General features: G+C 44.1%; 1 protein-coding gene across 1 annotated transcript; it reads left to right on the top strand.

Moving 5' to 3' along the window:
• The first annotated feature begins 16898 nt into the window (after window positions 1-16898).
• LOC126234622 (uncharacterized) lies at window positions 16899-62433 on the top strand. Its single transcript, XM_049943351.1, has 3 exons — window positions 16899-17019; window positions 27362-28248; window positions 61201-62433. Exons 2-3 carry the CDS (start codon window positions 27388-27390, stop codon window positions 61594-61596), a joined length of 1257 nt encoding a protein of 418 aa, XP_049799308.1. The 5' UTR covers window positions 16899-17019; window positions 27362-27387; the 3' UTR covers window positions 61597-62433.
• Window positions 62434-72089: the final 9656 nt, after the last annotated feature.

Raw genomic sequence — 72089 nt, 5'->3', positions numbered from 1 at the left:
AATCACCGAAAACCTAAATCAGGATGGCCGGAGACGGGATTGAACCGTCGTCCTCCCGAATGCGAGTCCAGTGTGCTAACCACTGCGCCACCTCCCTCGGTAACAAAGTTGTTCAGAAGGCAACATGCTCTAATTATTACTACTGCGCGGAAGTCAGCCTTTACATTTAAAGGACAATGAAATATTTGTTGTGGATTGGCAGGAGAGCCAACCCACGAATTTTAGAGGAAGCCGAAAGGCACGCGTTTAAGCTCACGCAGGCTGGCGTGAGGTCTGGAACAGGACAAGGAAATTAGAACTTAGAAAAACGGACGCAGATGGTGGAATACTTAACTTTAATCCATTAATGTGAACGTAGCTCTTGTCTGTACAGTATTTACAATATCAATAGTAACGGAACATGGCGCCTTGATAGGTCGTAGCAAATGACGTAGCTGAAGGCTATGCTAACTATCGTCTCGGCAAATGAGAGCGTATTTTGTCAGTGAACCATCGCTAGCAAAGTCGGTTGTACAACTGCGGCGAGTGCTAGGAAGTCTCTCTAGACCTGCCGTGTGGCGGCGCTCGGTCTGCAATCACTGATAGTGGCGACACGCGGGTCCGACGTATACTAACGGACCGCGGCCGATTTAAAGGCTGCCACCTAGCAAGTGTGGTGTCTGGCGGTGACACCACAATATTCACCATTAGTTGAACAGGATCACAAAAGTAGAGGCGCACCCTCGATGATCTGTAATTAAAAACTTTTCTTTTCTCTGCAAACTTTTTCCACTGTACGAAAGTTGCATGTTGTCTCCAAGAGCAAATGCTTCATCTCCGACAAAGCAGAATGGGAGAGGCTCACCTGTGTCAGACCACGATCGAGGCTTTGGCAGAGTTAAATTATTATCTTTCATTCCTTAAAAAGGTCACTGTTCTTATAAATTTCCGATTCTCCGCTTTTTCCACATGAAGCCACTCCTACCTCTATGAATGTTAAGTAATATTCAGCGTCACAAATTGCCAGTTACGCCCCATTGAAAAGCAGTGATGGTAGTCGTGATAGAAAGAGGCACTGTGTTCAGATTTAGCAACATGCTTTCCGTCGGCTGCACCAAGACAATTCGGAAAATCGGCGTGCATTTTAAACTTTTCTGCTATATCAATTCAGTCTTCTTCCGATGACGGTGGCATGTATATGCCGTGTAGGTTATCCCATACTTCCTGAGAAGTGTCGCACACGGTTTTAGAAATAGTGAAAATAACACATTTGAAGGAACAATGCAGCTCTATAAATTTTCGGCCTGCAGCAAGGTACCCGCAATAAAAGACTTTTGTTTTATTGCAGCCACGCAGCTATAGAAGAAGTGGCAGAACAAGCGTGAGTGTTACGCAAAAGAACTCAACAGGAGGAAAACCTCAAACAGTGGTTCTCCTGCATGATCAAACAAAAAATATGAATATTTTGATATCTTAAAGTTAATATCATCTGTATCTGCAACTAAACCAGCAGAGTTGGAAGAGGCCGTTGCTCATACTGATGTGGCAAGCGATTGTGAAGTACAGGATGCAGTTGCCTCCAATTCTCGTAAGAGACAAAGGATGACAGAAGAAAGAGAAATCGTTTCAGGTACTTGCAGAGAACACCGAGAAAAAAATTCGTCAGAACCTGAAGCAGATGAGCCTGATAAGGATTTTCTGCTGTCATTATTAGATGACGTGAAATATGAGGCTCAGCACTGGATGATGAACACTAAATCTGAAATAATGTCAGCTTTGAGAAAGTACGGCAGACCTTACGGTTCACTAGAAAGCTGTAATTTGCAGTTCACTTTACACATATCGTTACCTGTATATTCAAATTCACTGCTCTCGAATCCGGTCCATGTCCGAGTACAACAAATATGACGTGAAATATGAGGCACAGCATTGGATGATGGACACTAAATCTGAAATAATGTCAGCTTTGAGAAAGTACGGCAGACCTTACGGTTCACTAGAAAGCTGTAATTTGCAGTTCACTTTACAGGTATCGTTACCTGTATATTCAAACGCACCTATAACTGTTCTCGAATCCAGTCCATGTCCGAGTACAACAAATGCCACACTTTCACCCACATCATCTGATTTATCCTCTGGGTAACGTAAATATTAAAAAGTTGATTCATTGTATGTTAATATTATATATCGGAGCAAATTACTGTTAAACCTATCTTAAAAACTGTATACATAAAATATGCATTTCATTTACCTTAAAGTAAATCATTAGTCTTTCTTCTAGTGATATACTATTCCTCATTTGCGTACTTTTCTTTGTCATATTAGCTCACAGCAGAGCGTATACCTCATTAAAAGACGTCATAGACATTCTGAAGTAGTTGAAAAATTTTCAACTTCTTCTCAATTTCTTATAAATTGTAAACAAGAGGGCGTGTTTCTCTAGAGTAGTTAACATAGGATGAATCCATTATTTTCGTTGACATCGGCAGCGTCTGTATTTTCTTTTCAATAACGAAGAGAAAAGCAAGACTTTCTCGTCAGACTTCGTAATTGGACCATACAGGCACACAGACAGCTCTTTTCACAGAGCTTCTGACGCACTGTTCAGTCGCGTGTCTGGCGATTCAAACACGCGAGAGTCACGCATTGCAGCGATTGAATCCTTCGGCAGAATCGCCTCGACAAAGTCGCCAGTATGAAAGCAGCCTTAGTATGTGGCCGAGCGGTTCTAGGCGCCACAGTCTGGAACCGCACGACCGTTACGGTCGCAGGTTCGAATCCTGCCTCGGGCATGGATGTGTGTGCTGTCCTTAGGTTAGTTAGGTTTAAGTAGTTCTAAGGGCTAGGGGACTGATGACCTCAGAAGTTAAGTCCCATAATGCTCAGAGCCATTTGAACCATTTTGATGTGGGTGGAAGGTAATTGGGACGAGGGGAACCCTGGCAAGAACAGGGAGGAGTGGGTTCTCTAATCTGGTAGGACGGGTGTATATCAGGACGGATTTAACGGTCGGGTAAGGAAAGATGATCAAAATTTCGTTGGGAGAGGACGTGGAGAGTGTGGAGGTGTAGTGATGTGGGAATGTGGTGGTAGAGGCGTGGCAGGGTAGAGTCCACGCAGGCCGATGCACTGTGATCAGTTTTCGTCCAAAACGCTGGACGAGTTCATTCGTTTGTTCAGAAGGGGAGATCGACATTGTTCGCCCACTTTCGGTCGGTCGGCTACGCACTGCGATGACAGAATCGAGGCGCTCGTCCTGCAGTCTTTCTCAAAAGATTTTGCAGAAAATATTCAATACAAAAATTTATTTTTGCGTTACTTATAGCTTTATACGTCAACTTCATAATGACGTGCTCGTCACTTCGTTACATGTCATAGTTATTATGATTCTTAGATTTAAGTAAGATACGGCACGAAATTGGAAAAAGTTTGCAATGAAAAATAGGGGTCATTATGATTTTGCGTTTGGTTCATGTTACGTAATACGTTGCTGCTTATGAAGTTCAGCCTATTTAATTGTTCTATGGACTTAGGTGGAGGTCTCTATCTGTTACCAATCTCGAGAACATTTGATGCGATGTAGCACACTCTGCAATCATGCATGCCATTCATAAAGCCAGAATGAAATATCCACAGCCTTTTTCATATTTCATAAGAGGTTTCTGATTTCGAAATGAGATTTTGGCAAATGACAGCACGCAAAAAGGAGAGTAATTTTCTTTGTGGTTATTATACAAAACTTCATTATCTACCGTGTTATTCCATTAACTATAGACTTTTTCGATGAAAGAAAGTAATTTTTAAGGGCCATAACTAGGGAGTTACGCTGTGGGTTTTGGAACAGCATAGGTAAAGACACTAGACGTTTATTTTTAGCGAGGATGAGTGTCTCCACCGGATATTAACCTTAATTTTTCCTCAGTTCCTAAATTAATAAAATTAATTAACCACGGATTCAGAATTCTCTCGCAATTGTGTCTACACAAACTGTTAGTGATGTGACATTGTGTCAGCTCCACTGTGTTTTGGCAAAAGAAGCAAATTTTAATATGGGAACAAGAGGAATGTAGGTTTTACTCAAAATTCGTCACTCAGAATCTTCTCTGAAAGTTACAAATGATTAACAAACAATGTGGAGAAAAATTGCTGTTTTTGTTGCATTTTCAGTGGGATTCTTTCTAGATGATAACCATAGTAGAATGGTTTGTAGATCTTCTTGAATGGTCACCAGGAATGGGCATAGGCTTCAGGTTGGAATGACACTTCCTACCCAGCACTCAGCATCTCCCCTACAGCTCCTGCCTGCAACCTCCACCACTACTGCTATCCACGTGTGTGCCCTGCCAATTGCGCACATCTATCGGCCACATTATTCTGCTTGCACTCTACCAGGACCAGTGAGCAAGGAGGGAAATAGTGGGTGCTTAGTGTCGAGTCTTTGGTTAATGTAGGATACTTGCAAGATGGAAGAGTGGGGTGGGGAATTTCATAAATCGGTAGAGGGTTTGGGTGGGGGAGGGTAAGTGGGTCTGAACAGTTAGGTGGAGTGCATGGCGTTCAAGGATCTGTAGGGCACTATAGAAGGAGGTAGGAAAGGCTCGTGTTGTGCACTACGAAATCGAATAAAGTTATCTCAAGGTCATAGATTAAGTGGTACTGTGCGCAATGCAAGGCAATTTTTCTTAAAATGCAGGAGATGTGTTTCTCATTATAAAGTACACCAGACGTCGTATCAAATGGCTCTGAGCACTATGGGACTTAACTTCTGCGGTCATCACACACCTAAGGACATCACACACATCCATGCCCGAGGCAGGATTCGAACCTGTGACAGTAGCGGTCGCGCGGTTCCAGACTGTAGCGCCTAGAGCCGCTCGGCCACTCCGGCCGGCAACGTCGTATCCATCGTGGTTGCTGTATGCTGTGAAACGACTTGCTACATTTCACGGAATGTGCTCCACATCACAGTCTGCAACATCACTCTCTAGCAGCAGTTGTCGTCTGCGTCTGAATGCAAACCTCACAGTTCCTTTACGGAAATGAACCCCTTGCAAAACAGCTATGCTTACTCTGTTAGCAAATGTCGAAGGAAAGTGGAGAAAATCACGAAGATGATTCTGGACTCGTTGATGGCGTGAACAGCAAATGGCTGGTAGAGGAGCACTACCACCGCTTCCATGGACAGTGACCAACAAGGTGTACTACCAACTACCTTTGGCAAATATTGCATTAAAATGCACATTTAATAATAAAATACTTGCAATATCTGACCCAACTACACTTTTATTCCTCTCTCTTATTAATAACTTTATCTTGGAACTCTTCCATTTGTTATGTGTTTGCATAGTGCTGCGCTAGTATTTGTCTTAGTCGTATGAAAGGGGAAGTTTGTTAAAATTCAGTAAAGGCGCTGTTGGGCAATGAAGTCAGGGGCCGCTGGCAGTGTGTAGTGGTAGTCAGCAGCCATTAGGTCAGAGATAGTAAACATGGCGTGGAGCTGCATTGGCATATTGCACATACTGTTTGGAGTGGAGCAACACAGAGGCAGGGAACTGCAGCATTGCTTTAAGTTATTGGGATGTATGAGGCGAGGCAGTAGGCCAGAGCTGGGAGTGGCGTTGTGTAAGTGGCTGACGTATGGGAATTTTCCCCTGCCACAGTTTCTGTCTCTCTCTGGCACTATGTCAGAAGCGAGGGGAAAAGCAGTATAAATAGTCAGGCACTTTTAGCTTGAGGGGGTGTGCCAGGTCAGTCGAGAGATGGGTCGGACCTGTGCTGCTCTACGCTTATAGGCAGCGATGCTGTAAACATTCTGTATAACCTTTTCTTTATTTCTATGTACTTGTTCGGACTGTATTCCGCCTCCAAGGACGCAACACTGGGTCACGACGGAATGGCAGCAGGGTACTCGGAGATTGCATGGTCTATCTGAAGGAGGGCTGTGACAGTTGTCTGCAGTGAGTCCAGGACGGGACACGTTCGCTTCCCACCTGGGATACTGGGGTCCGGACGACGCGTATGGCTTCAAATGGCTCTGAGCACTAGGCGACTTAACTTCTGAGGTCATCAGTCGCCTAGAACTTAGAACTAATTAAACCTATCCAACCGAAGGACATCACACGCACCATGCCCGAGGCGGGATTCGAACCTGTTCCAGACTGTAGCGCCTAGAACCGCACGGCCACTCCGGCCGGCTCGAGGCGTATGCTTTGGAGGCGCAGCAGCGCTAAAAACAGCGCAGGAGATGGCGGCAGTTGTTGCCGTCTGGCAAGCACCACTAGCGGCAAGTTGCGGCACAGCATCCAGGAGGGCGCGGATTCGAGTCCGGTCCTGTCCTGGGAGCAGCAGCAGCTGAGGACCACGGGCGACCAGTACAACCACCTCCGTGCCATGGTCGGACGAAGCAGGCCAAACGGGGCGGAGGGCGGCGAGGACCAGGCACTGTAGCAGGCTCCGGAATCGCGAGCAGCTACGCGGCGCAAGACGCGACGCTTCGGCGAGTGGCGACCAGGCAGAGCACGGCCGCCTTCCAGCTGAGCGGCCTCGATGACGCAGCAGCGCTGTCGGCATACCAGGAGCTGCTGAGCCGGCTGGACTCGCGGGACAACGCTGCGGGCGGCATGCCGAGACTATGCTGCATCCATTGTAGTACTGTAAATCATGTGAATAAAGGAATACTTCCGAATACCGCGACTCTGCACTGCCCCTTGACGCTATTGAACTTGCTCAGCCTCCTGATGAGAATTGGCACGGTGGGCCCCGGCTTCAGCTCGGCCATCTAGAGTCCTGGGTTCGACCAGCGACGCATTGCAACAATAGAAAAACAAAAATATCGGAATAGTGAGTCCGCCTTGATGCAAAACATCTTGTTATTCCAGAATGAGATTTTCACTCTGCAGCGTAGTGTGCGCTGATATGAAACTTACTGGCAGATTAAAACTGTGTGCCCGACCGAGACTCGAACTCGGGACCTTTGCAAAGGCAAAGGTCCCGAGTTCGTGTCTCGGTCGGGCACACAGTTTTAATCTGCCAGTAAGTTTCATCTTGTTATTTGTTTGCTTATGTATTCCTCAAACTGGTTGGTTCAAATGGCTCTGAGCACTATGGGACTTAACATCCGAGGTCATCAGTCCCCTAGAACTTAGAACTACTTAAACCTAACTAACCTAAGGACATCACACACATCCATGCCCGAGGCAGGATTCGGACCTGCGACCGTAGCGGTCGCGCGGTTCCAGACTGAAGCGCCTTTAACCGCTTGGCCACACCGGCCGGCCCTCAAACTGGTTTAGACGACAAATATCACGATCATCAGTGGATTCTTCAAATCTAAAACTTGCAGAAAATTGCATAATTATACAAGCACAATAACACATAACATTTTTACTGTTCATTTTTTGAAATATAGTTTTTTATAGATACTTTCATACTACCTTATTTATTATGTGTTATGGCAAGTTTTTAAGAATTATTGTCGCTGTTTGCGGCATATTTTCTGTGATTTTGACTGTTACCGTTTTTTCTTAGCATACATCACTCATCTGCAACTATGTGAGCGACTGTTAGTGAAGAAACACTAAAAGGTGAACTTACGTATGTCAGCGTTATACACTTGGGGTTGCAGTAGTGCTGTGGAATACAGTTTTGGTGTGTACTAAGCTGTTTATTAGTCATTGATGTACTCACGTTCGTTGGGCGGCATGTAGCTGATTCTGTACACAGGAAAAACAAAACTTTAGCACCTTGTTTTATGATCAAGAACGTTACGCCATCTTGCTGTTCGCACGTGTCGTTAGAGATGTATCGCATGTTGCGAGAAGGCTATGAAACCTGTAGCGGGAGTTACGACTGCTTTTGTTCCTTATTTATGTCTCTGTGTGTGATGGGACTAAAAAAAAAAAAAGGTTCAAATGGCTCTGAGCACTATGGGACTTAATATCTGAGGTCGTCAGTCGCCTAGAACTTAGAACTACTTAAACCTAAGTAACCTAAGGACATCACTTACATCCATACCCGAGGCAGGATTAGAACTGCGACCGTAGCGGTCGTGCGGTTCCAGACTGAAGCGCGTAGAACCGCTCGGTCACACTGGCCTGCTGTATGATGTTGAAGTGGTTCTTTTGCGTGTGTGTACTTTCTGTTCTGTGTCCTTGGTAAGTTCTCTCAGAGCGGTAAAGAGGGTCTTGTTGCAAAGTGTTGTGTTTTCGTTTATTACATTTTTCCTTTCCACTATAGCCTTTCGTATTTAGTAACTTTCTTCTATTGTTATTTGTCGGTATAGACTGTTGCTGTGTTTCAGAATGTATAGATTGTTTTCGATATTAGTGGGGTTATGGTTGCTGTTCATTAGGTGTTCTGTGAAAGTTGAATGTGTGCTGTCACTCTTTAGAGCTCTCATGTGCTCTGTGTACCTCGTTCGGAAATTTGTTTCTTTGTCTTATGTGTTGGGCCTGACAGGAGTTGCATGTCAGTTGATATATTGCAGCGTTATAGACATAAGTTTACAGAACTAAGACCACTCGAGAGACATCTAACTCTTTCCAATAATGGATACACAGTTTTGAAGCACAATGTTGATGTGAATGTATACGCATAAGTGTATATAGGCACATAAATATATTTACTCACAGTGTGCTTCAAAACCATGTATCCACTACTGGAAACAGTAACTTATCTTTCCATTTGTTTTACTTTTGCAAACTTATATTCACAATTCTCCCCTTTGTAACATACTGTCGTAATCTTACCAGCTCCAGAATTAACCTAAATCTGAAAAAAGAAAAAAAACTGATGTAGGCATATGAAGCACCTAAAGATGAGGGCGCAGGACGCGAAGTGCATCATACATTGAATAAAATCATGACTGTGACTCAAGGTGGTTGTTCTTTATTATACGAAAGAAATATTTAATTGCGCTATTGGGTATTTCCCGTTATGTGTTACATTTTTTTAAGTAAAGCTTTTCCTGTTTAAGTTTGTAGATGAAATACTATTTGTATGAAAGTTTCCCAAAAGCAAATTATCTGCATAAAATAAATAAATAAATGTGTTTTCAGAAGAGAATTAAAACCATGAGCCTTTTTTAGGGTCATTTTTAACAAAATCGAACCCCCGCCCCCTCTTTGACAAAATCCTGGCTGTTTCCTTGAGGTGAGGGGGATAGCTTACCATTTTAAGACTTTTCAAAAGTGAATCTGAAAGTGAGACTCCTGTAGCTGTCATTTTGAAGACACAAGAACGGACTACAGAGCAAGACAAACGTACGACGAATTGTAAACGAAAGTGTCAGAGCTATAGATAGAAAGGTCAGGAAAATTTGATTTCGTGTCTCTTGGACAGTATCTAAATTGCGAGAAAGCTGTAAAACAAGTGGATGGCTTTGACAAGGATGTTTAAGGTACTCTTTGTTTGAAATGTAAATAAATGGCGAATATCCGACCTCACAAAAACGTTTTACAATTAAGCATGAGAAAATTGGCTTCAAAGGTATCTGCTCAGTTGTACTTCGAGGACAAAATCAGTCTTGTTCCAGTCTTCATACCAAGTTAAACTTATAACGTGTCGGTGGTCGAATTCGGGTAGCACATGTGTCAGTTAAACACGCTGATAATTCAGGCTCATTGGCTTACTTCTTCCTGGATAAACAGCATGTTCTGAGCCTCTGAAGAGAGACAGAGTATATGATATCGAGAATATATCAAATTAAAAAAGTCAACGCAAATATTCTGAAAATATATTGGTCTTAAATACCCTAAAAGTAGTGATGGAAGAAAGTTTTCAATGGAAAGAAATCACGTAGCTGCAGCATGGGCCACGCCACATTCATGAGAAAGATATACGATATAATAAAAGAATAGCTCAACAGAGTATTACCTTCATACAACGTGAGTAAATCAGAATGATTTCATCAAAACTTGCCGGAAAATGAGCGATGGTACCGGCGGTTTTGAACTTCCCACAGGAATAGGGTCTCAGATAATTATTTTGCATGCTGGCTCTGCTTTCAACGTTTGTTCCTGGGGGTAAACTTGTATCTAGGTGCAAGAGAAACAGCAGATTCGGAAGTGAAGCTGTTACATTCAAGAAGTGGTTCATTGAACAGTTCTTGCCTTACCTTACTCTGAAGCCGATCATTATGATGGGCAATGACAGCAGTCATCCAGCTGCTACAAACACCAGGCATCCGCATGTGGTACTCTGGTTTCAAGAGGAAAATATTCCTCACAGAATAAGCCACACCGATGACGAACTCTTCCACCTCGCTCATTTAAGCACGTCACGTGAGAAAACGCACGAACTTGAATTATACGCTCGTGACTGTGGTAACAAGTTTTTCGTTTACTATCATACCATTGCCACTAAAATCCCAACGGATTAATTTATGCACATCTTAAGGACTACGGGGCAGAAGAGAACATAACAGAGACTGAATCGCTCATGCAAGAAGAAATAGACATCTCCCGTTAAGCCTGGGCAAATTGTGTACGGCGAGTTGGAAAACCTCAAGAAGATGCCTTTGTTAGGGAAGTGGAGGTAGATACAGACCTTGAACCTGTTGACGTAAATTTACGACCAGATTCTCTGGGCACACTCAGATAGCAGTGACGGTGGTATCTTGATGTATACTGTGGAACAATGTAAGGTAATAATAGTTCCTGGTTTTAAAGGATCATGGTTTAAAAACGCATTTGTTTGTCGAAATATCATCTACATTCATACAGGATGACTTGTGGAATTTTTCTCATTTGGTTATTACGACGTTTAGCGCACCTCATTACGGTCTCAGTCATTTCTTGAGGAATCGGCTCTGATCCTTCCACTATTACGGTTTCAACGCATCTGTATTATAGAGTAGCCATAAAAAGAGATGCCACAGAAAAAGATTCAGGGCTCAAAGATAAGGCGATCTTGTCGACACTCCTTTGAGTCGGAAAAATATCGGGAGTTTTGTTTATTGACCCATTCAGACTAAACATTGTCTGACATACGACATCCTGGTCAATTCTGTTCAGTAACGTCGAGCAGAAATTGTGCCTGAACCACTTTTATCTCCCAGCCTAACTGTTGAGCCACTTGCAGCTCATAAGGGCGAAACTTTAAATCCTGTTTCACAATACTCTGCAAAGACATCTACATCTACATCTACATCCATACTCCGCAAGCCACCTGACGGTGTGTGGCGGAGGGTACCCTGATTACCTCTACCGGTTCTCCTTTCTATTCCATTCTCGTATTGTTCGTGGAAAGAAGGATAGTCTGTATGCTTCTGTGTGGGCTCTAATCTCTATCATTTTATCCTCATGGTCTCTTCGCGAGATTACGCAGGAGGGAGCAATATACTGCTGGACTCTTCGGTGAAGGTATGTTCTCGAAACTTTAACAATAGCCCGTACCGAGCTACTGAGCGTCTCTCCTGCAGAGTCTTCCACTGGAGTTTATCTATCATCTCCGTAACGCTTTCGCGATTACTAAATGATCCTGTAACGAAGCGCGCTGCTCTCCGTTGGATCTTCTCTATCTCTTCTATCAGCCCTATCTGGTACGGATCTCACACCGCTGAGCAGTATTCAAGCAGTGGGCGAACAAGCGTACTGTAACCTACTTCCTTTGTTTTCGGATTGCATTTCCTTAGGATTCTTCCAATGAATCTCAGTCTGGCATCTGCTTTACCGACGATCAACTTTATATGATAATTCCATTTTAAATCACTGCTAATGCGTACTCCCAGATAATTTTTGGAATTAACTGCTTCCAGTTGCTGACCTGCTATTTTGTAGCTAAATGATAAGGGATCTATCTTTCTATGTATTCGCAGCACATTACACTTGTCCACATTGAGATTCAATTGCCATTCCCTGCACCATGCATCAATTCGCTGCAGATCCTCCTGCATTGCAGTACAATTTTCCATTGTTACAACCTCTCGATATACCACAGCATCATCTGCAAAAAGCCTCAGCGAACTTCCGATGTCATCCACCAGGTCATTTATGTATATTGTGAACAGCAACGGTCCCATGACACTCCCCTGTGGCACACCTGAAATCACTCTTACTTCGGAAGACTTCTCTCCATTGAGAATGACATGCTGCGTTCTGTTATCTAGGAACTCCTCAATCCAATCACACAATTGGTCTGATAGTCCATATGCTCTTACTTTGTTCATTAAACGACTGTGGGAACTGTATCGAACGCTTTGCGGCAGTCAAGAAACACGGCATCTACCTGTGAACCCGTGTCTATGGCCCTCTGAGTCTCGTGGACGAATAGCACGAGCTGGGTTTCACACGACCGTCTTTTTCGAAACCCATGCTGATTCCTACAGAGTAGATTTCTAGTCTCCAGGAAAGTCATTATACTCGAACATAATACGTGTTCCAAAATTCTACAACTGATAGACGTTAGAGATATAGGTCTATAGTTCTGCACATCTGTTCGACGTCCCTTCTTGAAAACGGGGATGACCTGTGCCCTTTTCCAATCCTTTGGAACGCTACGCTCTTCTAGAGACCTACGGTACAGCGCTGCAAGAAGGGGGGCAAGTTCCTTCGCGTACTCTGTGTAAAATAGAACTGGTATCCCATCAGGTCCAGCGGCCTTTCCTCTTTTGAGCGATTTTAATTGTTTCTCTATCCCTCTGTCGTCTATTTCGATATCTACCATTTTGTCATCTGTGCGACAATCTAGAGAAGGAACTACAGTGCAGTCTTCCTCTGTGAAACAGCTTTGGAAAAAGACATTTAGTATTTCGGCCTTTAGTCTGTCATCCTCTGTTTCAGTACCATTTTGGTCACAGAGTGTCTGGACATTTTGTTTCGACCCACCTACCGCTTTGTCATAAGACCAAAATTTCTTAGGATTTTCTGCCAAGTGAGTACATAGAACTTTACTTTCGAATTCATTGAACGCCTCTCGCATAGCCCTCCTCACACTACATTTCGCTTCGCGTAATTTTTGTTTGTCTGCAAGGCTTTGGCTATGTTTATGTTTGCTGTGAAGTTCCCTTTGCTTCCGCAGCAGTTTTCTAACTCGGTTGTTGTACCACGGTGGCTCTTTTCCATCTCTTACGATCTTGCTTGGCACATACTCATCTAACGCATATTGTACGATGGTTTTGAACTTTGTCCACTGATCCTCAACACCATCTGTACTTGAGACAAAACGTTTGTGTTGAGCCGTCAGGTACTCTGTAATCTGCTTTTTGTCACTTTTGCTAAACAGAAAAATCTTCCTACCTTTTTTAATATTTCTATTTACGGCTGAAATCATCGATGCCGTAACCGCTTTATGATCGCTGATTCCCTGTTCTGCGTTAACTGTTTCAAATAGTTCGGGTCTGTTTGTCACCAGAAGGTCTAATATGTTATCGCCACGAGTCGGTTCTCTGTTTAACTGCTCAAGGTAGTTTTCAGATAAAGAACTTAAAAAAATTTCACTGGATTCTTTGTCCCTGCCACCCGTTATGAACGTTTGAGTCTCCCAGTCTATATTCGGCAAATTAAAATCTCCACCTAGTACTATAACATGGTGGGGAAATCTACTCGAAATATTTTCCAAATTATCCTTCAGGTGCTCAGCCACAACAGCTGCTGAGCCAGGGGGCCTATAAAGACATCCAATTACCATGTCTGAGTCTGCTTTAACCGTGACCTTCAACCAAATCATTTCACATTTCGGATCTCCGTCAATTTCCTTCGATACTATTGCACTTCTTATCGCTATAAACACGCCTCCCCCTTCACTGTCCAGCCTGTCTCTGCGGTATACATTCCAATCTGAGTTTAGGATATCATTACTGTTTACGTCTGGTTTCAGCCAACTTTCTGTCCCTAGTACTATATGGGCGTTGTGACCGTTTATTAATGAGAGCAGTTCTGGGACCTTTCTATAGACGCTCCTGCAGTTTACTATTAGCAGATTAATATTGTTATTCCCTGTTGCATTTTGCCCACTCCTACCTTGCCGCGTCTCAGGAGGCGTCTTGTCGGGCCTAGGGAGGGAATTCTCTAACCTAAAAAACCCCCATGTGCACTCCACACGTACTCCGCTACCCTTGTAGCCGCTTCCGGCGTGTAGTGCACGCCTGACCTATTCAGGGGGACCCTACATTTCTCCGCCCGATAGCGGAGGTCGAGAAATTTGCACCCCAGATCTCCGCAGAATCGTCTGAGCCTCTGGTTTAAGCCTTCCACTCGGCTCCAAACCAGAGGACCGCGATCGGTTCTGGGAACGATACTACAAATAGTTAGCTCTGATTCCACCCCGCGAGCGAGGCTTTCCGCCTTCACCAATTCCGTCAACCGCCTGTACGAACTGAGGATGACCTCTGAACCCAGACGGCAGGAGTCATTGGTGCCGACATGAGCAACAATTTGCAGTCGGGTGCACCCAGTGCTCTCTATCGCCGCCGGTAGGGCCTCCTCCACATCTCGGATGAGACCCCCCGGCAAGCAGACAGAGTGAACACTGGCCTTCGTCCCCGACATACGAGGGATTTGAAGTAATCTGGAATGGCGACGGGCAGATCGCTATGGGCTTCGTTGCAGAGCTGCACGAACTTGTCGGACATTTTCCGGCGTGCATTCTGCCATTTCAGGTCACTTATGCTCCACACTGGTTACAGAACTCGTTCACGCTACTATTTTATCCACCTGCGTATTGTCCTGCTGTGTGGAACACGGAAATGGTGGTCTGTTTCAAGGCACTTCATGCACTGGACTGCTGCGACGCTCTGCACACGACAAATGGTTCAAATTACCCTGAGCACTATGAGACTTAACATCTGAGGTCAACAGACCCCTAGACTTAGAACTACTTAAACCTGCCCGAGGCAGGATTCAAACCTGCGATCGTAACAGCCGCGTGGTTCCGGACTGAAGCGCCTAGAACCGCTCGACCACAGCGGCCGGCTGCACACGACAAAACTACTCCACTGCCTCAGTACACACCTGCGACGGCCAAGTTCCATATTGAAGTTAAAATGTAAATGCCGTGTGGCCAGAGCCGCCCCTCGTGTAGACCGTTCGCCTGGTGCAAATCTTTAGAGTTGACGGCACTTCGGCGACTTGCGCGTCGATGGGGATGAAATGATGATGATAAGGACAATACAACACCCAGTCCCTGAGCGGAGAAAATCTCCGACCCAGCCGAGAATCGAACCCGGGCCGTTAGGTATGACATTCCGTCGCGCTGATCACTCAGCTACTAGGAGCGGGCCATATTGAAGTGGATGGCATACTATGATAGTTCGCACACAGACTCATATAGAAATGATGATGGTATTGTGATGCAGAAACTGTGACAAATAAACGTAGTAACAGTTCTTTGTTTTAGAGACTCAAGGTTTAAAAGAATGGCTTTTTTTGTCGAAATGTCAATTGCCTGGATAGTATTTGATAACTTCCTATCCTGTATTGACTTGGAATATGTATACTAAGAAGTATGCAGACATTCATTTGTTATAGAGACATAACTATAATTTATGACTTATTGCCCCAGGAGAAGCAGCTAGCTAATTAGTTAGCTGAGAACTTCTAGCTTTTACAGGTGTTTACTATGCTCTAATAACTCAGGAGAATGCGGTCGGGTTAATTCGTCAAAAACTCATATTTTGCATCATGTAACCCATGTTATTTTCAAGGGACGAAATGGAAAATGCCTTAAACCGACAGTGGAGGTTAGCTGTCTGTGGCGTTCGACGAACTTAAAGGCCAGTAGTCTCCCAAGTTATTCGAAGGAGATGGCTAGTTTGCTGCTTGTTGCGCAGGTCATAAACGCGGTCTCTCACTGTAATGTGGCACGAGCTAGTTTACACGCATGACGCTCTTTGTGAGCGAAAACATGACAACATGCTGACCATTCGCATGAAAGTCCTTTGCATTGATTTTTGATACCTGTAATTCTTTGTTACGCGTAGTGATTTACAGATAACTTCATTCAAATACAGCCTCACATACATTTTGAAAAGAAAAAAAACATGTCGATTAGGAGAAGTTATTAAGCAAGTGTGATTTCAGTTTATGTTTGAAGCTAATTTTGTTATCAGTTAGATTTTCAGTTAGATTCGTCACTTCAGTGGGTAAATTACCAAAGAGTTTTGTGGCTGCATACCCCTTTCATTCCGTGCCACATTAAGGATCATTGATGATTACTATAAATAAGTTCTCTTTCTATTATGTTACAGTTATTTTGGAATTGCAACTGGTCGTTGGAAACAAACTTCTCACAGTATTAAATGCGCTGCAAAGCTGTGGAAAGTATGCATAACTCTTTAGAGAACTGTCTTCTAGAGGTTCTAGTATCGTTATTATGTGCTTCTGCGCGACATAATTCTCCCTCTAAAAACAGTAACCAAAGAATATCAAGCAATAACATATTTTTGAATGAAAGTAGAAAAAGTAAGTCAATTTTTGACATTTTCATCTCCAAAGGCTGCTATTATTCGTAACTTAAAGGTTTTAGAGATAGGGCGCTTAAGATCTACTGTACAACTTGTGAAATCCAATGCAGGTTCTTATCAATAAGCGATTGTCTATTACCTTTTTACTTATAACACTGCCTAAGTATCACTAGAATGGAAAGACTCTAACGCGTTTCAATGAATTTGTGGATAGAAAAGTTGTACTTGACATCTTCCCAAAGCTGCGTTAGCTGTTCTCATCTTCTAAGAGGTGGAATAAGATTTATCTCATGTAGACGATTGATCGAAACCGGTTACAACATTTATTTCCTCATCACAGATGTGAAGGTGTAATAGATGTCAAACGAACCTGACAGCAGCACTGTTTGGCACTGCGGACTTCGTTTGCCGCCTCTCTGCCTCGACACTTACGCAAACTTCATCCCCTCCACACTTTCATATCGCTCTCCCTGTCCGCACATATACGCCTTCCAACGTAAGCACCACTTACAATGCAGAACGTCTGTTATCACTGCATCAGAATCCTACTGGCCTGCTCCGGCGCAACAGACCTGCGAACGAAGAGTGTGGAATATCTAAGACTCAAATCTGCTGCTGACATTTCTTACTTACAGCTAAAGGTTAGTAGCCAAGTGTAAAACTCTTTCTAATTATGACATTTACTACAATAAAATGTAGCACTTCTTTATGTGCATTGTGTTTGTTTGTGGACTGCAATGTGAGTAATACCACTGGAAGAAGTCTCATGAAAGGGATCTTAAAAAAAAAAGTGTCGCATATCCCTACAGGATGTATATTGGTCGAAACTAAGAGAAAACGTCCTGTAATTATGTGTCCGAAAACCAATACCTGTTGTCATGTAGGCCAATCTGACCTCTCATTGCCGTCTTTGTTACATAGAAGTGAAAACAACCATAGGCAGCATTTCTTCGCAGTGAATTACGCACTATCTCTATACAGGGTGGTCAGAAACAGTATGGAGAGCTTGTAAGGCTATTGCAGGCTAGGTTGTGCTGAGAAAGAATTGTTAAGAAAAAATTCAAGCAGCCCGCCAGAGACAGTGTCGCCAAACGTGTTATTCGTTTGGTTTCCTAAGACCGAACAAGTGAGCCACACAAAAATTGGACTTGGGGCGGTAGTAAGGATCGAACCCAGACCAAAGGCTTAGGCAGTCTCGTGCGCTGTCATGTAGGCTACGAGAACAACTGAAATTAGTTTTATCCGGTGGGCCGATTGAATTTGTGAGCGCAATGACCTGATTGGCTAACTTGAACGCTTATTAATTTGAAAACGGTGAAACGTATCGAATTTTTTCGTTGACAATTACTTCTCAGCCCAGGTTTCTCTTAAAACATTTCAGACTATTTTTTGAGCTCCCCGTGTATAATAGGAAATGCCCTGATCGACTGATCATCATCCAGTCCAAAACCGCTAACGACAGACACTTGAAGTTTTGAGAGAGCGTTGACCTTATACACTCCTGGAAATGGAAAAAAGAACACATTGACACCGGTGTGTCAGACCCACCATACTTGCTCCGGACACTGCGAGAGGGCTGTACAAGCAATGATCACACGCACGGCACAGCGGACACACCAGGACCCGCGGTGTTGGCCGTCGAATGGCGCTAGCTGCGCAGCATTTGTGCACCGCCGCCGTCAGTGTCAGTCAGTTTGCCGTGGCATACGGAGCTCCATCGCAGTCTTTAACACTGGTAGCATGCCGCGACGGCGTGGACGTGAACCGTATGTGCAGTTGACGGACTTTGAGCGAGGGCGTATAGTGGGCATGCGGGAGGCCGGGTGGACGTACCGCCGAATTGCTCAACACGTGGGGCGTGAGGTCTCCACAGTACATCGATGTTGTCGCCAGTGGTCGGCGGAAGGTGCACGTGCCCGTCGACCTGGGACCGGACCGCAGCGACGCACGGATGCACGCCAAGACCGTAGGATCCTACGCAGTGCCGTAGGGGACCGCACCGCCACTTCCCAGCAAATTAGGGACACTGTTGCTCCTGGGGAATCGGCGAGGACCATTCGCAACCGTCTCCATGAAGCTGGGCTACGGTCCCGCACACCGTTAGGCCGTCTTCCGCTCACGCCCCAACATCGTGCAGCCCGCCTCCAGTGGTGTCGCGACAGGCGTGAATGGAGGGACGAATGGAGACGTGTCGTCTTCAGCGATGAGAGTCGTTTCTGCCTTGGTGCCAATGATGGTCGTATGCGTGTTTGGCGCCGTGCAGGTGAGCGCCACAATCAGGACTGCATACGACCGAGGCACACAGGGCCAACACCCGACATCATGGTGTGGGGAGCGATCTCCTACACTGGCCGTACACCACTGGTGATCGTCGAGGGGACACTGAATAGTGCACGGTACATCCAAACCGTCATCGAACCCATCGTTCTACCATTCCTAGACCGGCAAGGGAACTTGCTGTTCCAACAGGACAATGCACGTCCGCATGTATCCCGTGCCACCCAACGTGCTCTAGAAGGTGTAAGTCAACTACCCTGGCCAGCATGATCTCCGGATCTGTCCCCCATTGAGCATGTCTGGGACTGGATGAAGCGTCGTCTCACGCGGTCTGCACGTCCAGCACGAGCGCTGGTCCAACTGAGGCGCCAGGTGGAAATGGCATGGCAAGCCGTTACACAGGACTACATCCAGCATCTCTACGATCGTCTCCATGGGAGGATAGCAGCCTGCATTGCTGCGAAAGGTGGATATACACTGTACTAGTGCCGACATTGTGCATGCTCTGTTGCCTGTGTCTATGTGCCTGTGGTTCTGTCCGTGTGATCATGTGATGTATCTGACCCCAGGAATGTGTCAATAAAGTTTCCCCTTCCTGGGACAATGAATTCACGGTGTTCTTATTTCAATTTCCAGGAGTGTATGTTAGCATGTTAAGAATGGATTTTTCGAAATTCCACCCCTAGGGGGTGAAATGGGGAATGAAGGATTTTTGAAAATACACTATGTGATCAAAAGTATATGTACACCTGACTGAAAATGACTTAAAAGTTCGTGGCGCCCTTCATTGGTAATGCTGGAATTCATTATGGTGCTGGCCCACCCTTATCCTTGATGACAGCTTCCACTCTCGCAGGCATACGTTCAATCAGCTGCTGGAAGGTTTCTTAGGGAATGGCAGCCCATTCTTCACGTAGTGCTGCACTGAGGAGAGGTATTCATGTCGATCGGTGAGGCCTGGCACGAAGTCGACGTTCCAAAACATCCCAAAGGTGTTCTACAGGATTCAGGTCAGGACTCTGTGCAGGCCAGTCCATTACAGGGATTATTGTGGTGTAACCACTCCGTCACAGGCTGTGCATTATGAACAATCGCTCGAACATGTTGAAAGATGCAATCGCCATCCCCGAATTGCTCTTCAACAGTGGGAAGCAAGAAGATGCGTAAGACATCAATGTAGGCCTGTGCTGTGATAGTGCCACGCAAAACAACAAGAGGTGCAAGCTCCTTCCATGAAAAACACGACCACACCTTAACACCACCGCCTCCGAATTTTACTGTTGGCACTACGCATGCTGATAGAGGACGTTCACCGGGCATTTGCCATAACTACACCGTGCCATCGGATCGCCACATTGTGTACCGTGATTAGTCACTACACACAACAAAATGCTTTATTATTCCAGTCTCTGATCACAAATGAATTCTTTAGACGATGAGCGGTTTCAGTCTGTAATGACCATCTTCAGATCTTTTTTACACCATTTCCTAAAGTGATACGACCATAATGGCATCGTCAAAACATATAATCAGCATAGCATCGTCACATAGATTTAAAATATGGTGTAGAATACGCCACATCGTCCACATAGTGATTATTGCCAACTAGCTACTGAGGTACCTCAGCTATGCTGATTATATTTATATGTTTTGATGAAGCCATTATGGACGTATCACTTCAGGACATGGTGTATAAAAGATCTGAAGATGGTCATTACAGACTGAAACCGGTCATCGTCTAAAGAATTCATTTGTTATCAGAGACTGGAATAATAAAGCATTTTACAGTATTGGATCACTGTTTGTACAAGCAATTATGTCGCAATTGGTGAAACTGCACACAACGTTTTTCGAATGTTCAATCGTCCAATATTTACGCTCCTTACACCAAGCGAGGCGTCGTGTAGCATTTACCAGCGTGATGGGTGGCTTATGAGCAGCCGCTCGACCGTGAGATCCAAGTTTTCTCACCTCCTGCCTAACTGTCAAAGTACCTGCAGTGGATCCTAGTGCAGTTTGGAATTCCTGTGTGATGGTCTGGATCGATGTCTGCCTATTACACGTTACGACCCTTTTCAACTGTCGGCGGTCTCTTTCAGTCAACAGACGAGGTCGGCCTATACGCTCTTGTGCTGTACGTGTCCCTTCACGTTTCCACTACGCTATCACATCGGAAACAGTGGACCTAGGGACGTTTAGGGGTGTGGAAATCTCGAGCACAGACGTGTGACACAAGTGACACCCAATCACCTGACCACGTTCGAAGTCTGTGAGTTTCGCTGAGCGCCCCATTCTGCTCTTTCACGATGTCTAATGATTACTGAGGTCGCTGATATGGAGTACCTGGCAGTAAGTGGCAGCACAATGCACCTAATATGAAAAACGTATATTTTTGTGGGTGTCCGAATACTTTTGATCACATAGTGAATGTCGCTGTTATGGCAATCTTGTAGCGAGAACTGCGAAAATAGATATTTACTTTCTCGGTCAGAAATAAAAGAAAAAAGCGTTTTCAGAATTCTTGGAATTTCAACCCATAAGTGGGTGAGATAGTGGGTGAAAAATAGTTTTTGAAAAGAAATCATTAGTGAAGAACTACTACAGCATTTTTAAAGCTCCGTCTATGAAAATTTGTACTATGCGTCTCGGTTAGAAATAAAAATATACATGATTCTGGAAATCCAATCCCTAATGGGATGAAATAGGACCTGGTTGATACTTTGACTTATTATCGCCCGTCCCAAACCACGACGGATAGAAACTTGAAATTTAGAGAGGGTGTTAATCTTATACTGTAGGTACCGTTTAAGAAGTGTTTTTCGAAATTCCACCCCTAAGGGGATGAATCAATGGGTGAAAGATTTTTTGAAAATATATCGCTGTTAAGACAATTTTGAAGCTAGAACTACGGAAATTGGTATTTGGTTTTACACTGTTTGCGCAGTGTGTTCATTTATGTATGAGCAATGGGTGTAACAACACAAAAGTTCGATTACATGAAAAAAAAAAACTGTATAGGCCATACAGTCGACGTGAGCGAAGCAGCGTGCGCAAGCTAGTTTCAAAGTATCTGGCTCCACTAGAATTGGGTCACGTGCATTAGACACGGTCCTGTAGCGTCTACACATTGTCAATGGTTTGGACATACTCTGATGGCTTTTAACGTCCCCACAGCGAGAAATCCAACGAATTCAGGACGATGAATGGGAAGGCGAGGCTACCATGCCTCCCTCGACCAATCCATCGCCCATGAAATGTAGCGTGTCAGATATTCAGAACGTGCCTCTGAACATAGGCCTAGGAGATGGCAGAACGAAATCTACGTCACATGCAAGCCCTCTCCCTTCAGTTCAGAGTCCTGAGGCGCCATATTGGCTTCCAGTTGAAGCCCATATGTACGTAGACCGTTTCTGAGCGCCAGGAAATTGAGGATCTCTCAAAAACCCGTCGTTAAATGTATGATTCGACGTAATAAAACGACGATAAACGTCATATACGTTGTTAAGAAATTATTGTAACTTTCATACCGAACTATGAGAGTATGTATGCTGTTTGAAGGTAATGGCACGGATCCATCAGAAGCTCATTGTTCTTGCTACAATTTGTCATAATTAAATTTTAGTTAGTAACACAGCTATGATTAAAGCTCCCAGGAGATGGTAAGATGCTAGCAATAGTGACTATTGTGTATTTGTGTATTAAACCGGGTCCTAGAAACGACGGAGAGGATTCGTCCTGCCGTAGTCCTCAGTGTTCACAACCCCACAACAGGCCACAGCAGTCCACCCACCCCACCACCGCCCCACACCGAACCCAAGGTTATTGTGCGGTTCGGCCCCCAGTGGACACCCCCCCCTCCCCCCCATGGCGATCCCCAAGCCTGGAAAAGGCACAACAAGATCTCGACCGATAAACCTGCTCTGTGGAGCATATTTTTGTCTCCAACAAAAGTTGTTTCTTATTACGTAATCTATCAATCCTAGACATTTGTTTTTGCGCCAGATGTCTAGGAATGATAGCTCACGTAATAGGGAACAACTTTTGATAGAGAAAAAATGTTTCCTGATGCTTCCCGGCGACGCTTGGCGTATTCAATATGATAGTGTTGTCTGTAAGTCAAACATCTGCGCCACGTGAAAGCAGATAGGCCGAGCTTCTAAAATATCTTTCTCCACTTAGAGACACTCATATTCAAGATATTCTCGTTAAAAGTCACTCTATCAATTTGCTGGGGTAGTTAGTGTACACATGCAGCACATTGTTAGTAGACTCTGCCAGTTCGGTGCAGTCTCGTCGCTCGAGGTCCAGTGAACTCAATAAAACGACACCTGGGTCAAAACTTATATCGAAAATTGGAGTACTTACAAATAAAAACAATGTATGTGGCAGTTCTGTATGTGAACCGTCGTGCGTTACGCAGATATGTAGAACCTCGAAGTCGTCCTTGACGTCTTGAACAATACCTTAAAAAGAGTTTCTCAACACTTTTAAGCAAATGTTCATTACTCTTGTGCCAACATCGAGCCACATGGGACTTGATTATTCCGCGTAATTAGTTGTCTGACCTGTTAAGTCAGGGATTCCTGGTGCCCATTTAAATGGGAATGGAAATGCTGCTGAACCACGCCCAATCCATCGGTCTCGAAATTCTGCGTCAAGAAACTCAAACACCTGAAGAGGAAAGGGTGCTGTAGCTCCATCCTGTTGTAATTTGAAGTAAAATAATGGAAGAAAACAGGCAAAATATGGACAGAGCAAAGGAGACAGGAACACAGCCTAAGAATGAAGAGGCTTTGGGAACAGAAAAAGAAGACGGAAACAAGAAAAACACATGTAACCATGTCTGTGACATGACCGAGTAAGAATATCCATTCACGTACGTTTCGAAAAATATGGTCCAAAGTCATTCTGGCCCATGATGCGGGCTCCTTTCCAACTCTTTGATATAATAGGCATTTTTCTTAGACCAGGAAACTGCTTTCCTTCTGTGTGAACTGCCATATGTCTTACAGTCTAGGCTAACGAGCCGTCAAAGTCTTTCCGGGACAAGTCCCCGTTTTTCACGTAAATGTCCTGGTGTCCCGAGAAAATCATCCGGGGCTCATAATTGTACCGGTTTTTAGTCTAGAAACACAATAGGTTTAATAATAGTTCCCAAATAATTAAATATTTGTGAAAAACCAATGTCCCAGAAGTAGGACGTTATAGAAATATATTTTCACAACATATACCGCATTTGGTTTAAATCGTTTTATTCCTAAAGAAAGAGAAAGACATATGTTGGAAAGAAAAGCAGTTATTACTTATCCGCCGTCTCTAACTTGCCAACCTTCCACATTATGGCCAAAGAGACAAGTAAAACCAAAACCAATGGAGGCATAAATGACCATCATTTAAACCATTTCTCCTAACGGGACTGCAGCCATGTGGAAGTAAATTTTGTGAAGAATGTGAGCAACGCTGCATTTGTTAGCGGTGCTTATGGACTATTCTTTGGCATGTAATGCATGCTTTTCCTGACAGCGGTTAAGGGTAGCGCATTGTTGGTAGATTTCACTTACTCAGTCACAAAGCTTCAAGTCTGTCGGGTCTGGAACACTGAGCTACAGTTCTGATTTATAAGTCGACGGAGGATCAACTCTACGGACAAAATTACTGTACTACTGTTAGTAGTGAGAGAGTGTGAACATTAAACTCAGAAAGTGTGGTGTCTGATGAAAATGCCCAAGCGGAAGTTTTCATTTAATGAAGCGTTAAAGAAAGTATTTCCATTTTTTAAGGAAAGTGACGTAAATGATTAGGTTGGGTATCCGATATACAGATCGGTGTTTAGTGCAGGTCGCTACGGGAGGAGTGACATAAGAGATCACCTCGAAAAGAAGTACAACGAAACGCCATCGAGATCTACAAGTAGAAAGAAGATGAATTCGTTTTTTTAAGGATGCCTGATTTAAAACCGCCAGCTGAAGAAGGTATCTTTGCGTATCATGCCATCTGTCACAGCCATAGCTTTTGATAAAATGACTATACTTTTTCTTTGATCAGTAAGGTTTTCGAGTGACCGAAATATTGTTGTGCTAGAACTAAATATGGAGCAATTGTTATTAATGTGTTTGCCTCCCATACTCTTACAGTAATAACTAATTAATTACTAAAACAAAGTATGTTTCTATAATGACTCATGCATCAAATCACAAAGCAATGAAAATATTCGATTAGTGATTCGATATTACATTCGTGGTTTCGCTTAAAAGTAAACATTTTGGATATTAGCGATGTTCCATACGAAACAGCTGATACACAAATTCAGTGTAATGAGAAAATTTTTCGTTTAATGGACGAAGTAAAAACATGAAAATACTAGCTTTGTAGGACCCGACAGTAATATAACACAGCATGTTTATCAAAAACTTCAAACAAAATGAAATAAATCACTTAGGTTGTTGGCTGTGGGGCTTATGTTTTGCACTGCAATATTCAATCAGCAGCAGAATGTTTGCCAATTGATGTTGAAGTGATTCTGTTCAAACTTTCCAAATATTTTGAAACATATACTGTCGGAACCCGCGCTTTAAAAGAATTCTATGAGTTTATTGGCGTTTAATACAAGTCCCTGTTAAGTAACAGTCTGTTCTTCCTGCGTTGCAGAGGGCCCTGGATAGTTTTGAAGGAGTTCAGTCATACTTTTTGTCCTATGACAACTGCCCTCAAATTTTGGATTTCTTCTCTAACAGTCATTCGCCATTATGATTGAGATTAGTAGCAGATAAATTAGAAGTTTTTGTTGCTACCATTAAACAAACTGAGAGTCAAAAATATCTCACTCACCGAAACTTCTGATTTAATTGACAATATCACACAAAATTTAATTTCTAGAAAGGTCGACAGATTATTAAGAACCGCCTTTAAGGAAAATCCTTCCAAAATTTTTTGATGACTGTGTGAATTACATAAAATACCGGACTTCAAGTCAGTGTTCAAACCTTCAGGTTATTTCTTGGATTCGTTGCAATAATCTATCCCACTGGACTAACGTTCAGGATTCACTTAGGCTCTTACCTCAATATGGTATTCTTCAGTCTGCTTTCAATGGGAACTCACTATTCGATAAGTTCTAACATGTTAAGAACATAATGGAAAAGCATATTAAACATTGGGTGATAAAGAAGTGCTGCTTGAAGAAAGAAGGACTGCTATACTTAAAAAATGTGAAACTCTTTATGTTTCTGTGGGACATGTAGAGAAGATTATAAATTTAGCGTTATATCTACCAGGTACAAATGCAGCAGTAGAAAAGGTTTCCAGTCTGATTAAAATCTACTGGCATGATGAAAAAGAAAGTGCTAGTTTTGATACAATGACAGCTATTGTTAGTGTGAATACTCATTTCAGTCTATCTTGCACAGAATTTTATGATTATCTTCGTTCTAACAAGTAACTGCTAGTATCAATTCATTCTTCTGGTAAATACAGCAAAGATAAATCTTAGGATGAAATGTATAATTTGTGTCTTATTACTGATTAGTATTATTGCATAGTTATTAAGATTAACAAATTGTACATATTTGAAATAGTGACTAAACATTGGAAAAAAATATATCCCAGCTATTGCAATAAATAAGTATATATGGCCCTTTTTTATTTCCAAAGAAAAGAATTTTATTTTATGTACTGTACCTACATTTTCCTTTCCATTTCACAAAATGAAGATACATTCTTGCTACGGCTTTTTCACTTGCTGCTTCATCGAATCCCTAGTATCGATTTCATAATAGCACGGTAACTGACAAGAAATGTAAGCATATGTGAAGTAAGGAAATTAAGTATTGGGTATGAGCACAAGTGTCCCGGCTTTTTGTCTTTGAAATCTGGTCAGCCTAGCACAGTCATCAGAGAGTAACAGTCATGAGCGAGACACAGCGTTTGGAAACTGAGTGAACAAACGCGACAGACTGCAAACTTCTGCTCCATGCCGTCGTCAGTTAATTATTTCACAAACATCGGTACACATTCTTTCGTTTTCAAATATCATGCATTGTAGAACGCAGTTATTCAAGTTCAGCTGCTCTCTTGTCAACAACTTTTACATAACTCTTATCATACGAATCAATTTCTGATGAATCATCAGCTGAACATTTCTCTTCATTGATGTGTGATAATTCACTCACCTGATAACTGGTGCTAAATTACATTATTATATCCCTTCCGTTTTTATTAATAAAATTATTTTCTGGGTCTATACGCAATAGTTCTGTCTCCAGTTAAAGCTGACACCCACATGACACAAATTATTCGTCGACGGTGTCTGCTTTACATCAGCCGTCGACCATCAGCCATGGGTTCACAGCTGAATTAATATAATCAGAACAATGTAATTTTGACTACAACGCTTTTCACCAGCTTCAAATGACGGATACGAATCAAACAACTACTTTTCTTCCACCTACACAAAGTGAAAGGGGGTACAGGGATTTGTTGGACCACATGTACATATTGTGTGGAATGGGAAGAGTGTGGTGTGTGTGTGTGTGTGTGTGTGTGTGTGTGTGTGTGTGTGTGTGTGACCATCAGAGGGAGAGAGAGAGAGTTATGATTACAGCAGGTAGTTTGTTTTATTCACTTCCCCCTTTTTCATTTTGCATATCTGCAAAATATAGAGCCATTTGCGTATGCGTGTTACCATGCAGTGTTTTATTCTGTCTACAGATTCGATTCAGAGGCAAGCTAACAACATGGAATCATCATCTGATACACGAGTGCCGCCACCTTCATGGATAAATCGCGATTTCATAGAATCAGCTTTGAAGAATGCAGAACGAAAGAAAATTATCGTCGATTCCATAAACGTCAAGTATGCAAATCCTGAAGGAGTTGGCTATACAAGCCTGATGTTCAGACTTACTGCCTCTCTGAGATCTGAAAATAGTGAGGAGGTACAGAAGAAAACCCTAATAGTGAAAACCACTCTTGAGTCAGGTGAACTGAAGGATCTAGTAGACAAAATAGATGTGTTCAAGTTCGAGGCAGAGATGCTACATGATGTTGTGCCACAGGTCCACGAGCAGTTGGTAGCGCTGGAGGGTGATGAGTTCCGGCCATTGGCAGCCAAGTGCTACCAATGGGGCCGGCAGCCCGCGGCTTTCCTCGTGCTGGAGGACCTATCAGCGGCCGGCTTCAGGTTGGCTCAGGGTGGCCAACCGCTAGACCTCCAACACTGCAGAGTCGCACTGCGGGCATATGCCCGACTCCATGCCTCTTCAGTCTACATGATCAGCAAACAGCCGCAATACAAGGACACGTTCCGTTTTCACTTGTTCACAGACAAAGACGCTCTGCAATTTATGGGATCTCTATGTAAAAAGTTAATGACAGCCCTAGCGAATGAGTTTGAGAAATCTCCTGGCTACGAGCAATATGGAGAAAGATACAGGGCATTTTCTGAGCGATTACTCGATGTTGCGAGTGAAAGAATGGAGCAGATCAGGAATCAAACAAAGCTTCTGGTATTGGCCCACGGTGATTGCTGGAAGAACAACATGATGTTTAAGTATGTGAATGGAGAAGTTTCAGAAGTCCGACTAGTTGATTTTCAGGTGAGAATGATGTTTCCTTGTTCAGTAATATCAGTGCTCATCTCACTAATCATATTTCGTAATTTATTTCTACAAATGTCTGGGCAGAACGTAACATAAACTATTTGGTTTAAAGTTGTGACGAGAGTTGTTATCATCCTCAGTAACTTGCTGAATATGCTGTTGCCTATATGGATAGAGTTAACTACGAGGGCGGTTCAGAAAGTAACCTCCGATTGGTCACAGTGCGGGTTGTGGGGGGAGTAGCGACGCCATCTGTGCGTTCACGCACTCAACAGGTCAGTCGGCATCAAGCCGTGGTCGAGTGAACGTCGTACCTGCGCTAGTTTAGTTTTTGTGGCAGTTTGAAATGTGTGCTGCAACAGAAAACCCCGCCAAATGTGAAGTGCGTGCTGTCATAAGGTTTTTTACAGCCAAAGGATATTCTGCAGCAGCTATTCATCGTGAGCTTTGTGCCGTGTACGGACCAAGAGTTATGAGTGAAGGAGTTGTCCGTGAATGGGTACGTTTATTTAAAAGTGGACGAGAAAACGTTCATGATGAAGAGAGGAGTGGTAGACCATCATTGGTGACTGACGAACTCGTTCAGACAGTTGATGCAAAAGTTCGTGAAAATCGACGTTTCTCAATGTCGGAGTTGTCTACTGGTTTTCCACAGATTTCTAAGACTCTCTTGTACGAGATAGTGACAGCAAGATTGGGTTACCGTAAGTTCTGTGCACGATGGGTGCCCAAAATTCTTACCGACCACCACAAAACTCAAAGAATGGCCTCTGCATTAGACTTTCTGTCACGTTATGAGGACGAAGGAGAACCATTGTTAAACAGAATCGTGACCGGTGACGAAACCTGGATTAAGTACGTGAACCCTGAGACAAAAGAACAATCAAAGATGTGGGCACATTCAAATTCGCCTACCAAACCAAGAAAAGCCTCGCAAGATTTTTCTGCCAGAAAACTGATGGCAACGGTGTTTTGGGATGCCAAAGGGGTGTTGTTGGTTGAATTCATGGAACGTGGTACGGCCATTAATCAAGACGTGTACTGTGAAACAATAAAAAAGTTACGACGGGCTATACAGAACAAACGCCGTGGTATGCTGACTTCCGGTATCGTTTTTTTGCACGATAACGCCCGTCCTCACTCTGCTCGCAGAACAACGGCCCTTCTTGAGTCCTTCAAGTGGGACGTTATCAACCATCCACCTTACAGCCCAGACCTGGCGCCAAGTGATTATCACCTCTTCATGCATTTGAAGAAATGGCTCGGGTCACAGCGGTTTGATGACGACGAAGAGCTCAAAGATGCGGTCACAGGCTGGCTCCAGGCACAAGCGGGTGATTTTTATGCAGAAGGAATTTCAAAGCTTGTGAAGAGATACGATAAGTGCCTCAATCGCTATGGAGACTATGTATAAAAATAGTGCAAAGATGTAGTTGTAAGATGTATATATTAAAATATTTTTATTTAACTTGGTGTATTTTTTTAAATCAACCGGAGGTTACTTTCTGAACGGCCCTCGTAAGTAGAGTTAGTATTTCTAGATTTTCGAAATGTTTCTTATTTAACACGGACCGACGCTTACTACAGCAAATTCGTCTGTATGGGAAAGGTATCTAGGATTTCGACTCATTTAAAGCTTCTTGGCTTGCAGAATCATTATGTCATCCCGGATAGGGACTCATCTGCCGGTGTGACATGACAGTCACTTATTGATATGCAGTATTTGGTTATTCTTCTGCTTAATTCTTGGCTGTTTTTGAGGAGAGTACAAGGTTTCATAACTAATGAAGACGGCCTCACATTATTTTGTTAGAAACGATCAGGCCCAGGTGTTGGTCCCATGGTCCAGTTTGACTGTTAGACGTGAATCGCAATGGACTCAAAGATGTGACGTGGTTTCCCAGGGGACTGCATTTTGCGGAAGTCGAGAGCGGTAACCCTTTGCTCCATACTTTGACACCCTGCATTCAGTCGCCAAATGTCAGCGGCTTTCTCCTTTGAAGGCAGTCTGCCCCTAAGCCACTGCAAGTCCCTAGTTTATCAGTGAGCATGACGAATACATTTCCTTCACGTTGATCTAGGAATGGGGTGTACTCAGTCAGCGTGAGAAAATTTGTTGCCTTTCATTCCAGATTTTGTTATCCAGTCACATGGGTCTTCCCCGTCATTGCGTTTCAGCGCGAAGGGAACACGGCTAGCAAATGATACCAACCTCTTGCATTTTAAGATGCCTTCTGGAGGCCCAAAATGGAAAATTTCTACAGGCTTGCGCAGTATTCACGCATGCATGTAAAGTGAAATACTCGCTGGTCACTTTGCCAATGGCTGGGAGTCGAGTTTTCCATGAAGTGGGAAGCTGGTTTTGATAAAGCGCAGTTGGAATCACGTTCGGCGTGACGTCATCTGGGACATCCGTTGTCCTGAGGTTGTCGGGGGCAGCCATGTTCTGTAGGCCAACTTGATCGTCGTTATCTGGTGCTGATTGGCGCGTTTCGTCACATATTTGCTGACCTTGGAGAGTTTTAAGTGTCGTTGATTTTCGCGAAAGCTTAATCCACTTTCTGACCAGCTCGCAATTTGTCAGATTTTACTACGCAACTTGTGTTGTTTGATTAGTTGTTTTTGTGTGATTTCTGTCCTCGTTAACTTTGCTTTCGTGAGCTACACAGATTTGGAAAGCATGTTACGTTTTCCCCACCAGCCTTCCAATTAATTTGGTACCTGAAGTTTGATGGTAACTGGCTCCAGAGCCCTTGTGAAATTTTTAAACGAAATCATCCCCCTTTAGGCTGTTAAAACATAATTTATTGCGATTGCAATTTTGACACGTGGTCATTTTCAAGCATTCTGCAGACAATCAGTCGTCAAACATAATACAATAAATATGAAACTGAGAAATGTGATGGTGCAAATTCAAAGCTATGTACGTACGTCGGATGTTGTAACCCGTTCAATAAAACATATAAAGCTGTGACATGCTATGTAAGAGTTGCATTTGATTTTATAAATTTGTTTGCTGTTTCATAGACCATTCACATTAGAAATAGACGGAAACCGCGTCTGTCAGTGCCACACGGAGAAACGTTGCTGTGAGTCAGGGAGGGGGGCTGCACACTTCATGGCGAGCCCCAAACCAAAGTACGCTTTTAGTGGGAAAGATAAATACGACATGGAGAATTTTTTAGTCTCATGTAAAGACAGTTTTCTCAAAAGCATGTCCGACGAGGCGAAAGTTAGCGTTATTAAATGGCATCTAGACGGAGGGGATAACTGAGAAATTTAAAGCAGCGAGACGCATGAGCGATCCGTACTGTCAAATCAGTCCGTTTGAAAGTGGGTGGACCCATTACTGGCATGACAGAATGTGACGCATCCATCTGGGCAATTGCTGCTCGTGTGGGACGAAGCGTTTCGGCAGTTCAACGGGTGTGTGCAGAACGGTTCACGGAAGACAGTAGAACACGATAACATGGATTAGGTCGCACCACCCAGGACACCCTCCGAGGAGATCAACACCTCATCCGAATGGCATTGCAGGACAGATCTGTGTCCTCCTCGGCTCTGGCGCAACAGTCGAATATTGTAACACATCGTACACTGTCAGGTGTGATAGTCAGTCGCCTTTCATTACGGCATGTGTTGCGTCTGCGTCGGCCACTCCTCCGCCTACTCTTGACGAATGTGCGGAACATGCTACACGGCAATGGTGTACGTAACGATGTTACTGGGGACAGGCATTGCATCAGATAGTGTCTTCAGACGACTCCACTTCCTGTTTGTTTGAGGCATGGCCGTGCTTTGGTTCGCCGAAGACAGGGGGTTCAAATGGTTCAAATGGCTCTGAGCACTATGGGACTCAACTGCTGAGGTCATTAGTCCCCTAGAACTTAGAACTAGTTAAACCTAACTAACCTAAGGACATCACAAACATCCATGCCCGAGGCAGGATTCGAACCTGCGACCGCAGCGGTCTTGCGGTTCCAGACTGCAGCGACTTTAACCGCGCGGCCACTTCGGCCGGCCGCAGACAGGGGGAGCAGCATCACAGTGACTGCATTTTCACATGACATACACCACAAACCAAGGCCATATGTTGTGGGATGCTATTCAGTGCAACCACAAATCACAACTGGTACGTGTCCAGGGAACTGTGATCAATGTGACCTACGTGAATGACATTCTGCGACCCATAGCCATATGCTTTCTGTGCTGCATCCCAGACGCCATTTTTCAGCAAGACAATGCACGACCGCATGTGGCTTGGTGTTACAGCATGTCAGTCTTTTTCCCTGGCCCTCCTGATCATCACACTTGTCGTCAATCGAAAATGTGTGGGATACGGTGAAATGAAGGTTGCAGCAATGTGACCCAGTGTCAACGAACACAGAGGAACTTTGGGTCCAGGTGAAAGCAGCATGGACGGCTATACCACAGGACGCCATTCGCGCCATTAAGCGTCGACGCCATCACGTATCGAAGAAGTTGTCAGGGCCCGTGGCGGAGCCTGCGCCTACTGGGCAACAGGACACATGATAAACCGAAGTGACCGATAATGTACATATCCTGTGAATATGAACGTCCCGTCACTAGTCGTTCAAGGTGTTCTCTTTTTTTTTTTTACATGAGTGTACTTCATCATAGCTGATACTATGAAGATCTACCCTTGCCATAAGAAATTCACACGACCGAAAACTGATTATGACAGAGGCAAACACATGAAGAAGTCCTGCAGTGGTGAGAACAAGAGACGCGATTGCAGTTTTTGTTTCTCATGCTGCAACCAGTGTATTCACTCAAAAAGAGTACCGACCACAACACTGCACAAGTCAGAACATGGAATCTCACTGTGATGTGCGTGCTGTTAGTGCAAATAAACAATCGAATAAATGAATTATACATCGGGTGCCTCCATACAAAAATAAACACGACAGTAGAAGCTAATCAAATTACAAATTAAACTAACATAATATAATCAAAGCATAAAATCCGAAACCACCTCCTTCCATCATGAATTAAACCACAGGATTAATTACAATAAAACTTTACGCACCATAAACATACATACAAAAGTAAACTTCCCAGGAACTTAACTTCTGTGTACGAACAGGCTACCAATTTTCTACCCGCAACTGAATCTTCGAAACAAACACATTTCCTATTTGCGCCAGTATTCAGGTCAGTGAATCCGTGTTGGTAACATTGTCTATGCCCAACAAAATGCTTGTAGACAGATTAGGCATTACAAAAAATCTGTGGGCATATGTGACTCCATCCACGTTTACTTCAAAGATAGCTTAACTTTTGATTGGCATACTGTCACTTCCAGTAGCAATCTTATTTTTTCATGGCTAACTAAATATACAACAACATCATTATTATTTACATGTTTTCACAATGCCTCTGAAACACAATTCCCGTCACTTCCAGTATCGACCAGACAGTCTACTGCTACATTATTAACAACAATATTTATAACACGTTACACTTTTTCAATCAATTCTTTCCTTAGCTCTGTCTCTGCCGATAAATCACTGTCAGTCTCCTTAAAAACTATCGATCTGCATGGTGTTGACCATTACGTGGCTTGGAGTTTCAACATCTTCATCATTGGTTCAAATGGCTCAGAGCACCACTATGGGACTTAACATCTGAGGTCATCAGTCCCCTAGAATTTAGAACTACTTAAACCTAACTAACCTAAGGACAGTACATACACCCATTCCCGAGGCAGGATTCGAACCTGCGACCGTAGCGGTTCCAGACCGTAGCGCCTAGAACGGCTCGGCCACTCCGGCCGGCCATCTTCCTCGTCGAAAGCAGCACAAAATTTTGGCTGACTTTCCCTCCATCTGCACGTCTACTCAAGTCACACTTATCCATTACTTTCGATTTTTTGCGACAACGAAAGCTGCAGGCACATTTTGCGGTTGGTCGTGTTGCGCTGCGATATCGATGTTGACTTGAGGGCCGACTTGGTTCAGATGCTAATCATTTCTGCAGAACGTACTGAAATACATGTCCTGTGAACATGAACGTGCTATCCCTAGTCGTTCAACGTGTCTTCTTTTTCTGAACTTGAGTGTATTTGGATGAGAGGATCAGGTAGCTCATGGGCTGCATTTGTTGCTTGTCTGACTGACAAGGTGTAAGCCTGCAAAGGCACCACCGCAATGCTGGATGCAGTGAGCCTACTGTCACCCCACTAACGACGTACACAGCGAGCAGTTCGTCACTGCGAGTGTTGCACTGAGTGTGTGTGATGCATAAAACTCTTCATCGAATTTAATTGAATCAGAAAATGAGAACAAATTGTGAACTACGACTGAGAAAAGATGACACATAAAGCCAGAGAAACTGCTTTTGCAGTTTCATTTTATTGTTTAATCAGGCCGGTTGGAGGTCAGCACTGATTAATAGAAACTGATGCAGTGTCTTAATATTTGAATGTTCTATGTGTATAGAAAGTGTTATTTTCACACACAAACAAGTGCAAACAAAATTAATTTATAAATATGCACCGCACAGGCTGACCTTGCCAGTGCACAGAATGTAACGCTCTTATGTTTATTTATTATATTTTGCTGATTACTTTGTGGATAACTTCGATAAGCTGTTTTTATTCATGGTGCTGCATCCCTTATATTGGTCACTGCGTAAAAGGTAAGGACAGCTGAGGTATTGTGACATGGCGGACTATTATTTAAGCAGGAGGTTTGGCTTTGGGTCGAGAGAGACGTTTGAATGGCACGCCCTCTGTGACGGACTGGCCGTGCGTGGTTTGCATCCCGTACTGGATGTGAGTGGGGCGTGTCGTCTACTGCCTAGAGAGAGCTCCCTGCTCCAAGTGGTGGCCCTAGTTCTGTGAATGACCGCTGACTGGCGTAACGTCAGTTCCATTGTTCGCGTATGTGCTCGTATAGCATAAACCGTAACTGGTACAATAAGTAACGATACGTCATACAAAAGAGAGGAGCATTACCAATCTGCTGGTGTGCAGATATGAACTGTAATCAAAATATGTTAAAAGATACGGCACCGATAAGTTTTTCATACCTACAGTTCAGGAAAAGGTTAATAACTTGGTTATTACACTGAAGAGTGAAAGAAACACCTGCCTAATATCGTGTAGAGTTACGCGGACAAGCAGAAGTGCCGCAACACGACGTGGCATGGACTCGACTAATGTGTGAAGTAGTGCTGGAAGGAAATGATACCACGTATCCTGAAGGGCTGTCCATAAATCCGTAACAGTAGGAAAGGGGTGGAGATCTCTTCTGAATAGCACGTTGCAAGGCATCCCAGATATGGTCAATAATGTTAGTGTCTGGGGAGCTTACTCGCCAGCGGAAGTGTTTAAACTCAGAAGAGTGTTCTAGGAGTCACTCTGTAGCAATTCTGGACGTGTGGAGTGTCGCATTGTCCTGATGAAATTGTTCAAGCCTGTCAGAATGCACAATGGACATGAATGGATGCAGGTTATCAGACAGGACGCTTGCGTATGTGTTACCTGTCAGAGTTGTATCTAGACGTATCAGGGGTCCCATATCACTCTAACTGGACACACCTCACACCATTATAGAGCGTCTACCAGCTTGAACAGTCCCCTGCTGAAATGCAGGGTCCATCGATTCATGAGGTTGTCTCCACACCCTTTCACGTCCATCCGCTCAATACAGTTTCAAACGAGACTCGTCCGGCCAGGCAACATGTTTACAGTCATCGACAGTCCAATGTCAGTGTTGATGGGCCCAGATGAAGCGTAAAGCTTTGTGTCGTGCAGTCATCAAGGGTAGACGAGTGGGCCTTCTGTTCCGAAAGCCCATATGGATGATGCTTCGTTAAATTGATCGAACGCTGAAACTTTTTAATAGCCCAGCACTGAAATCTGCAAGAATTTGCGGAAGGATTGCACTTCTGTCACGCTGAACGATTCTCTTCAGTCGTCGTTGGTCCCGTTGTTGCAGTATCTTTTTGCCGGCCGCAGTGATGTCAGATATTTGATGTATTTCCGGATCTCTGATATTCATGGTACACTCGTGAAATGGTCGTATGGGACGCTACCTACCATCGCCACCTCGGAGATGCTGTGTCCCATTGCTCGTGCGCCGACTATAACAGCCGGCCGCGGTGGTCTAGCGGTTCTGGCGCTGCAGTCCGGAACCGCGGGACTGCTACGGTCGCAGGTTCGAATCCTGCCTTGGGCATGGGTGAGTGTGATGTCCTTAGGTTAGTTAGGTTTAAGTAGTTCTACGTTCTAGGGGACTTATGACCTAAGATGTTGAGTCCCGTAGTGCTCAGAGCCATTTGAACCATTTGACTATAACAACGCGTTCAGACCTACGTAAATCTTGATAACCTGCCATTGCAACAGCAGTAACCGGTCTAATAACTGCGGCAGACACTTGTGTTACATAGGCGTTGCCACCGCATGCCTATGACAGTTTCTTTTGCGCTTCAGTGTATTTAATGTACAGAAGAGATTTAGCGTTCAGTCAACAGTTCTCAGCGAGGCGCTTCGAGTCATATATTAAACATGATTTGCGGCGTAATTAATTAAGCAGTGAGACGCATTTAAATGGATCTTATTTGAAAGGAGAAAATATAAAAATGCAGTAAATGAAGCAGGCAAAAAGGAATACAAACGTCTCAAAAATGAGATCGACAGGAAGTGCAAAATGGCTAAGCAGGGATGGATAGAGGACAAATGTAAGGATGTAGAGGCTTATCTCACTAGGGGTAAGATAGATACTGCCTACAGGAAAATTAAAGAGACCTTTGGAGAAAAGAGAGACACTTGTATGAATATTAAGAACTCAGATGGAAACCCAGTTCTAAGCAAAGAAGAGAAAGCATAAAGGTGGAAGGAGTATATAGAGTGTCTATACAAGGGCGATGTACTTGAGGACGATATTATGGAAATGGAAGAGGATGTAGATGAAGATGAAATGGGAGATACGATACTGCGTGAAGAGTTTGACAGAGCACTGAAAGACCTGAGTCGAAACAAGGTCACGGGAGTAGACAACATTCCATTAGAACTACTGACGGCCTTGGGAGAGCCAGTCCTGACAAAACTCTACCATCTGGTGAGCAAGATGTATGAGACAGGCGCAATACCCTCAGACTTCAAGAAGAATATAATAATTCCAATCCCAAAGAAAGCAGGTGTTGACAGGTTTGAAAATTATCAGTTTAATAAGTCACGGCTGCAAAATACTAACGCGAATTCTTTACAAACGAATGGAAAAACTGGTAGAAGCGGACCTCGGGGAAGATCAGTTTGGATTCCGTAAAAATGTTGGAACACGTGAGGCAATACTGACCCTACGACTTATCTTAGAAGCTAGATTAAGGAAAGGCAAACCTACGTTTCTAGCATTTGTAGACTTAGAGAAAGCTTTTGACAATGTTGACTGGAATACTCTTTCAAATTCTGAGGGTGGCAGGGACAAAATACAGATAGCGAAAGGCTATTTACAATTTGTACAGAAAGCAGATGGCAGTTATAAGAGTCGAGGGGCATGAAAGGGAAGCAGTGGTTGGGAAGGTAGTGAGACAGGGTTGTAGCCTCTCCCCGATGTTCTTCAGTCTGTATATTGAGCAAGCAGTGAAGGAAACAAAAGAAAAATTCGTAGTAGGTATTAAAATCCATGGAGAAGAAATAAAAACGTTGAGGTTCGCCGATGACATTTTAATTCTGTCAGAGACAGCAAAGGACCTGGAAGAGCAACTGAACGGAATGGACAGTGTCTTGAAAGGAGGATATAAGATGAACATCAACAAAAGCAAAACGAGGGTAATGGAATGCAGTCGAATTAAGTCGGGTGATGCCGCGGTAATTAGCGTAGGAAATGAGACACTTAAAGCAGTAAAGGAGTTTTGCTATTTGGGGAGCAAAATAACTGATGATGGTCGAAGTAGAGAGGATATAAAATGTAGACTTGCAATGGCAAGGAAAGCGTTTCTGAAGAAGAGAAATTTGTTAACATCGAGTGTAGAGTTAAGTGTCAGGAAGTCGTTTCTGAAAGTATTTGTATGGAGTGTAGCCATGTATGGAAGTGAAACATGGACGATAAATAGTTTAGACAAGAAGAGAATAGAAGCCTTCGAAATGTGGTGCTACAGAAGAATGCTGAAGATTAGATGGGTAGATCACATAACTAATGAGGAGGTGTTAATACGATTGGGGAGAAGAGACGTTTGTGGCACAACTGGATTAGAAGAAGGAATCGGTTGGTAGGACATGTGTTGAGGCATCAAGGGATCACCAATTTAGTATTGGAGGACAGCGTAGAGGGTAAAAATCGTAGAGGGAGACCAAGAGATGAATACCCGAAGCAGATTCAGAAGGATGTAGGTTGCAGTAGGCACTGGGGTATGAAGATGCTTGCACAGGTTAGAGTAGCATGGAGAACGGCATCAAACCAGTCTGAGGACTGAAGACCACAACAACAACAACCCAAGGATTTCTACTAGCCCTCGTCTTTTTACCTACTTGGTCCTGTGCTACCTTCACTACTTCATCCCTCAGAGCTACCCATTCTTCTTCTAATGTATTTCTTTCCCCCATTCTTGTCAATTGTTCCTTTATGCTCTCCTTGAAACTCTGTACAACCTCTGGTTTAGTCAGTTTATCGAACTCGAATTCTAGTCACCCATGACTATTAAATTTTCGTCTCCCTTCACTACCTGAATAATTTCTTTTATTTCATCATACATTTCTTCATCATCTGCAGAGCTAGTTGGCATATAAACTTGTACTACTGTAGTAGGCGTGGGCTTCGTGTCTATCTTGGCCACAATAATGCGTTCACTATGCTGTTTGTAGTAGCTTACCCGCACTCCTATTTTTTATTCATTATTAAACCTACTCCTGCATTACCCCTATTTGATTTTGTATTTATAACCCTGTATTCAACTGACCAAAAGTCTTGTTCCTCCTGCCACCAACCTTCACTAATTCCCACTACATATAGCTTTAACCTATCCATTTCCCTTTTTAAATTTTCTAACCAATCTGCCCGATTAAGGAATCTGACATTCCACGCTCCGATCCATAGAACGCCAGTTTTCTTTCTCCTGGTAACGACGTACTTCTGAGTAGTCCCCGCCTGGAGATCCGAATGGGGGACTATTTCACCTCCGAAATATTTTACCCAAGAGGACGCCATCATCATTTAACCATACAGTAAAGCTGCATGCCCTCGGGAAAAGTTACGGCTGTAGTTTCCCCTTGCTTTCAGCCGTTCGCAGTACCTGCACTGCAAGGCCGTTTTGGTTAGTGTTACAGGGCCAGATCAGTCAATCATCCAGACTGTTGCCCCTGCAACTACTGAAAAGGCTGCTGCCCCTCTTCAGGAACCACACGTTTGTCTGGCCTCTCAACAGATACCCCTCCGTTGTGGTTGCACCTACGGTACGGCTACCTGTGTCGTTGAGGCACGCAAGCCTCCCCACCAACGGCAAGGTCCATGGTTCATGGGGGGTTGATCATTACTCTAGACATATCTCAATTCTGAATAGTGCATTGGAAAGAGGAATAAAAGTCTGATGAGGAAGTGGTGCCATATCCATAAATGCCGTAATATTTGACTGTACGAAGAGAATTAATTAGTTTTAAGTACTTCAACGACGCTTTGCAATTGTTTGAATTTAAAAATTCTGGATGAATTGTCGCACGTGGCATTAAGTGCAAGATATGGATTTGGATTTGAATTTTAGCGCGCATCTAGTGGCGCAATTACATTCTCAGTAATACTTATGTGTTAAAAATTTAAATTACGGTGATTAAACTACGAAACTCGTTAAGTGTCATAGGTGTTAGATTTTCCGTGAAAGGGTGATCTGAGGCTATAAAAGGGCAACGGTCATCTTATTCGAGGACGGTGTTCGGATCGACTTGATTGAGGCAACATGTATGTGGGTCCGAACAGTGCACCAGCCACACTCGTTTTGGAAGATAGGAGCTTTTTGGGTCGTCAGTTGTGGGACTTCGATTTATTCACATGAGTTCGCTGTGGACTAGTCTAAACTTTGATTATTTTCTGCTTCTAGATCTGCAGAACTTATGATTTCTCGCGTGAAGTCGAATTCTGACTCTGATTCTGTACAATGAAGTTGGACGTTGACTCAGTTTGCCTGAGAGAGACTTAGATTATTTCTGCTACTAACCACACATAGGTTATTGCATCGTGTATCGGTTAGATTCAGTCTGGGTGTGAATTGCTTTGTAATTTATCTCCATTTAACGCTTATGTCTGAACACAATCTGTTTTTTCCAGTTGTTTTAATATATTTGATTTTGTGTTGTGAATTCTCTAACCACTACATTGCGGGCTCCAATCACTATCTGCTTATTTAACGGAGTAACTGGTTTTACCAGTCTTCGAATTAATGTGAATATTTTGAAGAAAATAAAATTTATTATTGGAAATATTGAGTTGCGGCTTGTTATTTTGCGTAATTTGCATCTACGTACAGCCTAGTTAGCATTTGTCTTTGCTGTTTAATATGCAACTTACCACTGAGGCTTTCACTTTGCTTTCCACAACTTCAAGCAATAATTGATGTTTCTCGACGTACCTCTTCAATAGGGAGTAATTTAATTATTATGGGAATTACTGCTCACCACTGTCAAAGCCAGTAAGGAAACTAATTACTATATCAATTCATTGGGGTTGATGCCTGCTGGTGATTTGCTGCAGAGCGTGACCAGTTCGGAGCGTCATCATCTTCATCATCATCATCATCATCATCACCTTCTCCTTCTTCTTCCTCCTCATCATAATCATTTTCATCCTCTTCTTTGTGATGGTAATAATTTTTTCTCCAGAATCTCCTCTTCTCATAAATGTACACTACTGCCCATTAAAATTCACCACGACGATGACGTGCTACAGACGTGAAATTTAACCGACAGGAAGATTATGCTGTGATATGCAAATGATTAGCTTTTCAGAGCATTCACACAAGGTTGGCGCCGGTGGAATCACCTACAACGTGCTGACATGAGGAAAGTTTCCAACCGATTTCTCATACCCAAACAGCAGTTGACCGGCGTTGCCTGCTGAAACGTTGTTGTGATGCCTCGTGTAAGGCGGAGAAATGCGTACCATCACGTTTCCGACTTTGATAAAGGTCGGATTGTAGCCTAGCGCGATTGCGGTTTATCGTATCGCGACACTGCTGCTCGCGTTGGTCGAGATTCAATGACTGTTAGCAGAATATGGAATCGGTGGGTTCACAAGGGTAATACGGAACGCCGTGCTGGATCCCAACGGCCTCGTATCACTAGCAGTCGAGATGACAGGCATCTTATCCGCATGGCTGTAACGGATCGTGCAGCCACGTCTCGTTCCCTGAGACAATAGATGGGGACCTTTGCAGTACAACAACCATCTGCACGAACAGTTCGACGACGTTTGCAGCAGCATGGACTATCAGCTCAGAGACCATGGCTTCGGTTACACTTGACGCTGCATCACAGACAGGAGCGCCTGCGATTGTGTACTTAACGACGAACCTGGGTGCACGAATGGCAAAACGTCAGTTTTTCGGATGAATCCAGGTTCTGTTTACACCATCATGATGGTCGCATCCGTGTTTGGCGACATCGCGGTGAACGCACATTGGAAGTGTGCATTCGTCATCGCCATACTGGCGTATCACCCGGCGTGATGGTATGGGGTGATATTGGTTACACGTCTCGGTCCGGTCACCTCTTGTTCGCATTGACGGCACTTTGAACAGTGGACGTTACATTTCAGATGTAACTCGACCCCTGTAAAACCCTACATTTCAGCAGGATAATGCACGACCGCATGTTTCAGGTCCTGTACGGGCCTTTCTGGATACAGAAAATATTCGACTGCTGCCCTGGCCAGCACATTCTCCAGATCTCTCACCACTTGAAAACATTTGGTCAGTGGTGGCCGAGCAACTGGCTCGTCACAATACGCCAGTCACTACTCTTGATGAACTGTGGTATCGTGTTGAAGCTGCATGGGCAGCTGTACCTGTACACGCCATCCAAGCTGTGTTTGACTCAATGCACAGGCATATCAAGGCCGTTATTACGGCCAGAGGTGGTTGTTCTGGGTACTGATTTCTCAGTATCTATGTACCAAAATTGCTTGAAAATGTAATCACATGTCAGTTCTAGTATAATATATTTGTCCAATGAATACCCGTTTGTCATCTGCATTTCTTTTTGGTGTAGCAATTTTAATGGCCAGTAGTGTATATTGTTTTCTTTGGTTTTAATGTATTTGTCTTGGTCCATACTCTTTTCGAATAGTCGTAGCACTTGAAAACCGAATTTAAATGCTTTTTCCAGTACAGAGTCAGTTTCAGCTTGCCTTTTTTGCGGCAATACCAGTTTCCTGCGGATATTTCGTCGAGATTTCATCAAAACCTGGCCAGCTTTTTTGTATCGAACAGTAGGCATAGGTGGATTAAGGTGTGAAATTGAAAAATAATATCTCATTAAAATCTCTATTAAGTAACGATAACTGACTAATAATGCTCTTTTAGATGTTGACTCAGTATTTAGCAGCAGGTCTGATGGGAAGTTGAAGTCCATGCTTCTTGAATTGCATCCTTTCCTCTGATGAAACCTCCCAAAATTTTTTGTGTCTAACTTTGGACACACCTGGATTAAGGTCTGAAGTTGAGAATAAAATACTGTTTCCATTAAGTGATGATAAGAGGCTATATAAATATTTTTTTTTACATATTGATTCACTGTGTTTGTTGTGGTGATGGCAGTAAATTGAAAACCAGGCTCATATTAAAATATCCATTTGATTAATTTGTATCGAGTACTACTACTAGCAGAATCGGTTTCCATTTAGTGAAAGCATTGCTGTAACGAGATGAAATGCATTCCATACGTATTAGCTGTTTTCCTCAGCGAAGAAACAGCTTTTTTTTTTTTGCTGCTTCGAAATGTTTCTTTTGGCTTTGTGTCTCTGTTTGACTTCTTTCTGTAATTTCTCATGCTGTGTTCACAAGGAAAATCGGGTTGCTATGTCATAAGAAGTCACAACAAAACGAACCAATTCGACCATAAGTCATCAATTTGTACATCCGTTGCCCCATACTTTGTGGAGTATGACATGCTTGAAAATTGCATCAGTGCTCATGTGCAGATGTCAATAAGTCTAATCACAATCTCAACTATGTAAGTTGAAGCTTGTTCTGCCAAGCTGTGATTTGTTCCAGCAAGCAAAACTGGGATGAGCTTTATCAGGCCATGATATTAACGTTGCTGTCTCATTAAAATAAGCATTAAAGAGAGAGGGGAAATTTACTGTGGTGTATAAATCTCGCAAATGGAATTTACTGATTATGATGATAATGAGATAGATGTGAAAATACTATCAATAATTTTTTGATGTTGTGTACACATATACATTATCAACATTACCCCCTTGAATGTATATCCACTTGCCTATCAATTTGTTCCCCTGAAAGTGGATCAACTTAATTAAAAAATGAATCACCTTACCCCAAAAACGTGTCAACAGATACTGCGAATCTATCAACTTGCCCCAAAACTGTAGCTACTTGCTCCAAATATTTTGCCAGAGGAAGTTTACAATGGCTGTGGAAAATAAAGTGAAAGACTCAATGGTAACCTGCATATGAGAACATTAACTCTTACCTAGACGGATAATGGTAAACTTACTCCACTGAGGCAGATCGTTGCTGACTGAACCAACTTTGGGTAAGATGATGAGGGTAATATTTCCATCTACCCACAGATTTCGTTAGACAATTGCCATTTCATGTATCTACAAAAAGCATTTTCAACCTTATCATGTTGCTGTGGATTCAAAGATGTATGGATGAACAGCTTCTTTTGAAAATAAAATGTTGTTATTCTTTACTTTCTCAGTGAACTTCAGGCTGTAATTTAGATCTGCTGTAGTGCCCAGGTGTCTGTTTTGCACCAATTTTTTACTCATTAAGATTAATTAAATGTGTAGAGATCGAGCTGCGGCCGTCTGCTAGTATATAATTTATTTAAGTAATGTGTGTATCTTTGTAAGCTATGCAGACAATTTAGATGTGGAAATATTTAATCTGAATGCCCACAGAGCTAGCAAAGTGTGGTACATAAACGGAAATTTTGTCACTAGCAAGTGCTACTTAATCTGAAAGCTTTCATCAGTATTGCCAGTACATTTTAATAAGTAACACAGATAATTTAGTTGTGAAAACATTTAATCAGAAAGAGTATTTTGAGCTCAAAATCTTACAGTTTTATTTTGATGCCTAGTTTTAATTTTGGTGATTTATAATTTTACTTGTGTATTGCAATAGGGAACCTACGTGTAGTTTCTGTACCCAATAAATGATAATTAATTTTACTAAAGATTTTGCTTTTGAGATATCGACCCTGACATCTTCTTTGCAGATGATAGATTTTTATCACCATCATTGGTCGTTTTATGTGTAAACATAGCAGAAGCTATCTGCATTAATCCCTTATGTGGATATTCTTTGTGTATGCTTCTCTGATTCAGTGGGTAATTTCCCCTAGTGCATGCTGTTCCAGTCGCGTCATGACCATTACTTACTCCTAACAGCATTTATGTGCTGATTTCAGTTTATGGACCAAACCTATAGTGCATTAGGATCGCAAACAATGCATCTAAAAAGAGAATGAAATTTTATTTCCACATGATCACACATATTTTTCTGTGTTAATTATTTTCGAATAAGGTGCCACACAGAGAGGAACTTCACATTGAGCACGCCAATAAGATGTCTCTTTTCTAAGGTCTCTTGTGCAGAACGTATGCATTGAAACATACAACACCCAATAAATGTCGAAAAATTTTCTAATAATATTTGTTCGATCAGCTCCTCGCCACTTGGTAGCTTTGCAACTGGAAATCGCTTCTATCTACGCCCCACATATACAGGGTTATTACAAATGATTGAAGCGATTTCACAGCTCTACAATAACTTTATTATTTGAGATATTTTCACAATGTTTTGCACACACATACAGAAACTCAAAAAGTGTTTTTAGGCATTCACAAATGTTCGATATGTGCCCCTTTAGACATCAAGCCGATAATCAAGTTCCTCCCACACTCGGCGTAGCATGTCCCCATCAATGAGTTCGAAAGCATCGTTGATGCGAGCTCGCAGTTCTGGCACGTTTCTTGGTAGAGGAGGTTTAAACACTGAATCTTTCACATAACCCCACAGAAAGAAATCGCATGGGGTTAAGTCGGGAGAGCGTGGAGGCCATGACATGAATTGCTGATCATGATCTCCACCACGACCGATCCATCGGTTTTCCAATCTCCTGTTTAAGAAATGCCGAACATCATGATGGAAGTGCGGTGGAGCTCCATCCTGTTGAAAGATGAAGTCGGCGCTGTCGGTCTCCAGTTGTGGCATGAGCCAATTTCCGCGGGCTACGCGTGAAACTTGCCCGCACGCGTTCAACCGTTTCTTCGCTCACTGCAGGCCGACCCGTTGATTTCCCCTTACAGAGGCATCCAGAAGCTTTAAACTGCGCATACCATCGCCGAATGGAGTTAGCAGTTGGTGGATCTTTGTTGAACTTCGTCCTGAAGTGTCGTTGCACTGTTATGACTGACTGATGTGAGTGCATTTCAAGCACGACATACACTTTCTCGGCTCCTGTCGCCATTTTGTCTCACTGCGCTCTCGAGCGCTCTGGCGGCAGAAACCTGAAGTGCGGCTTCAGCCGAACAAAACTTTGTGAGTTTTTCTACGTATTTGTAGTGTGTCGTGACCATATGTCAATGAATGGAGCTACAGTGAATTTATGAAATCGCTTCAGTCATTTGTAATAGCCCTGTATTTATTGTCATCCATGAGAAGACCTGGCCTTTGTAAGGTGCCATTTTTTCAATCTGCCGCATGAAAATTTTCGTCATGGAACATGTGGACCTTCACGACGGCTCTCTTGTCCTTCCATTTTATCAAAGTCTGCTTGTTGCAGTACGCCATTACGTATTCACCGTTCTTCAGTTTTACATTTTTCGTGAAGTAAGGGAACAGCTTTGTGTTTCATCGCATTGTGTCGACAACGTCTGTCTTCGTATTGTTAGTGTGTCACCCACATCTAGACTTGCGTAACATTTGTCGATCTAAATACGATAATGCCTCCCAAGCAAATGATGAGCAAGCACCAAAACAGTGTGAGAAGTCTTATATTCATGGTAATGACTGCTATAACTTGTGTGCAATACCGATATAAACAATGAAAAGTATTATAACTGGTCGTGAACATTAGACTGGCAAGAGGTTCGTCTAGTGGAGGAAGCATTCATTTAGAACACCTTCCTGCCTGAAACTCTTCATTTGCATTGGGTGCAAGCCACAGAACGCTGCAGATGGATATATTCATCGAACCCACTGAGAACGAGCAGGCCATGGTCATATACGCCTGTTATGCCCACTAAAAAGAGATAATTTTTATTTATTAATTTAATCGTATGACTAGGGCCCCCCGTCGGGCAGACCGTTCGCCGGGTGCCGGTCTTTCAATTTGACGCCACTTCGGCGACCTGCAGTCGATGAGGATGATAGGATGAGGACAGCACAACACCCAGTCCCTGGGCGGAGAAACTTCCGCGACCCAGCCGGGAATCGAATACGGGCCCAGAGGATTGACAATCCGTCACGCTGACCATTTTTTTCTTTTTTTTTTTGACGCGCTGACCACCCCTTTTTTTGAGAAAGGAAAGAAATGTCGGGAGTGAGGTTTTTTATTTTTTATTTCATTTTTTTTTAAACGAAGATAGGAGAAACAGAAACCTTTATTATTCACAAAATAAACATAGTACGTCCTTACACATTTTAACTGTCCTGGAAGGAACTTCGCTGCCGTCCTACCATGCAGCGTGAAATAACAACACAGTCAGAGTGGGGCCACCTCCGGCACCCTAAAGAAAAGTATTTATAGAATGAAAACAAAACTTGTACTACATCCCACTGCTAACTGTGCAAGCGTTAGTTTTCCCAAGGTCACATACTCACATAGTTGTTCTTAGCTGTTCACTTTACTTGGTCGGTTTCACAACAGCACCGCCGCTAACCTTTGCGCACCCGGCACACCCCAAGTATATGACGGGTCCGCGAAAACCGTTACTAGGAAATTGGCATACCAATCCTTGTACTTTCGTAGCCGTAACAGTTTTGTGTGTCCATCTTGCAAGTATTGCCAGTAATCCAGTAATAGATGTAATGGACCGTCATACCTGTGATCCACGCCACTGCGTTCGTCTTATGACGCGGAAAATACGTTTCCTCTGGAAAAAATACTATGCGAGAAGAGACTGCTGTATAGATAGTGCGCCGCATGAACGCTATTATCTTCCTTGCGAGAGTCCAATGCCTCGCCGCAGACCAGCCGATGGTCGTCCGTATACAGCACGCCGCATTGCTGACACAAGGGCGAATCCGCCAAATGTATTGCGTATTTTTTATCATTCGTAGGGTATTTTCGGTTCACTACAATGTACCATGTTGATCTGGCTGTTGTAGGTAGGTGGGGGTGGTGTACTGTGCGCCACACCACGTGCCAATTAACGGTTGGATGTTTCCGTTTTACCCTGTTCCGGAGGATCTGTCGAAGAAGTACACGCTCTCGAACGTAACTGTGTTCAACAATGAACTTGCGCACATACGTCAACGGGGGTGATGTATGGCCGACACTGACTGGGGGAAGACGCTATGTTGGTACTACTTCTTCGATGATCGTCCCTGTCAGCGAGTGATTCCTGTTACGCCACTGTTTTAGCATAGTATTAGTATACATGGCACGCGCCTTCTCGTGCACGTTCACTAAACCAACGCCCCCCTCTCCCGCTGGGAGGGTAAGCGTGTTGTACTGTACTTTAAAGAGCTGTCGCAGGCTTACATAGTACCCAAAAGCCGCCTGAATCCTCATAGCCATCGAGCGCGTCAAGGGGAGAAGGTATGTCAGGTGGCACATCATGGGCGCGAGATAAAGGTTGACGAGTAACACTCGCTGCAGCATATCCATCGACCGTAGGGCGTTTAACGTATTGCCGTGCGGACTCTGAGTAACAACCTTCGGTAGTTGTCCGCAGCCGTTCCCGCTGTCTCCTTATGAAAGGTGATACCCAAACAGCGGAGGGTTTGCACCGCATGTAACGGTCCTTCCGTTCCTGGTTCTAGTCCACGCCCCACATGCATGAATTGTGATTTTCGGTAGTTGACCTCACTTCCAGCTGCCATCCCATACGTCTGTAGCCAATCCAGTGCTGTTTGAATCTCCCCCTCATTCCGTACGAGGAACGCAATGTCATCCGCGTATGCCTTGCATTTGAATGATAGATGCAGTAGGGAGATCCCGGTAAGACGGTGGCGAAGGCCGGCCAGGCTCGGTTCTAAGGCGGTCGCATAAAGGAGGATCGACTAGGGGCAACCCTGTCTCACTGATCTTAAGATCGTAAAATACTCTGTTCTGCCTCCGTTGATCACCATCGCTGATCTGGCGCCGTGCAACAGCCGCATCACGGCAGTGGTCAATAATGGCGAGACACCCATCCTGTTCATCAAGGCCGCGAGGTACACATGTTCCACGCGATCAAAAGCATGATCGAAATCTACAGCAACCATCGCCCCCCGGAGGCGGCATGCAACCGCGAGGGCGACGACGTCACGATAGTCTCCCAATGCTGTGTGGATATTACTGATGCCGCCAAGACAAGTCTGATCGGCATGTATTCGATTCTCCAGCAACGTTTTGCTACGACTGCCCAGTATGCGCATGAAGATCTTGTAGTCACTATTAAGGAGGGTCTAGGAGCGATAATCACAAGGCCGTTTGCCGCCACGGGGCTTCGGTATCGGTATCATGAGTCCTTCCGTGAATTTATTGTGAACCGGTACTTCTTGCCGCAGAAGCTCATTAAACATGCATAGCCACATCGGCGTCATAATGGTCACAAAGGCACGGTAAAATTCCAAAGGGAATCAGTCTGGACCTGGGGACTTGTTGCAGGCACCTCGTGTAATCGCTTCTTCCAGCTCTTCACACGTAATTTCAGTTAACCCGTCCGCTTCCCCGTTCGCACTCGTCGCGTCTGGGATCTCTTCCAGGACGTTCCCCAGCTCCATCTGACCCTCCCCGTTGCTCGCGTAGAATCTGCTAAAATGATCCGTGAACGCCTGTGCTATGCCCCTTTGTGTTGTAAAACGATGGCCATCGCCGAGATCGATCTCATATATTGACGCCCTTCGTCGTCTTCGCCTTTCCTTTCGCACATAATGCATCGAGGGAACCTCGTTGGGCAGGCAGTCCTGCGACCTCGCGCGTATCATCGTTCCCGCCATTCTGAGCGTCGCAAGTTGCACCAGCTTCGCCTTGACTCTGTGGGCGGACGTCTGGCGTGCTGGTGTAGGTGGCTGAGCTAACAGTTCGCGGAGAGCCGTAAAGTAAAACTCGGTGGTCGTGCGCTGCCATTGAGAAACCTCCTTCCCGTAACCTATTAACGTCCTCCGTAAAGCTGGCTTCGCGCACTCGATCCACCACTGCAGGACATAACCGAAAGAATTCCGTCGACGGAGGCAGCCATGCCACGCGTCCACCACCATGCGTCGGCATTCTGCATCACGCAGATGGGAGACGTTCATCTTCTAATTACCCCTCCGTCTCCATACCGCTGTCTAGCAAGGTTAACCGTACAAATATATGCCTCCTGATCTGTAAACGCTATTGGCCATATTTCTGCGTCCACCGTCGACATTGCTAACGCCCTTGAAACGTAGATCTGATACAAACGGCTCGCGGAGTGGCTAGTAAAAAATGTATATCCTGGTCGGTTGCGATACTTCAGGTCCCACGTATCGACTAATTCCATCCCGTTGACTAGCTCCCTAAGTTCTTGGCTAGTAGTATAGTTAGGATGTTGGTCCTTTCTGTCGAGCACACAATTAAAATCTCCGCCGAGTATGCAAGCATCGTATCGTCCCTGGAACAACGGTTTAACCTCATGGGCGTAAAAATCTGCTCTGTCCCTTCTCTTATCCGAGCCTGACGGTGCGTATATGTTGATCAAACGTATTCCACCTATGGTCACGGCCGTACCACGGGCAGAAGGCAAATACTCTACTTTGTCTGCACGTATCCCTTCCTTTAATAGGATCGCTGTGCCGACGTCTCTCTCGTCACACGGGAAACAGTAAATGTCGTAACCGTAAAAGTCCGAGGGGGGAAGTACCAGAACTTCTTGTAATAGTGCTATGTCTAAATCCGCAGCCTTTATCATGTCACTGAGCATCTTGATTTTTACCGGCGTCCCAATGCTACTGATGTTAACAGACCCTATCCGATAAGCTTGTTGCATGGCTGTCAACGTAGATAGGGCACCTTACGGTCGCTAATTCTTCCGTACACAGGCTGTTATCCCACTAACGTTCCCCGCCGTCCCCTCATATGGTCTGCCGTTATTCCGTGCACTCTGCCGGTCTTACACCGGGAGAGTGCTTGGGAGCAGTTCCTCCGGCATCATCTGTTCCCCACGGGGGTGGCTCTTCTGACCAGTCCCCTAGTGTCCCATCATTGTCGTGCGTTGCAGGCGCCGCAGCCTCCTCAGTAGCCTGTCGCCGTCGATCGAACTCCGTCGCCGTGTCTGGAACATCGTCAGCGGTAGGTCGTGCCGCCGTCCCGCTGGCCACTGTTGCATCCACGCTCGGCAGTTCTTCTGTATCCACGGTTGTCTGCTCTGTACACGAAAAAGTCTCAGAATTGCCTGCTAGATCAGATTGGTCGTTCTCCACCGTGAGGCGGTGCTTCTTCCGGGCGTTTTGGCGATCGCTGTTTTCGTTGCCGGGCTTCGGAATCAGAGGTCAGCATTGTCTCCAGTTGTTCATGGGGGACGCCGGAATCGTGCGCTGTCGTATTATAGACGTCTGCAAGTGCCTTATCTGAAGGTGTTGTAATCGGCACCGAAGAGAGGGAGTCCTGTGACTGCTGCAGGCGGTCCAGCGCAACGTCGTCCTTCCGTGGCTCGCCACGATCTGCCTCTGTCTGTGTGTTATGGTACGCTTCTGTCTCGCGGCTCACGTCGGCGCGTAATGCGGCGACATAAGTCATGGGGAGCACAGTCGGACGCGGTGTGAGGGGTGGATCATCCCGTGGCAGCTGTAACAACCTTCGTTGAACACACTCAGAACGTACGTGTCCCTCCTTCCCACATCCAGAGCACTTCCTTGGTTGTCCGTCGTAGAAGACAATCGCCCTACAACCGGCGATGTACAAGTATGACGGGACGTGTTTTCGGAGTTCGATCCGTTTTTGTCTGACGCCATTGAGGACCGGATACGTCTTGAAACTCGCCCATTTTTCAGCCACGTGGGATAGGACAGTTCCGTAAGGACGCAGGGCGTCTGTCACCCATTCTTCTGGCACTTCGAATGGAAGCTCAAAGACGCGGATCGTTCGGAGTCCCATGCCGGCGTGTTCAACTGTTACCGCTCCTGCATTCCCGTCCGAATGACAGAAACGAAGTCCTTGTCGGTGTCGGAGTAGTTGTTCGTCACATGCCGCTTCATTTATGAGCTTGACATAGACCACGCTGCTTACCATAGATAAGTGTATTCCAACTAGAACGTCAGGTTCGATTTTCACCTCGTCCCGTAAATAACGTTCGATTTTGTAAGCCTTCGGTCGAGCATATTCGTTAACAAAACTACATTTCAGTGTCGATTTGCGGAACGACAAGGCCATGATTCGTTCTATGTATACCGCGGCACACCGTTACACACTTAACGTAAACACCTCTCGCGCAGACGTGCGGCAGATACAGGGTGTTTCAAAAATGACCGGTATATTTGAAACGGCAATAAAAACTAAACGAGCAGCGATAGAAATACACCGTTTGTTGCAATATGCTTGGGACAACAGTACATTTTTCAGGCAGACAAACTTTCGAAATTACAGTAGTTACAATTTTCAACAACAGATGGCGCTGCGGTCTGGGAAACTCTATAGTACGATATTTTCCACATATCCACCATGCGTAGCAATAATATGGCGTAGTCTCTGAATGAAATTACCCGAAACCTTTGAAAACGTGTCTGGCGGAATGGCTTCACATGCAGATGAGATGTACTGCTTCAGCTGTTCAATTGTTTCTGGATTCTGGCGGTACACCTGGTCTTTCAAGTGTCCCCACAGAAAGAAGTCACAGGGGTTCATGTCTGGCGAATAGGGAGGCCAATCCACGCCGCCTCCTGTATGTTTCGGATAGCCCAAAGCAATCACACGATCATCGAAATATTCATTCAGGAAATTAAAGACGTCGGCCGTACGATGTGGCCGGGCACCATCTTGCATAAACCACGAGGTGTTCGCAGTGTCGTCTAAGGCAGTTTGTACCGCCACAAATTCACGAAGAATGTCCAGATAGCGTGATGCAGTAATCGTTTCGGATCTGAAAAATGGGCCAATGATTCCTTTGGAAGAAATGGCGGCCCAGACCAGTACTTTTTGAGGATGCAGGGACGATGGGACTGCAACATGGGGCTTTTCGGTTCCCCATATGCGCCAGTTCTGTTTATTGACGAAGCCGTCCAGGTAAAAATAAGCTTCGTCAGTAAACCAAATGCTGCCCACATGCATATCGCCGTCATCAATCCTGTGCACTATATCGTTAGCGAATGTCTCTCGTGCAGCAATGGTAGCGGCGCTGAGGGGTTGCCGCGTTTGAATTTTGTATGGATAGAGGTGTAAACTCTGGCGCATGAGACGATACGTGGACGTTGGCGTCATTTGGACCGCAGCTGCAACACGGCGAACGGAAACCCGAGGCCGCTGTTGGATCACCTGCTGCACTAGGTGCGCGTTGCCCTCTGTGGTTGCCGTACGCGGTCGCCCTATCTTTCCAGCACGTTCATCCGTCACGTTCCCAGTCCGTTGAAATTTTTCAAACAGATCCTTTATTTATCGCTTTTCGGTCCTTTGGTTACATTAAACCTCCGTTGAAAACTTCGTCTTGTTGCAACAACACTGTGGTCTAGGCGGTGGAATTCCAACACCAGAAAAATCCTCTGTTCTAAGGAATAAACCATGTTGTCTACAGCACACTTGCACGTTGTGAACAGCACACGCTTACAGCAGAAAGACGACGTACAGAATGGCGCACCCACAGACTGCGTTGTCTTCTATATCTTTCACATCACTTGCAGCGCCATCTGTTGTTGAAAATTGTAACTACTGTAATTTCGAAAGTTTGTCCGCCTGAAAATGTACTGTTGTCCCAAGCATATTGCAACAAACGGTGTATTTCTATCGCTGCTCGTTTAGTTTTTATTGCCGTTTCAAATATACCGGTCATTTTTGAAACACTCTGTACGTAAACACCGTCCGAACCGCTGCGTCGCCGAAGGCTGACTGCCGCCATTCAGCTACTGGGGGCGGACAGGAGATAAGTGGTAATTCTTAATAAAAAAAACTTCTTCCTCCTTTCCCTTCTAAAGAAATATTTGGTTGTGTGTGTGTGTGTTAGACGTTGGTGTTTATTATGGGAAGTGCAGTGTGACATGTTTTAGAGGGGCTTGGCATTGCAGTTCCGATTGGTAAATATTACAGCAGTTTGTTTTGTGGTTAACTTCGACTAGGCTCAACCATCCGTGGTAAAAATTGCCTAATAGTAACATCAGTTATACTTTTATAGTGTTACGTTACGTACTCCGCCATTAAACTGGCTGTGAAATGATGCTGGAAAAAGTTAGGTGTTGACAATATGTTCTGTAACATTTTCTCAGACTGAAATGACAACATCCTTTACGTTTTCAGCTGCTGTATCGGAAGTGGCCAAGTAAAGTTTCATAACCAAAATTATAATGTGTCCCGTCGGGATGGTGCATGGGTTTCCGAGGCAGAAATCAGATGAATTAAAGAATACAGTCATTGTGAGAAATATTGTAATATACTCAATTAGTACAAAGAATCGTCGTCGAAATCCTTGTACAAGACATTGGGCCATGCCGGGACAAGTTAGACACCTGGAAAGTTCACAATTCATGTTCGGCTTGCAATCCACAGGATTAAAAACAAGTCAAGTATTGAGACAAATTCTGTTGCATTACACGCGTAGGGAAACTTGCGAGTGTGCTACGTGATACTCGACTGCCGTTAGACTGGAGCTACTGAACTTGGCAGAGCGGCAGGCGGGCAGCCTGTTAAACAAGTGATCTGTGGCGCTGTTGGTACCTCACCTGAGTGGACGTGGCACTCGTGTAGCTGCTGGTTGGACGGCGTCGGCAGCTGTCGCCAGTGCTGTCGAACAACAGGGAAACTTGTAGGGCCCAGGACGATTCCCACCTGTGTGCTATCGACAGGTTACCTTACGACAGTACCGATAATGTATTGGAAGTTCCTCGCATGATTTGGCACTAGCCACACTGAAGAGCCAAAGGAACTAGTACACGCAGAAGTGCCGCGACACGACTTGGCATCGACTTGACTAATGTCTGAAGTACATTGGAGAGAATTGATGCCATGAATCCTGCAGGGCTGTCAATAAATTCGTAAAAGTACGAGGGGGTGGAGATCTCTTCTGAACAGCACGTTGCAAGGCCTCCCAGATATGCTCAGTAACGTTCATGTCTGCAAAATCTTGTGGCCTGCGGCAGGGTTTAAACTCAGAAGAGTGTTCCTGGAGCCACTCTGTAGCAATTATGGACGTCTGTGGTGTCGCATTGTTCTGCTGGAATTGCCCAAGTCCGTCGGAATGCACAATGGACATGAATGGATGCAGGTGATCAGACAGGATGCTTAAGTACGTGTCACCTGTCAGAGTCGTATCTAGACGTATTAGGGGTTCCATATCACTCCAAGTCCACACGTCCCACACCATTACAGAGCCTCCACCAGCTTGAACATTCCCCTGATGACATGCAGGGTCCACGGATTCATGAGGTTGTTTCCATACCCGTACACGTCCATTGCTCGATACAATTTCAAACGAGACTCGTCCGACCGGGCAACATGTTTCCAGTCATCAACAGTCCAATGTCGGTGTTGACGGGACCAGGCGAGGCGTAAAACTTTGTGTCGTGCAGTCATCAAGGGTACACGAGAGGGCCCTCGGTTCTGAAAGCCCATATGGATAAGACGTTTCGTTGAATGGTTCGGACGCTGACTCTTGTTGATGGCTCAGCATTGAAATCTGCAGCAATTTGTGGAACGGATGGACTTTGTCACGTTGAACGATTCTCTTTAGTCGTCGTTGGTCCCATTCTTGCAGGATCTTTTTCCGGCCGCAGCGATGTCGGAGATTTGATGTTTTACCGGATTCCTGATATTCACGGCACACTAGTGAAATGATCGTATAGGACACTACCTCGCTACCATCGCTACCTCGGAGATGCTTTATGCCATCGGTCGTGCGCCGACTGTAACACCGCGTTCCAACTCCCTTAAATCTTGATAACGTCTCACTGTAGCAGCAGTCACCGATCTAACAACTGCGCCAGCTTGTCTTATACAGGCGTTGCCGACCGCAGCGCCTTACTCTGCCTGTTTACATATCTCTGTATTTGAATACGCATGCCTATACCAGTTTCTTTGGCGCTTTAGTGTAGTTACTTCTGTTTACGTTATATGCAGTATATCCGTCATTTCTGTCAGTAAGATTTCTGCATGTGAATGGTATCATACAGGTTCGATTTCTGGTATGGCACAGTACAGTAGCCGGAATCTGACACGACCGGAAGATGCTGGCTGTGTTACACCCATTTTGTGTAGGGAGATCCAGCGTCCTGTGTCACTCTGTCTTTCGCTTAGCTAATGTGGGGTCATGAAAAATTGTTCTGGTGTGAGTAATGGCTTGGAGATTCTCTCCCCCCCCCCCCCCCCCCCCAGATGTAGTGAATTTGTGGTAGTTGTGGGATTTCTTTTAGTATGCTAAATGATGGTTTTGGTGTTTATCATGTGAACTGACTATGGATGGTGGTGGTGGGTGTGTTATAAAAGGGGTGAGTTATAAATGGGGTGTTATGATGGGGGCTCTTCTCCGAGTGAGCTGATGAGATGAAATTGTGAGTACTGGCATGCATTGCAGAATGAGGTGGATTTTTGTGTAATGATTTGGTATACAGTAGGATGGTTCAGCATAACTCGAATCTCTTCGTTGATGGTAAATCTTGGTACAACTGAGATAATGCGATGTTCCCTGTTCTGGATTCTCTCGACTTTCTTTAGGCTGGTGTTTGCCGCCATGCTCCATACTTCCGAGCCGTACAGTGTAATTGGTAGGATGACCATTTTCCAGATGCGTAATTTGTCATCTGTAGATAGCCGTCTGCCTTTTATTAGTGGATATAACTGAATCAATCTTCTTTCACGTGCTTTATTGGAAGCCTCTGAGATGTGTTGTCTGAAGGTTAGCGGGCTGTCGAGTTTTAGTCCTGGGTAGGTAATTCACCGTCTCCATGGTCGCTATAGTCTGGCTACTATATAACATGTTTTGGCCGCTCTTGCACAGAGCAGTGTCACCTGCATAAATGGTTATCCCCCCCACCCCCCCCCCCACCCCCACGCTCGTTGGTTACACTGATAGTATGAGGGCTGTTGAATAAAGAATGATCACAAATTTTTGACAACTTACCTTTACTTATCATCATAATTTTGGTGGTCCTTCTCAAAGTAGTCTCCCACGAATGCGATGCACTTGTCTCAGCGTTTCTGTCAGTCTTCAAATACATGCTGGAAACCATTTTTTGAGAGGTCCTTCAAAATCTCCTCCTCTGCCTTCACCACTGCTTCTGATGATTGATAATGCCTCCCACGAAGGCGTTTCTTCATGTTAGGGAATATAAAAGAGGCACATGGGGCTAAATCCGAACTATAGGGAGGATGAGGGATGCGCTTCACGTTGATTTTTGCAAGATATCCAGCAATAACACTGGCAATATGCGGCCGCGCATTATCGTGGTGCAGCACCCAGCCTGCTTCACGGAAATGTGGCCTTTTGCGCCTGATATTGACTTGCAATGTTTTCAGGACATCGCTGTAGTTTTGTCCAGTTACTGATGTGTTTGCAGGTACAACATGCCGATAAACCATTCCATGAATATCAAAGAATGAGATGACCATAACTTCCCCAGCAGAAGCAACCACTTCTGCTTTTTTGGGGGTTGGTGATGAAGGAGATTTCCACACTGAGCTTTGCTGCATGCTCTCAGGATCAAAACAATGTAGCCAAGTTTCATCAGCAGTGATTACATTTGAAAGAAACTCCGGATCTTCCTCTAACATCAACTTTAACTGCGTGCAGACCTGCACACCAATGTCCTTTTGTTCCGGAATCAACAGTCTTGGAACCCATCACGCACAAAAAAGTCTCATTTTTAATTCTTCTGTGACCAACGTGTGGGTGGCACCCAATGAAATTTTCAGTATTTCAGATAGTGATCTTAAGATAATTCTTCGATCCTCTCTCACAATGACAGCAGCAGTGTTGATGTTTTCTTCCGTAAGAGCAGTAACTGGAGCACCGGGTCCACCTTCCTTTGAAATTGATTGCCTCCCCTCTTTAAACATTTTAAACCACCTCAGAGCTGTGCAGTAGGGTAGAATGGACTCTCCATAGGCCTCCTGCAACATTGCACAGGCCTCAGCTGAAGATTTGTTGAGATGAAAGCAGAATTTCAAAGCCTCGGATTGTTCCTCGTTTGTTATCTCCATTGCAGCCTCTCACAGGCGGGCACCAGGAGTGCCAACAATAAAACTATTACGGCGTGTTTTTTGCACATTAAGCTAACAGAATATCATAATATTAAATTTTAGTGCCAGAATTTATGACCATAAAAATTATGAGGATTCTTAATCGAACAGCCCTCGTATATTAAGGTACAGGGGGGGGGGGGGGGGGGGACCAAGTGCAGATCCTTGGGGCACTTTAGCTTCAATGGATCGTATGGGGCTGTCTGCTCCATCTCTCGAAGAGTAAAACATTCTTTTGGCCAGGAAGGACTTGACCATTTTTAGGATATGTATTGGACAGTTGTACTTACACATCTTATATAATAGGCTGCCATACCAAACACGGCCGAACACCTTTTAGATGTCGAGGAAAATGGCTCCGGTGCTGCTGCACTGGTGTTTCTGCGTGCATATGCGCTCTCCCAGATGAATGGATTGCTGGATTGTGCTACGCCCAGCACGAAATCCGAACTGTTCGGGGCTTAGGATATTGGTGTTCGTAAGGTATTCCCCCCCCCCCCCCCCCCCCGCCATGAACCATGGACCTTGTCGTTGGTGGGGAGGCTTGCGTGCCTCAGCGATACAGATAGCCGTACCGTAGGTGCAACCACAACGGAGGGGTATCTGTTGAGAGGCCAGACAAACGTGTGGTTCCTGAAGAGGGGCAGCAGCCTTTTCAGTAGTTGCAGGGGCAACAGTCTGGATGATTGACTGATCTGGCCTTGTAACACTAACCAAAACGGCCTTGCTGTGCTGGTACTGCGAACGGCTGAAAGCAAAGGGAAACTACAGCCGTAATTTTTCCCGAGGGCATGCAGCTTTACTGTATGGTTAAATGATGATGGCATCGTCTTGGGTAAAATATTCCGGAGGTAAATAGTCCCTCATTCGGATCTCCAGGCTGGGACTACTCAGGAGGACTTTGTTATCAGGAGCAAGAGAACTGGCGTTCTACGGATCGGAGCGTGGAATGTTAGATCCCTTAATCGGACAGATAGGTTAGAAAATTTAAAAAGGGAAATGGATAGGTTAAAGTTAGATATAGTGGGAATTAGCGAAGTTCGGTGGCAGGAGGAACAAGACTTTTGGTCAGGTGAATACAGGGTTATAAATACAAAATCAAATACGGGTAATGCAGGGGTATGTTTAATAATGAATAGGAAAATAGGAATGCGAGTAAGCTACTACAAACAGCATAGTGAACGCATTATTGTGGCCAACATAGATACGAAGCCCACGCCTACCACAGCAGCACTAGTTTACATGCCAACTAGCTCCGCACATGACGAAGATTGATGAAATGTATGACGAGATAAAAGAAATCATTCAGATAGTGAAGGGAGACGAAAATTTAATGGTCATGGGTGACTGGAATTCGGCAGTAGGAATAGGGAAAGAGGGAAACGTAGTAGGTGAATATGGATTGGGGGTAAGAAATGAAAGAGGAAGTCGCCTGGTAGACTTTTGCACAGAGCAGAACTTAATCATAGCTAACACTTGGTTCAAGAATCATAAAAGAAGGTTGTATACATGGAAGAAGCCTAGAGATACTAGAAGGTATCAGATAGATTATATAATGGTAAGACAGAAATTCAGGAACCAGGTTTTAAATTGTAAGACATTTCCAGGGGCAGATGTAGACTCTGACCAAAACCTATTGGTTATGAACTGTAGATTAAAACTGAAGAAACTGCAAAAAGGTGAGAATTTAAGCCACGGCTGCAAAATACTAACACGAATTTTTACAGGCGAATGGAAAGGCTGGTAGAAGCCGACCTCGGGGAAGATCAGTTTGGATTCCGTAGAAATGTTGGAACACGTGAGGCAATACTGACCCTACGACTTATCTTAGAAAATAGATTAAGGAAAGACAAACCTACGTGTCTAGCATTTGTAGACTTAGAGAAAGCTTTTGACAATGTTGACTGGAATACTCTCTATCAAATTCTGAAGGTGGAAGGGGTAAAATACAGGGAGCGAAAGGCTACTTACAAATTGTACAGAAACCAGATGGCAGTTATAAGAGTCGGGGGGGCATTAAAGGGAGGCAGTGGTTGGGAAGGGAGTGAGACAGGGTTGTAGCCTATCCCAGCAGTTATTCAATCTGTATATTGAGCAAGCAGTAAAGGGAAACAAAATAAAAATTCGGAGTTGGAATAAAAATCCATGGAGAAGAAGTAAAAACGTTGAGGTTCGCCGATGACACTGTAATTCTGTCAGAAAGAGCAAAGGACCTGGAAGAGCAGCTGAACAGAATGGGCAGGGTCTTGAAAGGAGGATATAAGATGAACATCAACAAAAGCAAAACGAGGATAATGGAATGTAGCCGAATTAAATCGGGTGATGCTGCGGGAATTAGCTTAGGAAATGAGACACTTAAAGTAGTAAAGGAGTTTTGCTATTTGAGGAGCAAAATAACTGATGATGGTCGATGTAGAGAGGATATAAAATGTAGACTGGCAATGGGAAGGAAAGCGTTTCTAAAGAAGAGAAATTTATTAACATCGAATGTAGTGTTAAGTGTCAGGAAGTCGTTTCTGAAAGTATTTGTATGGAGTGTAGCCATGTATGGAAGTGAAACGTGGACGATAAATAGTTTAAACAAGAAGAGAATAGAAGCTTTCGAAATGTGGTGCTACAAAAGAATGCTGAAGATTAGATGGGTAGATCACATAACTAATGGGGAGGTATTGAATAGGATTGGGGAGAAGAGGAGTTTGTGGCACAACTTTACTAGAAGAAGGGATCGGTTGGTAGGATATATTCTGAGGCATCAAGGGATCACCAATTTGGTGGAGGGTAAAAATCGTAGAGGGAGACCAAAAGATGAATACACCAAGCAGATTCAGAAGGATGTAGGTTGCAGTAGGTACTGGGAGATGAAGAAGCTTGCACAGGATAGAGTAGCATGGAGAGCTGCATCAAACGAGTCTCAGGACTGAAGACCACAACAACAAAAACATCCATCTTTAAACTCGAGTGTAACCACCACCAGTTTTCCTTGTTTACCTGTACGCTGGCTATGCAATCTGCAGTAGGTTTCCTCAACTCTTCATTTTAAATCACTTTTGACCACTTGGCGTTAGTGATTCACCACAGACTGAGTTTAAATGTAATTCCAAAACAAACAGGAAAACAGTCAGACAAAAATAACTTTTGGTCTCTTTACTTGGGAGACCTGACGTTGTCTGATAACTGACACCATGATGACGTTGCAGTGTTCATCAGTGACCAGCCCGGCCTCGGACCTGCTATACTTCCTGTACGCGAACGCCAGCGAAGACATCCACCGGCACCACATGGACGACCTGCTGCGCGAGTACCACAGCACGCTGGTGGGGCTGCTGCGGCGTCTGGGCATGGGACGGCAGGCCGAGGCCTACACCCTGCAGGAGCTCAGGAGCGACATGGACCACTGCCTGGCGACAGCCGTCTTCTACAGCACCATGAGTGGGTTTGTCCTCACGTCTGAGGAGAACGGCGCAGAGTATGTGAAAGGGTTCAACGATCCAAACAAGTTAGACGAGGCTGTCATTAAGTCATTTAGGAACCCGTATTCATTGTCCTACTTGAAATATCTCGCTCCAATTTTCGTTAACAAAGGAATTCTATGATCATCTTTAGGAAATTCGGTATTTTTTAAAATTCTTAGGAGCCATTTGTCGGTTTATCAGAAAGATATGATGTAAGGAGCGATCTTCGAATCTTCGACAGTCATAGAAGCAAAGGCTTAAATTCGTCAACGATCAATAGCTCTTCAAAAACTGGTCTTGTGTACGTAGTTTGGTGAGGATCGCATGCTGAGCCACCATGTCCGTCATGCTTGGCCTCCTCGATCCGTGTGGTTATTGGTTGTGGGGTAACCAGAAGTTGTAAATCTACCGCGATCGTCCGACCTCATTACTGATACTAAAATACAACATCTGAGGGCAATTTCTCGCCATACCTACTGATATGCTGTACAGTGCTGTTCACAACATTGTTCCTCGATTACAGGTGTTATTGATGAATGACAGCCGACATGCTGATCATTTGTTATAAAGAACATCGTCTTTGCTAAAAATCAGTTATTATGTTAATTGTTACTTTTGTATAGTATGAAGCGCTATTTGGTGGTCAGTTTGTGAATCTTTTTTCGGTTTCAATGAAACCCCACGTCATTTCAAGCATGTGTGTCAATTTTTCCCTCTCTACTTACATTATTCCATGAAGTAATGAATTTTCAAATTTCAACGGGCTTTTGGGTCACCCCGTAGTTGTAATACCCTTCTGCTTCTGAGGTACACAAGTAACTGTGTCTGACGTGTATTCTCTATGTGTATGTATGTGACAGAATCTTCCCTATATTTCGTACCTGACACGCGTTTGACAATGTTCCTAGGATAAGCTGAAACTTGTAAATATCTTCACTGTTTATTAATGAGATTGGAATTTTCTACCTAAAATACAGTTAAGCCTAATAAAGAATTACTAATAAAATAATTAGAATGGTTTGCATTTTCTCTGTTAGTGAGCAGCTGCCTTACACCAGAGACTGAAAGTAGCCGTCAGCGAATTATTTCCTGAACATTCCTTATGGCTTTCCTCGACGAAGAGCCAGTACTGATTCGTATCCTTGAGTCACTTTAACGTTAGGAAGCACCGGTGCACTATAAGGTATATACTCGTGCTACACGATCTACCCTTGGGTGCTGTCTGAAGTATAATTTGGCCATTTGGGTAGTGGACGTTATTTCTGTGTTACGACTCCATCTCGATCACTGTATAACAGGCTGATGCTCTACTTTTACATCCATATCGACGCCTTCCTTATAAAATGTAGTGAATACTCCCAAAGAACTTTTTGCAGCGGGTGAATGTGTAAGGGAATCCCATACATTGCAGCAGCGCATGTCATAGTCCAAGATACGTTACTAAATAGCTGGTCATGGCCATTTAACCCAACTCTCTGAACAGCTGCTCTCTAAAAACACTTCCGCAGTGCAATACAACAAACAATACAAGATTAGTGGAAATGGAAATTTGTGGTAAGTTCTGTGGGACCACACTGGTGAGGCCATCGGTCCCTAGACTTACACACTACTTAATCCAACTTAAACTAACTTACGCTAAGAACACACACACAGACACACACAGACACACACACACACACACACACACGTCCGAGGGAGGATTCGAAACTCCGACAGTGGGAGCTGCGCGAACCGTGACAAGGCGCCCTAGAATGCACGGCTACACCGTGTGGCAGATTAGTGGACTGGTAACATGTGAAAGTCACCTGAGGATATTGTTGCATTAATCTTAAAATTGGTTTTTGTCAGTTTGATTGTCTACCCCGCCGTGCAGGGCACCACTGGGTGTAGCCGGCCGGTGTGGCCGAGCGGTTCTAGGCGCTACAGTCTGGAACCGCGCGACCGCTTCGGTCGCAGGTTCGAATCCTGCCTCGGGCATGGATGTGTGTGATGTCCTTAGGTTAGTTAGGTTTAACTAGTTCTAAGTTCTACAGGACTGATGACATCAGCAGTTAAGTCCCATAGTGCTCAGAGCCAGCCACCACTGGGTGAGCTGTGGTTAGGGAACAAGGGGGAAACAAATGGTAGCACCAAAATTTTTCTTTTAACAGGGTGGCTTTCTTGTAGTGAACAGTTACACTAATTCTCAATCTTTCAAAATCAGCTTTACTTCTTTAAGGTAAGCTGCTGCGATTGATCAAAACAACAAACACTTTTAATACAGTAGCAAAGGGCAAGCTGGGAAGACAACGAAATTTAAATAACAACTCTCCACAAATATGGCTTCACAAGTAAGATTAAATTTATTAAATTTATTATTGTTAAAATTCTTTTTTTTTAAATCTTTCAACAAATATCCCTTAATGCCTTTAGTAAAACAATAAGTGGTAGGCCTTACAAGAAGGTGCAATCCACCTCAACATTTCCATAGATCATAGACACAAGTTGCACAATTTAACCCCAAGGACTTGCCAAGATAAAATTTCCCCAAAACGTAAAAGATAAATCATTACACTAAAATGCTGCATCAATTATCAACATAAAAATTCAGAAGGAGGCCAGGGTTTTAACATTTCTGACATCGCCGCAGTAGGCAAGATAAAATTAGCTCAGTTAACAAAATACAATCACACCAAAACTCAAATACAAGTTAAAATTTAACACACACAGCGACAACCGCCAGCTTACAATAGTTCAAAACATTATTCAATCTCATAGGTGCGCAGATGTCATCACCAAGGAGAGTGTGCGAACCAACTTGAAGCAACTAGAACATGGCATAGGCCAAATTACAGATTCGGCAGTCTATGCAGAGAAGTCGGTAAGAAACGGTCACCGTCGCCCACATACACACTCACGCACGGGCACAGAGGAGCCAACCTTAAGCCAGGGAGATAGGGCAGGCAGAGTGAAAAAAAAAAAAAAAAAATTCGTCACGGGGCCCACCGAACCACTGGACGGGAACTACCAAAATTCATTCACCTTAAACGTTACGTACGACGCCCGGGCGAGGAAACGGGAAATAGTATGGACACAGGCCAGCAAAAACCTCAGACAAACACACAGAATCCCCATAAATCCCAAATTATAATTTAATCAATTATCCCTCAAAACCCCGGAACTTGGCAGAAGCGAAATTAGAGGCCACAGGATACAAAGGCACTCTGCAGAAGAGTAAGGAGGGAAAAGGCTAAACAAAGTTCTGCTACGGCACAATAGAACGCCAAGAAAAACACACTAAGTAAGGTACATCACCCCACAGAATACCGAGAAACACGAACACTGGGGTTTGCCCACGTTTCCGACACAGTCATAACAACGAATATACTCTTCTTCATCTGGCCATAGCACGGTGAAACACACAAACAGCACCAAACTTCCGACAACGGAAAAGTACTCCCCTGTTAACTATATCCGGGAGCAGCACAGCCACAAGCTCCTGGCGAGGCGCGGTCCAGGGAAATCGCCGCGAGAAAGATGATCCAGCACGAGTATCGTCAGCCAGACCTCAGCAAGGCGCAGTCAGGCAGGGCAGGAAAGCCGGTAACCGGGCGACGACTCCAGCCACCGACCCGGGGAGCAGCAAGTAACACCAGCCCCGGCCAGCGACAGCGCGCAGGGACCCACCGTCCGACGCAAAAGGCAGTGCCCACGCCGCTCGCGCCCAAACTTGACTGCCCGCGCACACAACACGCCACCGGGCAGAGACGGCGCCACCTGCTGCCAGGAGGCACCCCGCAATGGAGAAAGAAACACCACTCGGAGGCCCAACGATCGAGAATCGATCGGGAATATCGCCGCCACGGCACAATCTCCCCTCCATCAAGCTAAACACCGAGGGAGGGAAGGGGAGGTAGGGTGAAGAAGGGGGGCTACCTCGTATCAGAAACACATTTGAGCTGGGAAAGGTGAACACGGGAGAGTCTCCCAGATGACACGTCCTTAACCTGAAAGGTGACCGGACATAGTGTCTTAGTGATACGACAGGGCCCACTAAAACGCGGGCGGAATTTCCCCTTTCCTTGCGACGACCCGAATTGGGGCTGGGTGCAGACAAAACCAGGCCACCTATCTTAGCGTGGTAGGGGCGCCTGCCTCGATTATGTTTAGAGGCCTCTCTCTGATGAGCAGCGAGAATATTATTCTTGGCCCTCTGCCTCCGACTCCATCACACATCGACGCCTTCCATATAAAATGTACTGAATACTCCCAAAGAACTTTTTGCAGCGCGTGAACGTGTAAGGGAATCACATACATTGCAACAGCGCATGTCATAGTCCAAGATACGTTACTGAAAGGCTGGTTATGGCCATTTAACCCAACTCTCTGAACAGCTGCTCTCTAAAAACACTTGTGCAGCGCAATACAACAGACAATACAAGGTTAGTGGAAATGGAAATTTGTGGTAAGTTCTGTGGGACCAAACTGCTGAGGCCATCGGTCCCTAGACTTACACACTACTTAACCCAATTTAAACTAACTTACGCTAAGAACAACACACACACCCACGCCCGAGGACTCGAAACTCCGACGGGGGGAGCCGCACGAACCGTGACAAGGCGCCTCAGAACGTGCGGCTACCCCCGCCGCAGATTAGTGGCCTGGTAACGTGCGACAGTCACCTAAGGATATTGTTGCATTAATCTTAAAATTGTTCTGGTCAGTTTGATTATCTACCCCGCCTTGCAGGGCACCAATGGGGTTGGAGCGTAAAGAGTATTGTAAGTAGGCTGTTTAGGTTTTTACGTAGCGCTCTGTGTGCAGTCTGTGTGCAGTCTGTGGCTGGTTGGACTCATTGTTGGAATATTCGCTTGCGTAGTGTTGGGCAGTTGGATGAGAACAGTGTTTAGCGTTGGAGGTGAGCCTCCAGGACTGGTGGATGTGGAGAGAGAGATACCAGAGTTTTGAAAGGCTACTATGAGCGGACGAACTGGACGTGTGTCGGTCAGAAAAAGGAAATTTGTTAAACTGGATGTCACAAAATATATTATTTATTTATTTATTTTATGACTTCTGAACGCTATTGAGGTAAATACATTGTTTCTTCTGTATCAAAATCTTTCATTTGCTAACTATGCCCATCAGTAGTTAGTGCCTTCAGTAGTTAGAAAGTTTTATTTAGCTGGCAGTATTGGCGCTCGCTGTATTGTAGTAGTTCGAGTCACGAAGATTTTTGTGAGGTAAGTGATTCATGAAAGGTGTAAGTAATTGTTAGTCAGGGCCATTCTTTTGTAGGGATTATTGAAAGTGAGACTGCGTTGCGCTAAAATATTGTGTGTCAGTTTAGTGATGATCAGAATAAGTAAAGAGAAAACTGTCTCAGTACGTTGAGTTTTGCTCAGCTGTTTGAAAATCAAATAACGTAAGAGTTTTTCCAGCACAGTCATTCATAATTTTCCAAAGGGGACGTTTCAGTATCTGAGTAATAAACTCTAAGACAAACAAAAGCGATGCGCCATGAAGGAACTGTCAGAAAAGGACGGATAATCGGTAGATGTAATGTGCATGTACAGACAAACAAATGATTACAATTTACGAAAATCGGATGATTTGTTCAAGAAAAAGAACTTCACAAGTTGAGCAACTCAATAACACATTAGTCCCTTAAATAAGCCATTACTCGGCTTCTAATTAACAGATAGAGCCATTAGATGTTATCCTGAGGGATGTCGTGCCAAATTCTGTCCAAGTGGCGCATTAGATGGTCAAAATCCAGATCTGGTTGGAGAGCCCTGTCCATAATGCTCCAAACGTTCTCAATTGGAAAGAGATCCGGAGACTTTGCTGTCCAACGGAGGGATGGCAAGCACGAAGATCAGCAGTAGAAACTCTCATCCTATACGGCCGTGTATTATCATGTCGAAATGTAATTCCATGATGGCTTGCCATGGATGTCAACAAAACGGGGCGTAGAATATCGTCGACGTACCGCTGTGCTGTAAGGGTGCAGCGGATGCCAACCGAAGGGACCCTGCTATGAAAGTAAGTGGCACCCTAGACCATCTCTGCTGGCTGTCCAGCTGTAAGGCGTCGGGTTGGTATTCCACCGCTGTCCGTGGCGTCTCCAGACACGTCTTCGACCTGGAATCTCATTGACTGGAGTAGAATTGTTTCAGCGACGCGTGCCGCTTCTAACTGAGACCCGGTGATCAGCAAAGAAATGTACTGGAGACGTCCTGGACAGCAGTGGGATACTAATGTGGCTGTTGCCCGCCATGCGGCCCACTTCCACGTGACTGCGGACATACTGGTTTGTGTCTGACACCGTACCACTGCCAGTACAACGTGATCGAATGAATTTAGGCGCAAGTTAAGGACTATGTGGCAGAAAGAACAAAACTTTCAAGAGAGCAGACACTCAACCTGGGGAGAGCGTGTGCGACACAATGAAGAGCTTCAAGATGAGCACTTTTATAGGGACGTGAAGTTGGCTGTAAGCCTTGAGCATTTCATCATAAATTTACAATAAGGAGGTCCTGACACAAATTCAGATAGCAGTGATGGTAGTTTTATGATGTAAACAACAAAGTAAGGTTATACTAGTTCTTGGTTTCAAGAACTTATGGTTTAAAAAATGTTTTTGTTTGTCGAAATATCAGTTACATAAATAGTACAAGAAAACTTCTTAGATTTTATTGACTGGGAATATGTGTCTTAAGAAGTACGGAGACACTCAGTTGATATGAGTGAAATCACTAAAATTTTGGACATATTTCCCAAGGAGAAGCAACTAATTAGCTAGTTTGTTGTTAACTTTAAGCTTTTCCCAGCGTATACTGAGATCTAATAAGCCACGAGAATGTGGCCTGATGAATTCATCAAAAAATGTGATATTGCGACAGATGATTTTCAAGCCACTAATTGGCAAAAGGCTTTTAAATGACAAGGAGTGTTACCTGTCGAGATATTCGTGGTTTTTGAAGAAGTTGTGCTGCACTATTCTCCTGAATTATTCGAAGAAAGTGGTTAGTTGTTTTCTTGTTTCATGGATCATAAATGCGTTCTCGCACGTAATGTGGAGAGGATTAGTTTACGCTCATATTGCTCTTTGACAGTGAAAACTTTGACAATGTACTGAGCATTCACACGATCGCCTTTCGCGATAGTCTTTTGCAGAAATATTTGCTACCAGTAATTTTTTTTCACTATCGTTTACACTTAACTAAGTTCAAACACACCCAGACGCACAATTATAAAATTACACATTTTAAAATATTCAGTTTAAGTTTGAAGTTAATTTTATTACCCATTAGTTCCATCATTTCAATGGGTAAGTCTACAAAGATTTTTGTGGGTGAATACCTCTTTCATTGCAGTGCTACATTATAGGTCATTGATGATTAATGTAAAGAATTTCTCTGCCAATACAAATAAGAAATTTTTCTTTTAATCTGCATTTAGATTTATATCAAAATGATGTACAAAATTGATCACAATCTTAAAACAGATTGCCGTTGCTAATGGCTGTGGGACCACTGACGTTACCAATATCTATAATAAACTTAGTAAACAGAGAAATTCAAATAATACGATTAATACCCTACTGTCCAATAGAAGCAACAAGGCTAAAAACAGATGTGTTGCTATGTCACACAGTGCGCACGTATCAGATGAAACTGAACAATATTTTCGGAAATCAAACGTTCGGCCTGGGTCCCAAACGACAAACATACTGAGGACGTGTCTCCGACACCATATGTAAACAAATAAAGATAAGTTCAGTAGGTCTGGTGTGTATAAGATGAACTGTAGTGACTCTGATCATTTTTACGTTGGCCAGACGGGTCGTTCCTTTACACCCACTATAAAGAGCGTACGTGCTGTCAGAATAGGACAGCTATTGGTGTGCATCTGACTGCTGAGCAATGCGCCGTTTGGGACAGCGGACACAATATGGAGTAATTACATAGAGCATCCACATGTAGAAAACTGTTTAGAGGAATTGGAGATTTACAGTCAGAATAAGAGAGCCCCAGATCTTGTGCTAAACGATCAGCACAATTTTAATCAGAGATATTTTTTCTAATTTTTTCGCCATTTTTTGTACATGAATGGTTCGTCTTGTCAGTGTGCAGCTGTAGTGTTCTGTTATTTCTGTTGAATGGACATACGATCCGTGCCGGATATACGTCTGCGGCATCGCCACATCTCTTCTGAGATGCTATGCCACGATTCGCTTACCTATGGAGTGAAGGTGTCCCGTCCTTTTGCAGCATAGTCGTCGTTCTCCTCTGTTTGATTATTATTATATTATTTATTGTGCAGTACATAAAAATATTTATTCTCATGGCGATACTTAAGATGCGTGTTGGCTGGATATCATTTCAACTTCACCTAGCCCACGAGTGTAGATGTTGGGCTACAACAGGCTTACCTGTGGAGTGTTGGCACTGCACTACTTTTCCAGCCATGTCTACGTTGTCTTCTAGTTAAGTATTTACTCTCTACCCCTTTCCTTCCTCCATGATCTCTTGTGTTTGTATCACATACTGTTGTCCAAAAATCTTCGTGTTGTTTCGGTTTCGGCTGAATAGGTCAGGTGTCCACTATACGCAGGAGTCGGCTACACGGATAGCAGGGGCTGTGTGGCGTGGACTGGGCGGTTTTTAAGGTTACAGGGTCTCGCGAAAACACAAGAAGGGCTTCAGTCACAAAGGGTGCAGGCCGAACACAGGAAGAAAAGAAAAATGGTTCAAATGGCTCTGAGCACTATGGGACTTAACTTCTGAGGTCATCAGTCCCCTAGAACTTAAAACTACTTAAACCTAACTAACCTAAGGACATCACACACATCCATGCCCGAGGCAGGATTCGAACCTGCGACTGTAGCGGTCGCGCGGTTCCAGACTGTGACGCCTAGAAGCGCTCGGCCACCCCGGCCGCCCACAGGAAGAACGTAGATACAGGAACCATTGGTATAACAGTTGTTAGTAAAGTACCAGAGCTCCAAGCACTAATAGAAAGCACTGATGCTCAAATCGTTATAGGCACTAAAAGCTGGCTAAAGCCGGAGATAAGGTCAGCCGAAATTTTTGCGAAGAACCTAATGGTGTTCCGAAAGGATAGGCTAAACACGGTTGACGGTAGCGTGTTTATTGCGGTTACAAGTAGTTTATCATGTCGCGAAATTGAAGTACATACTTCCCGTGAGTTAGTGTGGGCAGAGGTCATTGTTGGCAACCGGAATAAAATAATAATTGGATCCTTTAACCGACCTCCCAATTCAGATGACACAGTTACTGAAAGGTTCAAAGAAAACTTGAATTTGATTTCAAGGACGTACCCAACTCATATGATTATGGTTGCTGGTGACTTTAATTTACCCTCGATATGTTGGCGAAAATACATGTTTAATTCCGGAGGTACGCATAAAATATCATCCGAAATTGTGCTAAACGCATTCTGTGAAAATTATTTCGAGCATTTAGTTCATGAGCCCACGCGAATAGTAAACGGTTGTGAAAACACACTTGACCTCTTAGCAACATATAATCCTCAGTTAATAACGAGCATCAAAACCGATACAGGGATTCGTGAACACAGGCTTGTCGTAGCGACATTGAATATTGTAGCCCCCAAATCCTCCAAAAACAAACGAAAAATATACCTATTCAAAAAGGCAGTAAAACATTCTCTTGACGCGTTCCTCAGAGACAATTTCGATTCCTTCCAAATTGACGATATAAGTGTAGACCAGATGTGGTTTAAATTCAGAGAAATGGTATCGGCAGCAATGGAGAGATTTATACAAAATAAATTAACAAACGACGGAACTGAACCTCCTTGGTACACAAAACGGGTCAGAACACTGTTACAGAAACAACGAAACAAACATGCCAAATTCAAACAACGCAAAATCCCCAAGATTGGCGATCTTTTACAGAAGCTCGAAATTTAGCGCGGATTTCAAAGCGAAATGCTTATAACAGTTTCCACAACGAAACTTTGTCTCGAAACCTGGCAGACAATCCAAAAAAATACTGGTCATATGTGAAATATGTTAGAGGCAAGAAACAATCAATGCCTTCTCTGCGCGATAGCAATCGAGATACTATCGAAGACAGTGCTGCCAAAGAAGAATTACTAAAACCAGCCTTCCGAAATGCCTTCACAAAAGAAAACGAAGTAAATATTCCAGAATTCGAATCGAGATCAGCGGCCAACATGAATAACGTAGAAGTAAATATTCTCGGAGTAGTGAAGCAATTTAAATCACTAAATAAAAGCAAGTCTTCTGGTCCAGACTGTATACCTATTAGGTCCCTTTCAGAGTATGCTGATGCATTAGTTCCCTACTTGACAATCATATACAACCGTTCGCTCGACGGAAGATCCGAACCCAAAGACTGGAAACTTGCACAGGTAACACCAATATTCAGGAAAGGTAGTAGGAGTAATCCACTAAATTACAGACCCATATCATTAACGTCCATATACAGCAGGATTTTGGAACATTTATTGTGTTAGATCGTTGTGAATTACCTCGAAGAAAACGGTGTATTGAAACACAGTCAACATGGGTTTAGAAAACATCGGTCTAGCAAAACACAACTAGCTCTTTATTCGCATGAAGTGCAGAGTGCTATTGACAAGAG

The sequence above is a fragment of the Schistocerca nitens genome, chromosome 2, assembly GCF_023898315.1.
Source record: "Schistocerca nitens isolate TAMUIC-IGC-003100 chromosome 2, iqSchNite1.1, whole genome shotgun sequence".
NCBI lineage: Eukaryota > Metazoa > Arthropoda > Insecta > Orthoptera > Acrididae > Schistocerca > Schistocerca nitens.
Note: the sequence above shows the minus strand (reverse complement) of the source record. Positions and strands in the feature narration are given on the sequence as shown.

Excerpts from the sequence above, each read along its gene's own strand:
- LOC126234622 (XM_049943351.1), top strand. The coding sequence starts at position 27,388 with ATGGAATCATCATCTGATACACGAGTGCCGCCACCTTCATGGATAAAT. Across the intron at positions 28,249-61,200 it reads TCCGACTAGTTGATTTTCAG|TGTTCATCAGTGACCAGCCC; the intron begins GTGAGAATGATG and ends ATGACGTTGCAG.